The sequence below is a fragment of the Stegodyphus dumicola genome, chromosome 1, assembly GCF_044657685.1.
Source record: "Stegodyphus dumicola isolate Sdum_Otavi_A_Nest chromosome 1, ASM4465768v1".
NCBI classification, from domain to species: Eukaryota; Metazoa; Arthropoda; class Arachnida; order Araneae; family Eresidae; genus Stegodyphus; species Stegodyphus dumicola.
In genome coordinates this window covers 140,054,470-140,114,802 of record NC_140768.1, presented here as the reverse complement: position 1 = coordinate 140,114,802, position 60,333 = coordinate 140,054,470, and the positions used below count along the sequence as shown (strand labels likewise).

Below are 60,333 nucleotides of genomic sequence, written 5' to 3'. Positions count from 1 at the left end.
TCAATGTAAGTTGTTTAAGTTGCTTCGTTTTTTATGTGATAATACATTCTCTTTAATTCTATAAACAGACATAATTTCTTGTTCAGTTATAAAGTTCCGCTGTTCAAGTCCTATAATTGCTGTGTCGAGAATACCGACTAATTTGTCAATCGAAATTTTTTCGTTTTCAATAACCTCGGTCACTTTCTTTGCAATCGGAAGCGAATTATAATGCGAGGCATTTGATTTAAATCATATCAAAGACGGAGTACATCGAGATGAAATACTACATTGAGTAAGGAATTATAAGCCAAGACAGATCAACTTCCAATTCATTGCACGCCGCCGCGGCATTAAAGATAAACAAACGTTAAAGTTTAGATAAACAAAGGATATGCCTTTACCCATTTTTTGCAGCAATTCCACTTTTTGTTTAATGGACTCCGAAAGATACTTTCGCTTTGTATATCCTTTACATATTAGTAAATATATATGGGAAATTCTATTTGACATAATCGAAAGTTCAAGCTTACTTTTATAAAATTGCTCTAACAGTCTGCAAAAAATAATAATCCGGATCCAGTTCGAAGATTAAGGAACAACGCAATCTGCAACATTAACTGAAATAGATAATTAGATAATTTTAGCTTAGCTTATCCCGTCCGTTATACATTAAATGCGTATTCATAAACGTATTTTGCGCATGCGCACATGCAAATTCGCAGCGGTGAAGGTCTTACGCGCATGCATCAAAGAGACGCATGCGCAGAAAGTTTGTAGCTTTGAGGTCCGGATTATGTGTGTCCGAATTAACGACTTTTGACTGTATATCATTTCTTAAAAGTGTCAGAAGAATCCATTTTTGGAGTATTCATACATCAATTATAGCATATGGATGATTGCGTGTTCTATTATATTACTATGTGCATAATTTCCTCTTTTGAACAAATAATAATGCAATGAAATAAATTTCTTTTTTATAAAATGCTGAACATTAATGTGTTTGTAATTCACAAAAGAAATGAGAAACAAGTAACCGTTTTAGTTCAGAAATTGTAAGAATCATAATATGAACAGGAAATAGATAATTTTTTGTGAACCTTTTTGTTAGGTTTGGTTAATTGATTAAAGGAAAGCAAATCAAGAGCTATCTGCCTAAGAGGAGGGAGGATTATTTAAAGATAGGTGGCTTGGATTCACGCTACACAAAACTCAGTGAGGAAAACCACAAAATCTTCCATGTAGCCATCCTATTCATCCGGATTAAAACCTGAGGTCAAACTACCAGTGTTCAACAACTTTAGCACTCAGCTGCTGGTGGGCAGGAAGCTTTTGCTTGTAGCCTCAGTGGCATAGCTACAAACCAACCCCTCTAGGGATTGTTTTTTTCCCCTCTAGGGATAGGATTTTAGGGATGACATTTTTCACAAGTTATAAAAAATTTTACTAAACAAATATTTTATTTATCTGTACACGTTTTGATATTTTGTAACATTATTGATGAAAAAAGAAAAAGTATACTTTTCCTTTGAAATCAGTGATGCATCACTTTAAATAACGGTGTTGTGAGCATAAATTAATAATCACTAAATGAAAGTTAACCACTTTAATTCCATTCCTAGCCTTCTTTTAATTCTACATCTTTTCATCCTTATTCATTATTGAGCTGATGATGAGGATGTATCTATGTGATGCTTTTCTTATAAGTTTGAACTTTAAGTTTTTGTATGGTACTCTAAATCTTTATACATTCTTAATCATATGTCTTTTTCTTTGAAACTGGATATGTAAATAAATGTGCTCATTCAGTTTATCTTAATGAAATTATTTTATTTTACAGTGTGAGAACATGAACTACCAAGCAAAAATTTTTTTTTGTGTGTGTAATGTTGGTGTGGGAATGATTTTTTCTCCCTTCCATATAATCCTAAGTCACTTTAAATGCTGGATAGAGTATTAGGCAGGTGAATTATCTGCATTGTTAGAATTTATGTGGGATCGCAAATTATATTTAGAAGCATTCATTGTATAGGATTCTTTTGGTTCAGTAGAACTGATCCCAAATGTTTAGTTTGGTAAACCAGTAATTAAAACTGAATTTTAAGTAAATTATCAGAAAATTTGCATTTCTTTAAGCTCCTAATTTGTTCACATCTCAGCATTAACCCTTTGACACGCGCAATATTATTTTTATAATTTTTTAAACTAAAAACTCTAGAAATTGAATATTATGATCCTAGAGACAAATAATATATGAATTAAAAAAATCTACTCTTGCCCGTTGTTCTGTGGGTGGTGGTCACACTGTGAAACCACCGCGCATCTAGGACTTTGAAACTTTCTGATGTAGTAGGGAAAAAAAACTTACCATTTTCCGCGCACGTTTCCAATAAATGACGAAATAAGTACCTACATAATAAGGACATTTGGATAAATGGATTAAAAAACTCAATAAAACAAGGATAAAAAAAGAACTTGGTGTTTTTTTTTTTTTTTTTTTAAATTTCAAAGAACAAATTTTTTCTGTGACACTGTTCAAAGCATGTTTTGTCTCTTTGGTACATGCATAGACCCACATTGCACGTTTCGCACATACATCTTGTTCTATGAGGTTTCCTCCTTGTGCTACAAAATGTACACTGCCTGGATTTAAATTTCACTGGTATATGTCCAGCGTTATTCATCTGGCACATGAAATTTGTGGTTTTTTATGTTAATAGGGGGGGGGCTTGGTCTTTTTGGCTTTGTACGGATCGTTCGTTTCTCATTCATACTTATTTTATTCGTATTTCGTCCCAAAATATTCAGAAAATATTTTTAATTTAAATAAAACTTTTACACAATTTCTATTTTTAATTATAGCAAAGTATATTTACATTAAATTTAAACCACAGGAAATAATTTATAAAATCACAACACTAGCTTGGGGAGCAAGTGTGTTGAGGTCAGAGAATAGTCTGGAAAAGAAAGACATTTTTACTGGGCAGGTGCATGTATTGTTAAGTAATAAAATAACTCTGTGGTTTCGAAGCCCTTTATCTATATCCGGGTAGAAATAAACATTCCTATTCGAAAAGCAAGCGAACGCCATTGAGAAGCAAACGGCAGTCGTTTCAAGGCGCGAACACCGAGCCTCTAGAGGATTCTAAGCATTGTGATGCAATGCTGTAGTGGCACAGTGGTCGCACCCTGAAACCACGTAGCAAATGCCATACATATAGAGGTTTTTTTTATATACCGTCAAAAGTCGTTAATCCGGACTCGTCGGGATTTTGGCAATTCCGGATTATCGATTTTTCCGGATTACAAATCATCAGTTTAAATCTGGTAAAATGGCATGCAGAAATTATAAAATTTAAAATATGAAATCGTAATTTATGAAATAAAGAACAATTATGATCTAAAGGGTATCAACATTTACAAAAAAAAAGCTTAATATTTATTTGTTTACTTTATTAAACATTTCTTTCAACGTAAGTTGTTTAAGTTGCTTCGTTTTTAACGTGATAATACTTTTTCTTTAATTCTATAAACAGACATAATTTCTTGTTCAGTTACAAAGTTCCGCTGTTCAAGTCCTATAATTGCTGTGTTGAGAATACCGACTAATTTGTCAATCGAAATTTTTTCGTTTCCAATAACCTCTGTGTCACTTTCTTCGCTATCGGAAGCGAATTATAATGACGAGGAATTTGATTTAAATCATATCAAAGACGGAGTATATCGAGATGAAATACTACATTTAGTAAGGAATTATAAACCAAATAAAATAAAAACATCTGCCCTGAAGATAAGGATAGTGCTGACACATCAACTTCCAATTCATTGCGCGCCGCGGCGTTCCCCCCCCCCCCCCCCCCAGCGTGATATTGATGAACAGATTTCGGAATGGTTAGATAAACAAAGGATATGCCTTTATCCATTTTTTGCAGCAATTCCACTTTTTGTTTAATGGACTTCAAAACATACTTTCGCTTTGTAGATCCTTTACATATTAGTAAATATATATTGGAAATTCTATTTGACATAATCGAAAGTTCAAGCTTACTTTTATAAAATTGCTCTAACAGTCTGCAAAAAATAATAAGCCGGATCCAATTCGAAAATTAAGGAACAACGCAATCTGCAACATTAACTGAATTAGATAATTTTAGCTTAGCTTATACCGTCCGTTATACATTAAACGCGCATGCGTAAACGTATTTTGGGCATGCGCACACGCATATTCGCAGCCGTAAAGGTCTTACGTGCATGCATCAACGTGACACATACGCAGAAAGTTTGTAGCTTTGAGGTCCGGATTATGGGTGTCCGAATTAATGACTTTTGACTGTATATGTAGTTTAATTACTGCAATTTTTTATTGTTTATGATAGAAATCATGATGTGCAATGACTAACTTTTGAAATGTAAAGTTTATATTAATAAAAGGAAGTTATTTTGTCTCGTCAAAAACGAATTTTAAAAGGCATCCGATCTGAAGTATTAATACCTAAAACATATATGATTCTACAGTCATTTTGTGTTATTTAGATGTAAAAGATCAGTAATGAAATCATTTTCACTCAAAAAGAGGAGGAAAAAATATATATTCGAAAAAAAATTCGGAAAATTGTGGTTTCAAGACACGACCACCGCTCGTCAAAGGGTTAATTGGAATGAAATGAAAGACTATAGAAAGCAATTAGTAGAGCTTCTACATTTTGTTTAGTTTAAATTTACTATTATTATACAATGTATAATTTATCAATTTGCAGAGTGCGTGTATATAAAAAGATGCTGCAAGACCCATTGCATAAATTTACAAATAAATATATAAGTAAATATATTGTTATACTTATTTAAAATGGTCATAATAGCAAACCTCTTTTAAATTAATATTGCTGTGACTTTATATCTTCAACATCATAATAAAAAAATTTGTGTGCATTTTTAAAAGCTGACATTTTTATGATGGAAAAATTAGAAAAAAGACTAATTTTACAATGCCAAAATATAATTTTTACAATAAAATCTCTAATAATAAAAGAGTTAATCTCTATATGTACTGTTTTGCACAAAGATGAATTGTACAGTTATGAAATTTGACTCATGTTGTGTGGGTAGTTGAAGATATATACTTAAAAGCAATTTTTTCAAAATTCTGTTTAAATTAATTGAATGTAATCTGACCATTGAATTGATCAAAAGATATTACATTTTGCTACTCTCTAGAAATAATTTTCAGACATTTATTGGCAATGATTTCGTTATTCTCCACCCAATCTATGAATATAAATAATAAATATATAAAAATAAAATCTATAGTAAAAAAACTTTGTTACACTTTTTTAATTAAGTGCACTAAAAAGTGAATTTTTTTAAGCAACAACTATAATCTTAACATAATTGTGTTAAAAAAGTCACGAGGAACAATTATAAGAATTATACTAGGGACACTTTCAGAACATTCACTAACAAAATTTCATAGAAGGAAGTCACGATGCAGAAATTATGCATATAAAAATAATTATATTTATTGCTCTTAGTTTTTATTTGACAGTTTTGATTTCAAATTTATCATTCTTAGCAATTCCATGTATTATTTTTTGTAGCATATGACCAAGAACATTTTCATTACTAATTTTTTTTTTTTACTTCTTGCTTCTGTTTCTTTTGTTTTACTGCAGAAATCTAAAACAGTAGAGATAAAATGTTTTTTTATATCTATTTACAGTACGAAGTCAGAGATCCAGATTTCTTGGTACTTCAGCAATTATGGAATGTTAGATTATCAGTTTAAAGCTAGTAAGATAACATGTAAAAATTATGAAGTTAAAAATCTAAAATAGTGATTTATGACCTTAAGGGAATCAAAATTTATTAAAAAAATTCTCAATACTTATTTGTTTGCTTTATTAAACATTTCCTTCAATGTATGTTGCTTCATTTTTTATGCTTATACTTTAATTCTATAAATAGGCATCATTTCTTATTCAGTTACAAAGTTCCATTGTTCAAGTCCTATAATTTTCATGTGTTGAATTCCTATTAAATTGTAAATCAAAATGTTTTTTCATTCTCAACAGCTTGTTACTTTATTCACTAATGATAGCCAAGTGGTAAAGTCACTGAACACTGATAGTTCTGTCTGGGGTTCGAATCCCAGTAAACGGACTGGCTGCATAGACGTTTCATGGTTTTCCCCATGTGTAACGAGTATATAAGCAGGTTTCCCATAGAAAGTCCACCACGAAGGCATACCTACCCTTAGACATTCAAGTACTTTGTCATAATTAAATAAATGTAGGATCGAATGTCTTCACTATTGATAGCGATATTTTTTTTATTTAGAAGCATACTACAGGTTTTGTCATCTGTTAGTCGATTGAGACATTATCATTGCAGTGAAAAACTTCTTTTATCATCTTCATTTATTATTTAATTCATTGAACAATTTTGCTTTTTGTTTGCGATATCTATAAATTTGTGGCTATCATCATAAAGTTTAACTAGCACTATTGGCAATGTATCAGGAGACTAGCAACTAAAGACATGTTTCACTAAATTTTGTCTTGCTTTTATAGTTAGCCTAATTGTATTAGTTTATTTATTTATTATACTTACGCTTATTTCCCACACAAGTCTTTATCCCAGTCTGGAATGAATATCCCACATATATTTCAGGTTTTTCCATGGCCATTGCTGAACATTTTGCACCCACTGCAGGTCTGAAATACTGATAATTAGATAGTCTAATTTCTGCTACCATTTATTCACAGAAAGATAGGCTTTAATAAGCTAAATTAAACTATTGGCTCTAGGACACATCACATAGCATATTAATTGCAAATTCTGCTACCAAACACCTTCCTAAATTGGTACTCAGTTATTAATATTAAAAAAAATTTTTTTAGACATTGCTATACGAGTCATTTCTCAAGCTGGCGTGTATTGATAATCATGCTGTGATGAAAGCAATAATAATAATAAATAAATAAACAGTAGGATTCTCCAGGCATCATATATAAATTATTCAGTAGGTGTAATAATAAGTTATTCTTTCTTTAATATGGAGGTGTTTTATATGGAAATATAAAAAAATGCAAGTGCAAAGCCTACATATTAGTAGTTTCTAAAAAAAGAAAAAGGTTGCTGGCGATCCGGATTTTGGACTTTGTACTGCATTGCTTTTTCCAGTCTCTCCTTTGTAGACTTTTCTAGTGCTTTGTATTTTATATGGAAATACTTTTCTTTTTTTCTTCTGTATAAAAAATAGGTATACTGCTAGTAAAATATAAAATAGGCACAATATCACAAAATATGCTTTGGTATTTCAAATGTCCATGAATTTTATAAAATGCCATTTTGAGACGAAAGTACTTTATTCCAACAAAATTTATTACACACTGAGTAACATAAAAGCTTATATTTTTGTCTGTGGTATATAAAAAATGCAATAAATATCAGTTATATAAAATATATAGAAATTTTAACATTGTTACACACATATTGCAGTAATAACATTCTGCAAATTATAATTTGAGGAAATACATTTATAATAGTAACAAGTATCTAGTTCATAAAATTTGTCCTTGCTCTACTTCTTGACATTGCTAAAGCTCTATCTCGTTCATCTGCATCGAAGTACCAAACCGTTATAGCAAACCTTTAAAAAAGCATATTTATGTTATTAACTCAGTTATATTAAAATAATTCATCCAACAAAATATAAAACAGGGATTTCATATTAGATAGAAAAAATTATTAATGGATAAAAATGTAAAAAATATGAAATTTTACAATTTCTATGATAATTTGATTATTTATGGAATAATTGGCAGCATTTTAGTAATACTAAACATATACAGTACTCTTTAAAAATCATTAAAACATAAATTACTTGGCAATTAATTTAAGATACTAGTCACAGCAATTATTACATATTTAGCAGCTGAAATTACTGTACTTATTATCACCAATTTTTTATTATTTTATTATTATTATTATTATTTCTTTCCACATTTAAGTTGGTATTAAATTTCCCTGCATTTTCTTGTCTAAATGACTTCTTGAGAGAATAATTAAAAAATTTACCATCAAAGGTAATCAAGGAAATTATACATAAATTGTAGTATCTCTTGTATAAGTGGTATGAAAAACCTCAGAATACAGAGCATCACTATAAAATTAGGGGTAGAGGAATAAGTGCATTTAACACTTAGGTAAATGACGTGCCAAGCTAGCGATGGTTATCGCAACTCATTTTTGGTAAGAAGCTGCCAAGCTCGGCAACATTTGGGTCTTATTTCTGTGTAACTGTAACCATGTATGCCTTCCGACAATTTCGAGAAATCGAAACTGCTAGAAATTTCTCCGATGGACGAGAGAAAACTATAAGACCAGAGAGAGCACCAGTTTTCAGTTTATTGAGGAAATTTTTCAAGGACTATATTGTCTTGTCCTCAAGTGAATGTATCAGTTGGGGGGGGGGATGTTTTTAATATAAACTGTCACAAAAAATTAATTAAAAGGTATGTATTTTTACCTTCTTTAGCAGTTTAGCAGTGCCATATAAGGTCTGTTTCTACAACTTGTGGCTATGTTAACAAATTTTATTATTATTTACCAAATGTATCGGTAATTCCATACTTCAAGCTATTTTAGGATTATCTTCATATAAAGATTGTTTGAAAACTAATTCTGCAAGAATCATGCAGTAACCAGTGTTTATTATTCTGAGATATATTCCTAAATATCTGCTAAATTTTGTTGCATAGTTACAGCCCCAAAGGTACAACGTAAAGACCATTAAAGATACAGAAATTGATTCTATTGACCTCTGAGGAACATGGCTTTTTGGATTTGCTTATGAAAAACTTACATAGCAGTTATCAGCTAGATTGTATAATTACTTATTTTACTCTTCATTTCCATAAACTCCTATTCATTATGAAGATATTTAGATCATTAAAGAAAATAAGAAACAACAAAAAGACAATAAATTTCATTACTATATAAAAGCAATCATTCTACTCTGAGGATTAAAGGTAATTAATTATTTTGCTTAAGTTAAAAGTTTCAGAAAAACTACCTTGTGGCAAAAGACGGTAACACTTCATGAGGATTCCTTTTATCTGACCAAAAGAAAAGCATTCGATCAAATATTGGTTCAATATTGGCCACCTGAGAATCATGGGCTGCTGGGAACATTCTAAGCAAACCACCATGTTGCTACAAAGAAATGCATAGATTAGATTTAGAATATGATGTGTATTTTTATTTTATTAATGATGTAGATAAATTTTCAATAAAGCCTGTAAAATATTGTATGATGCATGTGATAAATAAAAGTCTGTTTTCTGAGGCAAAAATCAAATACAGGTAATCAACTATTTTAAAACAATATCATTATTCATTAAATCTGTAATTAATTTTTACTAGTTTAAATAAATTACAGTACTTGTGTATTTTCTGCCCTGTTTTTACTAATTTTATGATACAAAAATTATGAAAATAATTTAATCTGAAGGATACAGTTAGAGTAAGACCATAGCAAATGCAAAATATCCATAAACAATAGGGAGTACTTATTTAAAAGAAACTTAATTTCAAATAGGAATACACAGTCACATTAACATTACAATACCTAATAAAATATCTTCATTTCTATTTCCCTGCCTCTTTCTTGAATCTCACTCACTATTATTGTAGTCCACTGCTACTTCGTACACCTCAAATCATCCACTGCTGCTGGAACTTCTGTCTGTGTCATCTGCTAGAGTGTGAAAGTTGTCTCATCATCACCATTCAGGCTTCTTCCCACATACAGTGATCTTCAGAATCACCAACAGCATTAGATAACACTGCTTTTTTTAGCTCTTGTTTCATCAGTTGCAGCCCATGTACCCAAAATCCATAAGCAAGTCATTAATAAGACAACTACTATGTGGATCAATCTATTGCAAAATTTAAGGAGCTTGCTTTCTGAACACCTTGAGGAAGTGGAAAATTACATGAATATTAAAAAAATTTTCAAAATCTTGTGTTAAAATACTGGGACGAAAAATATGAAAAGGGTAAAACACACGAGTAACTACAGTATTTGTTAACAAATCTGTAATGATACATATGCATATTCTTTCAAAAAATATCTCTCTAATTCAAAATAAAGTTAACTAATTTAATTTAGGGCAAGCATATGAAGCTTTTTTGCCTAAATTCTGTTTCAGTTTTGACTAAGTGGTTCTTAAGTAACACAAACCAAAGGTCTTATTTTTCTACCACGCAGTTCTGGAAAGAACTTTTAGCCGTGCAGATTTGCAGCATCCCCATGTTACAATATCCATACTTTATTAGAATTCTACTATCATAAAGGCATTTTTATTTTTGCTCAAAATGGCCAGAATCTTGCTTAGCCATTTCTCAAGAATGGCTAATCTCATCAGTCATGTTGTCCCAGGTGCACTATACTTAGAATTATATAACATCAATATTGCACCTGACACCCCACCTTATGCAAGAGTTTATATCCTTGGTTTTAGACCAGAATTCAGCTTCTTCTAGTTATTATAATACACAGGATCGCACTGGCACTTTTATGAATGTTGCTCCCCCCTTCAAGTTAAAAATTTATCTTCATAAAGGTTGCAGACACTTTTAATCTAGTGCACCTTTATAAAGGTGTGCCATGGAGAATAAAGGCTGACTTGTATAAAAGCATCAATAAAAGTGTGTCTAATACTAAGTCTGAAATTCAGACATTCAATATCCAAACCTCCGGATGACTTTCACAAGCCAGAAAGTAAATAAATAAAATAAAGCAATGAAAAAATTCCCCTTTCTTTACAAAGTCAAGGAATGGAGAATAGAACAAAAGGAAGCAGGTGTGCTATATAAATATGATTTTCCTCCGAACTAACGGCAATTCCTGCATATCACTTTTAAACACCTGCTGGCTCTGGAGTTTTACAATGGCCAATAACAATGTATTCAGTCAGGATCATGCTTTTGGCATTTGAGTGATTACAGGGGAACAACAAGGCTTGGGCTATACATTTTGCCAGCCAGTGCTGAGATCTTTATGGATCTTAAATTCTGGTGCTCTGAACCTCCCTAAATTTCTAAAAATTTTGCTGCCCTTAATTCTACCACTAATTGTTGCTGCAGTGCTCTGAATTCTAAAATTTTTGCTGCCCCTAAATTTTGACATCGGCTGTACCTACTCTGTGGGAATATAGCATTTTTTTTTTTTTTTTTCTGACCTAAAAACAATACATAAAGCCCAAATGTCAAAACATCATCTTACCAGATTTAAACTAATAATCTAAAACCTGGAGATTTCCGAAATCACCAAAGTCCTGATCTGATAATTCTGAATCTCGGACTTTTATTGTACATTCTGATAATGAAGTATCCTTACAATATTAGAAACATCCATTCACTCAAGACTGGAATTAAATCATTTTTATCATTTTGTGGTTTATATTTCGCTGGTAAAATGAACTTTGAGAGACCAAATTATCACATGTTTGAATGATTTTGAACTTCTGATTAATTTTGATTACAGCATTCTGTAACCAGTCATTCGTCCTATAATCAATCATTGCCCAATTCTCTTTTCACAGGATATGATATTAAGATTATTTCTTATTTAAATAATGTATTTTAAATATTTTATTCTGGTATAGCTTTTGCAAAGGTGTCTATAAACTTAGCATTTGTTAAATTTAAGTATTATTATTTATTTATCATCCACTGAAAGTATTTAAGCTTTTAAATAGCACTTATTACCTCTTACTGTAACTTGCATTTCTGAAATTTGATCTCAGGGCTGTACTAATCATTAAGCAAAATAGACACATGCTTATTAGGGCATCAAGAAAAGAGGGCAATGTAAAAAGGTACTTAAAGACCAAGAAACAATAGCACCGCAGAAATTTTCCATTGCTGCTTTTACCATGGAACATATGTGCTGTTAAACCAAGATCATAAGAAAAGAAAGGGGTAAAAGTATTAGTATTATAAAATGTATGGAGGGGAATCAAAATCTTTTAAGTGCTTAGGGTTTCTTGAAGTCTTAATTCAGCCTTGTTTTATCCTACCTGATGAATTCAGAATTTTAAAATGATCATCATAATACTGCATTTAATCCCTTAAAGTCTGTCCCTATAATAATATATTAACAAAAACAAAAGGGCATTTAAGAAAGAATTTAATGTGATATAAAAATAGACATACCTTTACATCCCAGTTTTTATTTAAATAATAAATGCAAGTTATGCATCTGCCATCTTTATGAGGGTTGTCAATGTGTTTCTTATAATAAGTACCATCACCAGGATAGCAGGCTATCATAGCCTGTAAAGAGAAGAAATTTTCAGCATTTATAGTTAATGAGTTACTTAGCTAATCACCACATCTAATTAATACATAAATATATGAATCTTTAAGTCAAAGAATATTTTTTTTAGTATAGCTTTGTATAAACATTGAAAAATCAAGGACTTTAGGTACTAACACAACCATTTTGGTGCAGTTTGGTGATTTTTTACAAATGAAAATATAAATGTTACTTACCAGCAGCAAGTTGGAGGTTTTCACGACTTTTTTTTAAAAAAGATGATCAAACTATCGATATTTATTGTAAGTTGGCAAATATTATCAGTATATGAAAAGGAAACATACTTTAGCAATTTAAAACACAGATTTTAATTTTTAAGAAATAAAATTCATTTTCCCCCAAATATTTATGTAATTCTTTTTCTCTATTCTTCTCCCTAAGTATACAACGATCTATTAATTTAGAAGTCTAACAACAAAAATCAGCATTATATTTTCAAATTTTCACAGGACTAGTTTCGATGGTTTTAACGAACCATCATCCTCAGCTGCAAAAAGCGCAAATGAACGAGATAAGACATAGTGATTAGATTAGATAAGATAAGAAAGACTGGACAGGAGTTAAGTTTTCACCCAACATTATTAATCAAGCAGTTAAAAAATTCTCATCTCCAAAAGGCATGCTCTTGTTTTAGGAGATTATAAGAATTCTGTTGTCATTCCCTTCTTTCCATCAATTAGCTATAAAACTGCAGTGCACCTATTTTACAGAAATTTAACTTTCGGGTCATTTATTCTCCCATCAATAAAATTCCGAGTTCCATACTGAAGGACCGCATTCCGGACATGAATTAATGGGGTATTTACAGGATTCCTTGCCAGTGTGGTTTAATTTACATTTGTCAAACTAAGAGAGCCTTAAAATTTCACATTAAGGAAACATAAGGCATATGTTAGAAAAAAGGAAACACAGAAGTCTTCTGTTGCCCAGCATTGTTGTTCCGAAAATCACACTTTCAATTTTTCTGCAGATAAAATTATTCAAAAAAACATCTTCCATTGGTGAATTGGATTTTCTAGAGGCATTTCACATTCAAAAAAATATTTCTGTTCAAGTTAATGACCCTAATTTCAATCCATCTTTGCCTTCAGCCTTTCAGAAAATCATGTTTTAGTTCTCATTTCATCAACAGATGGCACCAGCACTTTTTGCAGCTGAGGATGATGGTTTGGTAAAACCATCAAAACTAGTCCTGTGAAAATTTGAAAATATAATGCTGATTTTTGTTGTTTGACTTCTAAATTAATACTTGTCCTGCGTATTATTGTATCTTAATTATACAATGATCTGTTTTCACATAAAAAATAAAAAAAAATCAGAGGTATGGCATTGCATTATCTCCAGTAACACTGGCTATCTACCAAATGCTTCTTCTCCTCATTGTTCCCATTAGAGATTTTGTATCCAAATTCAGTGTCCCTGAAGAAATTTTACTGCAGTTTTTTCCATTGCTGGCAAATTCCACAAGTGCATATTTTAAAATTTAAGGCATAAAATATCACGATTTGTTTATAAAAGCTGCTGGAATACAACAAAAAGAGCATATGCAAAAATGGAGATCTTGCTTGTTTAAAATATTGTTATAAGCATGATTGCCAGAAAAATCATTATGCACATGGTTGCCAAAGTTCATTACATTCTGAAAATTTGGCAACTTCTAATAAACTGGTTGCAACAGCATGCAAGTACTGGATTTTAGAATAGAAATTTGCATATTAAATAATTTGAGACCTTACAATTTTATTACTGGCACTTAAAAATCTGCTTTAAATACATTATAAAACTTATTGTATATATAAAAACTGAATTTTGAATATATTATAGAAAATATCACAATATAATAATTATTCATAATTACTGAAAATTATCTTGTATGATGTTAAGTCACAATCTTCACAAAATAGAAAACCTCAAGTTAAAAATTACACTAAAATAATGCTAAAGAAAGGAATATAAATTTAATTATTTTTCTTTTTTCAGCATGAAATATTTCATTAAAATAAGTATTTTATTTTATCAAGTTTAATTTTTATTTATTTATTTATTTTTTAGATATATTAATCAGTATTGGTTTGGTATAGAAAGTGAGCTTGTTACAGAAAATAAAATGGGCTCTACTCTTATACACGACCTAAGATCACCAAATGTGGTGATATGTGTTCTGCGCTGGTTTTTGGCACGATTGCGTGTTGTACTATGGTTTTGGGCATGATGTTGTTTGTATGGCTACCCTTTTGATGTTGAAATTTACTCTTGCTCATTGAATTGTGTCATGCGTGTTTTGAAATGGCCTATGTTGCAATGAGAGACGTGGTGGCAAGATTTCAGTCACGTATTTTAGATTGTGCGCAAAGTAAAATCCTAAATCCTTTTGAACGATTATCTGTGAACCATAGTATGAATTTTGTGGATAGCGAGTCTGACTGTCATATAAATACCATAGAGATTACATGGCAACATGTTAAAGCTATGTTCTGCTGTCTAAAGAAGCGTTTATTATGGTAAGTGCACTTTATTTTGTAGAATGTTATGTTCATTGTTTTTTTACTATGAATTTCTGTTGTTATTGTTGTTTTTTGAATTATTTGTTGATTTGTGCACAATGCCTAGATTGTGCAATTCGTAGATTTTTTTTAAGTTTAAACAGAATGCTGTGTATATGGTATTCTTTGAAATTTATTGTTATGTTAATTTATTTAAGCGAGGTGTGCATAGTTCGTAGATTCCTTTGCTGCCTAGATTGTGCAATTTGTAGATTTTTTTAAGTTAAAACATATCGCTGTGTGCATCGATTATTGTCAAATATTTTTGGTTAGAAACTTTACGTTTTTGCTATCTAAATTTTTTGTTTTTGTTTCGGATTTTTAGCTTAAATTGTGTGTTCAAAACGCGATTTTTGCATGTGCGAAAACTGCATTTTTGGAGACATTTTAGGCTTAAAGTTCAAAATGTAGACAAAAAATTTAGATAGTAATATGGCACCGTGAAAGAAATTTGTTCAGCTTTAAGCTTTTTTTGTAAAATTTGATACCCTTTAGATCATAATTGTTCTTTACTTCATAAATTACAGTTTCATATTTTTAATTGTATAATTTCTGCATGCCATTTTACCAGATTTAAATTGATGATCTATAATCCGAAAAAACCCTAATTCGGAATCACCGAAGTCACAACGAGTACGGACAATTACAGACTTTCTACTGTACTCTTTTTTACAGATTAGTAATTTTTATAGATAATATAATTGATGACTATGAAATGGCTTCCGTAAAGGAGGCTCTGCTGATAAACAAATGTTAATAGGAAAATACCTAATGATTCCATGAGGGTTGAATTATTCAATCATGGCAAAGCACACGAGGACTATGTGCCTAAAGGGAGGGATGCCTTTGTAGAGGACTTTCTAAGGGAAACTGGCTCGTATACACGTTATACATGGGGAAAACCACAATAATGCGGTCGGAATCTTCGTTTTATTATGTCTATTTGTAAGACCACATGCGCTTTTCGTTGCAGGGGGGAGAAGAAGACTGTCGCCAATCGGATACTTTTTGCTGTTGCGAAACCGTTGACCTTGTGCGTTCGTGGGATGGTGTGGTGTGTTGAGTCATGGCAAAGCACACGAGGGCTATCTGCCTAAGGGAAGGGATGCCTTCGTGGAGGACTTTCTAAGGGAAACTGGCTCGTATACACGTTATACATGGGAAAAAACACAATAACACCCATGCAGCCACCCCGTTCGCGGGATTTGAACCTCAAACTGAACTACCAGTGTTCAGCGTCTTTACCACTCGGCCGCTGGTGGGCCCAATTCCATGAGGGAATTTAATATCCTTGAAAAGCTTGTTAAATTTGTTACCATTACCTTAACATGGACCAAACTAAGAGTAGAGATATAGAATAATGTTTCAGAACTAATTCTTCTTACAAATGGTTTAAGATGGAGCAATGCTTTGGCTTGTCTCTTCTTTAATTTAGCTCTTCAAAAAATTATTAATGATTCAAAAATAAATAGTAGGAGAGGTATTTTTAACAAATCAATAAAAATGCTTGCATTTTCGGACGATACTGACATCACTACTAGAACTTCTGAAGCACTCAAATAGCCATTTCCCTCACTGGATGCTGAAAGAGATAAATGCATCAACCAAACAAAAGCTAAATACGTGACATGCAGGAAATCCAAATTTAATCATTCTTTCTTAGAAACTGATAGATATAAGTTTGAAGTTGTTGAGTGTTTCACATATCTTAGCCCTGTAATTAAATTTGTAACAAAGTAACCGTTGCTAATCGATGTTTCTTTGCTTTACAGAAGTATTGGAGATCGAACTTTATCATAGGAACAACTAAGCTGACAGTTTAAAAATGTTTAATTAGACCTGTTTTGACATACAGAACTGGAAATTGGGCTCTGGCTTAAAAGGATGAAATACTTGCAGTCTTTGAGAAAAAGATTTCTAGAAGCATTGTTGAAATTATTCAGATAGATGGCATTTGAAGAAGATGAACCAATACAGAAATCTACAGAATATATGGGTATCCAGACATAAATTTTTATCAGCACCCAAAGATTAAAATGGGCAGATCACATAATCAGAATGCCCAAAAATAGAACTACCAAGAGGAAGAGTGAAACTCAGATGCCTAAACTGTCTGGAAAGGGAATTGTCTAACATAAAGGTCATTAACCGGAAGACAAATTCAACAACAGAACACCCTGGAATGAAATTCTAAGAAGACCAAAGCACATTGTGGGCTGTCAAACTACTGAAGAATATTAATCAGAATACTACTTTTATATACGCCCTCAGGTGTCCAAATATGGCGATATGTGTTTTGCGCTGGTTTTTGGTGTGATTGCATGTTCTGCGATGGTTTTGGGGGCGATGTTCATTTTTATGGCAACCCTTTTTACGTGGGAACATGAATTTAACTGTAGTGGTTTTAGTTGCTGGTTGGTTCAAATGGTGGGTGGTTTGAAATGGTTTATGATACAATGAAAGATGTGTTGGCAAAATTTTAGTTGCATGCCTGGTACAACTATTTTTTCGGGTGGCTAGAAATTCTACAAGGATTTAGGAGAAGAAGGTTTTAAAAATTTATTTGTGAAAGATAGTACAGTACAAAATCTTTAATCCGGATGTCCATAATCCGGAATGATCTATAATCCGGACCTCAAAGCTACAAACTTTATGCACATGCGTAATGCACGCATCCGCTACACATGCGCGTAAAGAGAAGAGATACTGTTTATAGAAGAGAGAATTAAAGAGAAAATATTAGCACAAAAATCGAAACAGCTTAAACAACTTACATTGAAAGAAATGTTTAATAAAGTAAACAAAAAAATATTAAGCTTTTTTTTTTAAATTTGATATGCTTTAGATCATAATTGCTCTTTATTTCATAAATTACGGTTTCATATTTTTAATTGTATAATTTCTGCATGTCATCTTTCCAGATTTAAATTGATGATCTATAATCTGGAATCGCCGAAGTCCCGACGAGTCCGGATTACAGACTTTGTACTGTATCAATTTTGCGGATAGTGAGTCTAGCTGTTATATAAATACTATACAGATTACGTGGCGGCATGTTAAAGCTACGTTGCCTACTTATAATCGGAAATGCGATTTTTAGTTTTATTTGGTGGTTTATATGATTTTCCATGGCTGTTCTGAAACGGGAGAAGATCTTTTCAACAAATTTGTGGTGAAATTGTTTTGGTGATGTTTGAAATTGATATTTCTGTTTGAAGAAGCATTCATTCACGGTAAGTGCATTTTATTTTATTGTTGTTCTTATTTTGTAGAATGTTATGTTCATTGTTTTTTTAGTATGAATTTCTGCCATTATTGTTGTTTTTTGAATTGCTTATAATTTATTTTTTAGTTTATTTTGTTGATTAGTGCGCAATGCCTAGATTGTGCAATTTTTAGATTTTTTTTAAAGTTTAAACAGAATGCTGTGTACATAATATTGTTTCAAATTTATTGTTATTATGTTAATTTATTTAAGCGAGGTGTGTATAGTTCGTAGATACCTTCACTGCATAGATTGTGCAAGTCTGCGATGTTTTTTAAGTTAAAACAGATCTCTCTGTACATGGATTCTTGTGAAATATTTTTGGTTAGAAACTTTATATTCAAATATTTTTGGTTAGAAACGTTTTTGCTACTTAAATTTTTTATTTTTGTTTCGGAATTTTAGCTTAAATCATGGAGGTAGGAAGTAAGATGGAGTCGCCCTAAACAAGTTTCTCCCGTACCCCGCTCTGAAGCACCGGCGATCCCTACGTGGTGACCAAAACATTGGGTCATTTACCATGGAGTTCTATGGGATTTGACGCGTTCAGATGTAAATATTTTGTAATTACGTCGTAAATATACATATAAATGTATATATTTTCTTTTTCTACAACACTTCAGAGTCCTAAGTATGTGAAAACAACATATTTTTAAACAACATTTCATTCTTAACGGAATTAAATGCTATACTTTTCACAGGACAGTTTTCTCAGAATGGTTTAATTTGAATGAAATATTTTCACAAGTTTTTGTTAATTACATTAGAAAAAAAAAAAAATAAGGTAATTCGATTTTATTCGGTTAAGGTACAAAAATTAAGATCAAAGTTTATTGTATTATTAATATTAAAATTATGCATTATTTCTTTTCTATTTATAGAGCTTCTTCCTAAAATACTTTCTTAAATATGACATGATTTTTTGGCTTCTTTTAAATCGAAAAACATAAGTCAATTTATAATTAATGCTCTATTCAGTTCATTTTAAATTAGAGAATTATTAGGAATTAGCGAAATACTAACTTTCTGCGCATGCGCCGCGTTGACACATGCGCATAGGCGTTTACGCGTGCGTGTAAGACCTTTACGTGCACGCGCACATGCGTGTGCAGAATACATTTTCGCGTGTGCGTTTAATGTATAACAGACGGTGCAAGCTAAAATTATATAATTATCTATTTTAGTTAATGTTGATGACTGCGTTGTTCCTTAATCTTCGAATTGGATGCGGCTTATTATTTTTTGTAGACTGTAAGAGCAATTTTATAAAAGTAAACTTAAACTTTCGATTGTGTCAATTTCCGATTCTGGAGCTCCGATTCTGGGCAGGTGCATGTATTGTTAAGTAATAAAATAACTCTGTGGTTTCGAAGCCCTTTATCTATATCCGGGTAGAAATAAACATTCCTATTCGAAAAGCAAGCGAACGCCATTGAGAAGCAAACGGCAGTCGTTTCAAGGCGCGAACACCGAGCCTCTAGAGGATTCTAAGCATTGTGATGCAATGCTGTAGTGGCACAGTGGTCGCACCCTGAAACCACGTAGCAAATGCCATACATATAGAGGTTTTTTTTATATACCGTCAAAAGTCGTTAATCCGGACTCGTCGGGATTTTGGCAATTCCGGATTATCGATTTTTCCGGATTACAAATCATCAGTTTAAATCTGGTAAAATGGCATGCAGAAATTATAAAATTTAAAATATGAAATCGTAATTTATGAAATAAAGAACAATTATGATCTAAAGGGTATCAACATTTACAAAAAAAAAGCTTAATATTTATTTGTTTACTTTATTAAACATTTCTTTCAACGTAAGTTGTTTAAGTTGCTTCGTTTTTAACGTGATAATACTTTTTCTTTAATTCTATAAACAGACATAATTTCTTGTTCAGTTACAAAGTTCCGCTGTTCAAGTCCTATAATTGCTGTGTTGAGAATACCGACTAATTTGTCAATCGAAATTTTTTCGTTTCCAATAACCTCTGTGTCACTTTCTTCGCTATCGGAAGCGAATTATAATGACGAGGAATTTGATTTAAATCATATCAAAGACGGAGTACATCGAGATGAAATACTACATTTAGTAAGGAATTATAAACCAAATAAAATAAAAACATCTGCCCTGAAGATAAGGATAGTGCTGACACATCAACTTCCAATTCATTGCGCGCCGCGGCGTTCCCCCCCCCCCCAGCGTGATATTGATGAACAAATTTCGGAATGGTTAGATAAACAAAGGATATGCCTTTATCCATTTTTTGCAGCAATTCCACTTTTTGTTTAATGGACTTCAAAACATACTTTCGCTTTGTAGATCCTTTACATATTAGTAAATATATATTGGAAATTCTATTTGACATAATCGAAAGTTCAAGCTTACTTTTATAAAATTGCTCTAACAGTCTGCAAAAAATAATAAGCCGGATCCAATTCGAAAATTAAGGAACAACGCAATCTGCAACATTAACTGAATTAGATAATTTTAGCTTAGCTTATACCGTCCGTTATACATTAAACGCGCATGCGTAAACGTATTTTGGGCATGCGCACACGCATATTCGCAGCCGTAAAGGTCTTACGTGCATGCATCAACGTGACACATACGCAGAAAGTTTGTAGCTTTGAGGTCCGGATTATGGGTGTCCGAATTAATGACTTTTGACTGTATATGTAGTTTAATTACTGCAATTTTTTATTGTTTATGATAGAAATCATGATGTGCAATGACTAACTTTTGAAATGTAAAGTTTATATTAATAAAAGGAAGTTATTTTGTCTCGTCAAAAACGAATTTTAAAAGGCATCCGATCTGAAGTATTAATACCTAAAACATATATGATTCTACAGTCATTTTGTGTTATTTAGATGTAAAAGATCAGTAATGAAATCATTTTCACTCAAAAAGAGGAGGAAAAAATATATATTCGAAAAAAAATTCGGAAAATTGTGGTTTCAAGACACGACCACCGCTCGTCAAAGGGTTAATTGGAATGAAATGAAAGACTATAGAAAGCAATTAGTAGAGCTTCTACATTTTGTTTAGTTTAAATTTACTATTATTATACAATGTATAATTTATCAATTTGCAGAGTGCGTGTATATAAAAAGATGCTGCAAGACCCATTGCATAAATTTACAAATAAATATATAAGTAAATATATTGTTATACTTATTTAAAATGGTCATAATAGCAAACCTCTTTTAAATTAATATTGCTGTGACTTTATATCTTCAACATCATAATAAAAAAATTTGTGTGCATTTTTAAAAGCTGACATTTTTATGATGGAAAAATTAGAAAAAAGACTAATTTTACAATGCCAAAATATAATTTTTACAATAAAATCTCTAATAATAAAAGAGTTAATCTCTATATGTACTGTTTTGCACAAAGATGAATTGTACAGTTATGAAATTTGACTCATGTTGTGTGGGTAGTTGAAGATATATACTTAAAAGCAATTTTTTCAAAATTCTGTTTAAATTAATTGAATGTAATCTGACCATTGAATTGATCAAAAGATATTACATTTTGCTACTCTCTAGAAATAATTTTCAGACATTTATTGGCAATGATTTCGTTATTCTCCACCCAATCTATGAATATAAATAATAAATATATAAAAATAAAATCTATAGTAAAAAAACTTTGTTACACTTTTTTAATTAAGTGCACTAAAAAGTGAATTTTTTTAAGCAACAACTATAATCTTAACATAATTGTGTTAAAAAAGTCACGAGGAACAATTATAAGAATTATACTAGGGACACTTTCAGAACATTCACTAACAAAATTTCATAGAAGGAAGTCACGATGCAGAAATTATGCATATAAAAATAATTATATTTATTGCTCTTAGTTTTTATTTGACAGTTTTGATTTCAAATTTATCATTCTTAGCAATTCCATGTATTATTTTTTGTAGCATATGACCAAGAACATTTTCATTACTAATTTTTTTTTTTTACTTCTTGCTTCTGTTTCTTTTGTTTTACTGCAGAAATCTAAAACAGTAGAGATAAAATGTTTTTTTATATCTATTTACAGTACGAAGTCAGAGATCCAGATTTCTTGGTACTTCAGCAATTATGGAATGTTAGATTATCAGTTTAAAGCTAGTAAGATAACATGTAAAAATTATGAAGTTAAAAATCTAAAATAGTGATTTATGACCTTAAGGGAATCAAAATTTATTAAAAAAATTCTCAATACTTATTTGTTTGCTTTATTAAACATTTCCTTCAATGTATGTTGCTTCATTTTTTATGCTTATACTTTAATTCTATAAATAGGCATCATTTCTTATTCAGTTACAAAGTTCCATTGTTCAAGTCCTATAATTTTCATGTGTTGAATTCCTATTAAATTGTAAATCAAAATGTTTTTTCATTCTCAATAGCTTGTTACTTTATTCACTAATGATAGCCAAGTGGTAAAGTCACTGAACACTGATAGTTCTGTCTGGGGTTCGAATCCCAGTAAACGGACTGGCTGCATAGACGTTTCATGGTTTTCCCCATGTGTAACGAGTATATAAGCAGGTTTCCCATAGAAAGTCCACCACGAAGGCATACCTACCCTTAGACATTCAAGTACTTTGTCATAATTAAATAAATGTAGGATCGAATGTCTTCACTATTGATAGCGATATTTTTTTTATTTAGAAGCATACTACAGGTTTTGTCATCTGTTAGTCGATTGAGACATTATCATTGCAGTGAAAAACTTCTTTTATCATCTTCATTTATTATTTAATTCATTGAACAATTTTGCTTTTTGTTTGCGATATCTATAAATTTGTGGCTATCATCATAAAGTTTAACTAGCACTATTGGCAATGTATCAGGAGACTAGCAACTAAAGACATGTTTCACTAAATTTTGTCTTGCTTTTATAGTTAGCCTAATTGTATTAGTTTATTTATTTATTATACTTACGCTTATTTCCCACACAAGTCTTTATCCCAGTCTGGAATGAATATCCCACATATATTTCAGGTTTTTCCATGGCCATTGCTGAACATTTTGCACCCACTGCAGGTCTGAAATACTGATAATTAGATAGTCTAATTTCTGCTACCATTTATTCACAGAAAGATAGGCTTTAATAAGCTAAATTAAACTATTGGCTCTAGGACACATCACATAGCATATTAATTGCAAATTCTGCTACCAAACACCTTCCTAAATTGGTACTCAGTTATTAATATTAAAAAAAAATTTTTTAGACATTGCTATACGAGTCATTTCTCAAGCTGGCGTGTATTGATAATCATGCTGTGATGAAAGCAATAATAATAATAAATAAATAAACAGTAGGATTCTCCAGGCATCATATATAAATTATTCAGTAGGTGTAATAATAAGTTATTCTTTCTTTAATATGGAGGTGTTTTATATGGAAATATAAAAAAATGCAAGTGCAAAGCCTACATATTAGTAGTTTCTAAAAAAAGAAAAAGGTTGCTGGCGATCCGGATTTTGGACTTTGTACTGCATTGCTTTTTCCAGTCTCTCCTTTGTAGACTTTTCTAGTGCTTTGTATTTTATATGGAAATACTTTTCTTTTTTTCTTCTGTATAAAAAATAGGTATACTGCTAGTAAAATATAAAATAGGCACAATATCACAAAATATGCTTTGGTATTTCAAATGTCCATGAATTTTATAAAATGCCATTTTGAGACGAAAGTACTTTATTCCAACAAAATTTATTACACACTGAGTAACATAAAAGCTTATATTTTTGTCTGTGGTATATAAAAAATGCAATAAATATCAGTTATATAAAATATATAGAAATTTTAACATTGTTACACACATATTGCAGTAATAACATTCTGCAAATTATAATTTGAGGAAATACATTTATAATAGTAACAAGTATCTAGTTCATAAAATTTGTCCTTGCTCTACTTCTTGACATTGCTAAAGCTCTATCTCGTTCATCTGCATCGAAGTACCAAACCGTTATAGCAAACCTTTAAAAAAGCATATTTATGTTATTAACTCAGTTATATTAAAATAATTCATCCAACAAAATATAAAACAGGGATTTCATATTAGATAGAAAAAATTATTAATGGATAAAAATGTAAAAAATATGAAATTTTACAATTTCTGTGATAATTTGATTATTTATGGAATAATTGGCAGCATTTTAGTAATACTAAACATATACAGTACTCTTTAAAAATCATTAAAACATAAATTACTTGGCAATTAATTTAAGATACTAGTCACAGCAATTATTACATATTTAGCAGCTGAAATTACTGTACTTATTATCACCAATTTTTTATTATTTTATTATTATTATTATTATTTCTTTCCACATTTAAGTTGGTATTAAATTTCCCTGCATTTTCTTGTCTAAATGACTTCTTGAGAGAATAATTAAAAAATTTACCATCAAAGGTAATCAAGGAAATTATACATAAATTGTAGTATCTCTTGTATAAGTGGTATGAAAAACCTCAGAATACAGAGCATCACTATAAAATTAGGGGTAGAGGAATAAGTGCATTTAACACTTAGGTAAATGACGTGCCAAGCTAGCGATGGTTATCGCAACTCATTTTTGGTAAGAAGCTGCCAAGCTCGGCAACATTTGGGTCTTATTTCTGTGTAACTGTAACCATGTATGCCTTCCGACAATTTCGAGAAATCGAAACTGCTAGAAATTTCTCCGATGGACGAGAGAAAACTATAAGACCAGAGAGAGCACCAGTTTTCAGTTTATTGAGGAAATTTTTCAAGGACTATATTGTCTTGTCCTCAAGTGAATGTATCAGTTGGGGGGGGGATGTTTTTAATATAAACTGTCACAAAAAATTAATTAAAAGGTATGTATTTTTACCTTCTTTAGCAGTTTAGCAGTGCCATATAAGGTCTGTTTCTACAACTTGTGGCTATGTTAACAAATTTTATTATTATTTACCAAATGTATCGGTAATTCCATACTTCAAGCTATTTTAGGATTATCTTCATATAAAGATTGTTTGAAAACTAATTCTGCAAGAATCATGCAGTAACCAGTGTTTATTATTCTGAGATATATTCCTAAATATCTGCTAAATTTTGTTGCATAGTTACAGCCCCAAAGGTACAACGTAAAGACCATTAAAGATACAGAAATTGATTCTATTGACCTCTGAGGAACATGGCTTTTTGGATTTGCTTATGAAAAACTTACATAGCAGTTATCAGCTAGATTGTATAATTACTTATTTTACTCTTCATTTCCATAAACTCCTATTCATTATGAAGATATTTAGATCATTAAAGAAAATAAGAAACAACAAAAAGACAATAAATTTCATTACTATATAAAAGCAATCATTCTACTCTGAGGATTAAAGGTAATTAATTATTTTGCTTAAGTTAAAAGTTTCAGAAAAACTACCTTGTGGCAAAAGACGGTAACACTTCATGAGGATTCCTTTTATCTGACCAAAAGAAAAGCATTCGATCAAATATTGGTTCAATATTGGCCACCTGAGAATCATGGGCTGCTGGGAACATTCTAAGCAAACCACCATGTTGCTACAAAGAAATGCATAGATTAGATTTAGAATATGATGTGTATTTTTATTTTATTAATGATGTAGATAAATTTTCAATAAAGCCTGTAAAATATTGTATGATGCATGTGATAAATAAAAGTCTGTTTTCTGAGGCAAAAATCAAATACAGGTAATCAACTATTTTAAAACAATATCATTATTCATTAAATCTGTAATTAATTTTTACTAGTTTAAATAAATTACAGTACTTGTGTATTTTCTGCCCTGTTTTTACTAATTTTATGATACAAAAATTATGAAAATAATTTAATCTGAAGGATACAGTTAGAGTAAGACCATAGCAAATGCAAAATATCCATAAACAATAGGGAGTACTTATTTAAAAGAAACTTAATTTCAAATAGGAATACACAGTCACATTAACATTACAATACCTAATAAAATATCTTCATTTCTATTTCCCTGCCTCTTTCTTGAATCTCACTCACTATTATTGTAGTCCACTGCTACTTCGTACACCTCAAATCATCCACTGCTGCTGGAACTTCTGTCTGTGTCATCTGCTAGAGTGTGAAAGTTGTCTCATCATCACCATTCAGGCTTCTTCCCACATACAGTGATCTTCAGAATCACCAACAGCATTAGATAACACTGCTTTTTTTAGCTCTTGTTTCATCAGTTGCAGCCCATGTACCCAAAATCCATAAGCAAGTCATTAATAAGACAACTACTATGTGGATCAATCTATTGCAAAATTTAAGGAGCTTGCTTTCTGAACACCTTGAGGAAGTGGAAAATTACATGAATATTAAAAAAATTTTCAAAATCTTGTGTTAAAATACTGGGACGAAAAATATGAAAAGGGTAAAACACACGAGTAACTACAGTATTTGTTAACAAATCTGTAATGATACATATGCATATTCTTTCAAAAAATATCTCTCTAATTCAAAATAAAGTTAACTAATTTAATTTAGGGCAAGCATATGAAGCTTTTTTGCCTAAATTCTGTTTCAGTTTTGACTAAGTGGTTCTTAAGTAACACAAACCAAAGGTCTTATTTTTCTACCACGCAGTTCTGGAAAGAACTTTTAGCCGTGCAGATTTGCAGCATCCCCATGTTACAATATCCATACTTTATTAGAATTCTACTATCATAAAGGCATTTTTATTTTTGCTCAAAATGGCCAGAATCTTGCTTAGCCATTTCTCAAGAATGGCTAATCTCATCAGTCATGTTGTCCCAGGTGCACTATACTTAGAATTATATAACATCAATATTGCACCTGACACCCCACCTTATGCAAGAGTTTATATCCTTGGTTTTAGACCAGAATTCAGCTTCTTCTAGTTATTATAATACACAGGATCGCACTGGCACTTTTATGAATGTTGCTCCCCCCTTCAAGTTAAAAATTTATCTTCATAAAGGTTGCAGACACTTTTAATCTAGTGCACCTTTATAAAGGTGTGCCATGGAGAATAAAGGCTGACTTGTATAAAAGCATCAATAAAAGTGTGTCTAATACTAAGTCTGAAATTCAGACATTCAATATCCAAACCTCCGGATGACTTTCACAAGCCAGAAAGTAAATAAATAAAATAAAGCAATGAAAAAATTCCCCTTTCTTTACAAAGTCAAGGAATGGAGAATAGAACAAAAGGAAGCAGGTGTGCTATATAAATATGATTTTCCTCCGAACTAACGGCAATTCCTGCATATCACTTTTAAACACCTGCTGGCTCTGGAGTTTTACAATGGCCAATAACAATGTATTCAGTCAGGATCATGCTTTTGGCATTTGAGTGATTACAGGGGAACAACAAGGCTTGGGCTATACATTTTGCCAGCCAGTGCTGAGATCTTTATGGATCTTAAATTCTGGTGCTCTGAACCTCCCTAAATTTCTAAAAATTTTGCTGCCCTTAATTCTACCACTAATTGTTGCTGCAGTGCTCTGAATTCTAAAATTTTTGCTGCCCCTAAATTTTGACATCGGCTGTACCTACTCTGTGGGAATATAGCATTTTTTTTTTTTTTTTTTCTGACCTAAAAACAATACATAAAGCCCAAATGTCAAAACATCATCTTACCAGATTTAAACTAATAATCTAAAACCTGGAGATTTCCGAAATCACCAAAGTCCTGATCTGATAATTCTGAATCTCGGACTTTTATTGTACATTCTGATAATGAAGTATCCTTACAATATTAGAAACATCCATTCACTCAAGACTGGAATTAAATCATTTTTATCATTTTGTGGTTTATATTTCGCTGGTAAAATGAACTTTGAGAGACCAAATTATCACATGTTTGAATGATTTTGAACTTCTGATTAATTTTGATTACAGCATTCTGTAACCAGTCATTCGTCCTATAATCAATCATTGCCCAATTCTCTTTTCACAGGATATGATATTAAGATTATTTCTTATTTAAATAATGTATTTTAAATATTTTATTCTGGTATAGCTTTTGCAAAGGTGTCTATAAACTTAGCATTTGTTAAATTTAAGTATTATTATTTATTTATCATCCACTGAAAGTATTTAAGCTTTTAAATAGCACTTATTACCTCTTACTGTAACTTGCATTTCTGAAATTTGATCTCAGGGCTGTACTAATCATTAAGCAAAATAGACACATGCTTATTAGGGCATCAAGAAAAGAGGGCAATGTAAAAAGGTACTTAAAGACCAAGAAACAATAGCACCGCAGAAATTTTCCATTGCTGCTTTTACCATGGAACATATGTGCTGTTAAACCAAGATCATAAGAAAAGAAAGGGGTAAAAGTATTAGTATTATAAAATGTATGGAGGGGAATCAAAATCTTTTAAGTGCTTAGGGTTTCTTGAAGTCTTAATTCAGCCTTGTTTTATCCTACCTGATGAATTCAGAATTTTAAAATGATCATCATAATACTGCATTTAATCCCTTAAAGTCTGTCCCTATAATAATATATTAACAAAAACAAAAGGGCATTTAAGAAAGAATTTAATGTGATATAAAAATAGACATACCTTTACATCCCAGTTTTTATTTAAATAATAAATGCAAGTTATGCATCTGCCATCTTTATGAGGGTTGTCAATGTGTTTCTTATAATAAGTACCATCACCAGGATAGCAGGCTATCATAGCCTGTAAAGAGAAGAAATTTTCAGCATTTATAGTTAATGAGTTACTTAGCTAATCACCACATCTAATTAATACATAAATATATGAATCTTTAAGTCAAAGAATATTTTTTTTAGTATAGCTTTGTATAAACATTGAAAAATCAAGGACTTTAGGTACTAACACAACCATTTTGGTGCAGTTTGGTGATTTTTTACAAATGAAAATATAAATGTTACTTACCAGCAGCAAGTTGGAGGTTTTCACGACTTTTTTTTAAAAAAGATGATCAAACTATCGATATTTATTGTAAGTTGGCAAATATTATCAGTATATGAAAAGGAAACATACTTTAGCAATTTAAAACACAGATTTTAATTTTTAAGAAATAAAATTCATTTTCCCCCAAATATTTATGTAATTCTTTTTCTCTATTCTTCTCCCTAAGTATACAACGATCTATTAATTTAGAAGTCTAACAACAAAAATCAGCATTATATTTTCAAATTTTCACAGGACTAGTTTCGATGGTTTTAACGAACCATCATCCTCAGCTGCAAAAAGCGCAAATGAACGAGATAAGACATAGTGATTAGATTAGATAAGATAAGAAAGACTGGACAGGAGTTAAGTTTTCACCCAACATTATTAATCAAGCAGTTAAAAAATTCTCATCTCCAAAAGGCATGCTCTTGTTTTAGGAGATTATAAGAATTCTGTTGTCATTCCCTTCTTTCCATCAATTAGCTATAAAACTGCAGTGCACCTATTTTACAGAAATTTAACTTTCGGGTCATTTATTCTCCCATCAATAAAATTCCGAGTTCCATACTGAAGGACCGCATTCCGGACATGAATTAATGGGGTATTTACAGGATTCCTTGCCAGTGTGGTTTAATTTACATTTGTCAAACTAAGAGAGCCTTAAAATTTCACATTAAGGAAACATAAGGCATATGTTAGAAAAAAGGAAACACAGAAGTCTTCTGTTGCCCAGCATTGTTGTTCCGAAAATCACACTTTCAATTTTTCTGCAGATAAAATTATTCAAAAAAACATCTTCCATTGGTGAATTGGATTTTCTAGAGGCATTTCACATTCAAAAAAATATTTCTGTTCAAGTTAATGACCCTAATTTCAATCCATCTTTGCCTTCAGCCTTTCAGAAAATCATGTTTTAGTTCTCATTTCATCAACAGATGGCACCAGCACTTTTTGCAGCTGAGGATGATGGTTTGGTAAAACCATCAAAACTAGTCCTGTGAAAATTTGAAAATATAATGCTGATTTTTGTTGTTTGACTTCTAAATTAATACTTGTCCTGCGTATTATTGTATCTTAATTATACAATGATCTGTTTTCACATAAAAAATAAAAAAAAATCAGAGGTATGGCATTGCATTATCTCCAGTAACACTGGCTATCTACCAAATGCTTCTTCTCCTCATTGTTCCCATTAGAGATTTTGTATCCAAATTCAGTGTCCCTGAAGAAATTTTACTGCAGTTTTTTCCATTGCTGGCAAATTCCACAAGTGCATATTTTAAAATTTAAGGCATAAAATATCACGATTTGTTTATAAAAGCTGCTGGAATACAACAAAAAGAGCATATGCAAAAATGGAGATCTTGCTTGTTTAAAATATTGTTATAAGCATGATTGCCAGAAAAATCATTATGCACATGGTTGCCAAAGTTCATTACATTCTGAAAATTTGGCAACTTCTAATAAACTGGTTGCAACAGCATGCAAGTACTGGATTTTAGAATAGAAATTTGCATATTAAATAATTTGAGACCTTACAATTTTATTACTGGCACTTAAAAATCTGCTTTAAATACATTATAAAACTTATTGTATATATAAAAACTGAATTTTGAATATATTATAGAAAATATCACAATATAATAATTATTCATAATTACTGAAAATTATCTTGTATGATGTTAAGTCACAATCTTCACAAAATAGAAAACCTCAAGTTAAAAATTACACTAAAATAATGCTAAAGAAAGGAATATAAATTTAATTATTTTTCTTTTTTCAGCATGAAATATTTCATTAAAATAAGTATTTTATTTTATCAAGTTTAATTTTTATTTATTTATTTATTTTTTAGATATATTAATCAGTATTGGTTTGGTATAGAAAGTGAGCTTGTTACAGAAAATAAAATGGGCTCTACTCTTATACACGACCTAAGATCACCAAATGTGGTGATATGTGTTCTGCGCTGGTTTTTGGCACGATTGCGTGTTGTACTATGGTTTTGGGCATGATGTTGTTTGTATGGCTACCCTTTTGATGTTGAAATTTACTCTTGCTCATTGAATTGTGTCATGCGTGTTTTGAAATGGCCTATGTTGCAATGAGAGACGTGGTGGCAAGATTTCAGTCACGTATTTTAGATTGTGCGCAAAGTAAAATCCTAAATCCTTTTGAACGATTATCTGTGAACCATAGTATGAATTTTGTGGATAGCGAGTCTGACTGTCATATAAATACCATAGAGATTACATGGCAACATGTTAAAGCTATGTTCTGCTGTCTAAAGAAGCGTTTATTATGGTAAGTGCACTTTATTTTGTAGAATGTTATGTTCATTGTTTTTTTACTATGAATTTCTGTTGTTATTGTTGTTTTTTGAATTATTTGTTGATTTGTGCACAATGCCTAGATTGTGCAATTCGTAGATTTTTTTTAAGTTTAAACAGAATGCTGTGTATATGGTATTCTTTGAAATTTATTGTTATGTTAATTTATTTAAGCGAGGTGTGCATAGTTCGTAGATTCCTTTGCTGCCTAGATTGTGCAATTTGTAGATTTTTTTAAGTTAAAACATATCGCTGTGTGCATCGATTATTGTCAAATATTTTTGGTTAGAAACTTTACGTTTTTGCTATCTAAATTTTTTGTTTTTGTTTCGGATTTTTAGCTTAAATTGTGTGTTCAAAACGCGATTTTTGCATGTGCGAAAACTGCATTTTTGGAGACATTTTAGGCTTAAAGTTCAAAATGTAGACAAAAAATTTAGATAGTAATATGGCACCGTGAAAGAAATTTGTTCAGCTTTAAGCTTTTTTTGTAAAATTTGATACCCTTTAGATCATAATTGTTCTTTACTTCATAAATTACAGTTTCATATTTTTAATTGTATAATTTCTGCATGCCATTTTACCAGATTTAAATTGATGATCTATAATCCGAAAAAACCCTAATTCGGAATCACCGAAGTCACAACGAGTACGGACAATTACAGACTTTCTACTGTACTCTTTTTTACAGATTAGTAATTTTTATAGATAATATAATTGATGACTATGAAATGGCTTCCGTAAAGGAGGCTCTGCTGATAAACAAATGTTAATAGGAAAATACCTAATGATTCCATGAGGGTTGAATTATTCAATCATGGCAAAGCACACGAGGACTATGTGCCTAAAGGGAGGGATGCCTTTGTAGAGGACTTTCTAAGGGAAACTGGCTCGTATACACGTTATACATGGGGAAAACCACAATAATGCGGTCGGAATCTTCGTTTTATTATGTCTATTTGTAAGACCACATGCGCTTTTCGTTGCAGGGGGGAGAAGAAGACTGTCGCCAATCGGATACTTTTTGCTGTTGCGAAACCGTTGACCTTGTGCGTTCGTGGGATGGTGTGGTGTGTTGAGTCATGGCAAAGCACACGAGGGCTATCTGCCTAAGGGAAGGGATGCCTTCGTGGAGGACTTTCTAAGGGAAACTGGCTCGTATACACGTTATACATGGGAAAAAACACAATAACACCCATGCAGCCACCCCGTTCGCGGGATTTGAACCTCAAACTGAACTACCAGTGTTCAGCGTCTTTACCACTCGGCCGCTGGTGGGCCCAATTCCATGAGGGAATTTAATATCCTTGAAAAGCTTGTTAAATTTGTTACCATTACCTTAACATGGACCAAACTAAGAGTAGAGATATAGAATAATGTTTCAGAACTAATTCTTCTTACAAATGGTTTAAGATGGAGCAATGCTTTGGCTTGTCTCTTCTTTAATTTAGCTCTTCAAAAAATTATTAATGATTCAAAAATAAATAGTAGGAGAGGTATTTTTAACAAATCAATAAAAATGCTTGCATTTTCGGACGATACTGACATCACTACTAGAACTTCTGAAGCACTCAAATAGCCATTTCCCTCACTGGATGCTGAAAGAGATAAATGCATCAACCAAACAAAAGCTAAATACGTGACATGCAGGAAATCCAAATTTAATCATTCTTTCTTAGAAACTGATAGATATAAGTTTGAAGTTGTTGAGTGTTTCACATATCTTAGCCCTGTAATTAAATTTGTAACAAAGTAACCGTTGCTAATCGATGTTTCTTTGCTTTACAGAAGTATTGGAGATCGAACTTTATCATAGGAACAACTAAGCTGACAGTTTAAAAATGTTTAATTAGACCTGTTTTGACATACAGAACTGGAAATTGGGCTCTGGCTTAAAAGGATGAAATACTTGCAGTCTTTGAGAAAAAGATTTCTAGAAGCATTGTTGAAATTATTCAGATAGATGGCATTTGAAGAAGATGAACCAATACAGAAATCTACAGAATATATGGGTATCCAGACATAAATTTTTATCAGCACCCAAAGATTAAAATGGGCAGATCACATAATCAGAATGCCCAAAAATAGAACTACCAAGAGGAAGAGTGAAACTCAGATGCCTAAACTGTCTGGAAAGGGAATTGTCTAACATAAAGGTCATTAACCGGAAGACAAATTCAACAACAGAACACCCTGGAATGAAATTCTAAGAAGACCAAAGCACATTGTGGGCTGTCAAACTACTGAAGAATATTAATCAGAATACTACTTTTATATACGCCCTCAGGTGTCCAAATATGGCGATATGTGTTTTGCGCTGGTTTTTGGTGTGATTGCATGTTCTGCGATGGTTTTGGGGGCGATGTTCATTTTTATGGCAACCCTTTTTACGTGGGAACATGAATTTAACTGTAGTGGTTTTAGTTGCTGGTTGGTTCAAATGGTGGGTGGTTTGAAATGGTTTATGATACAATGAAAGATGTGTTGGCAAAATTTTAGTTGCATGCCTGGTACAACTATTTTTTCGGGTGGCTAGAAATTCTACAAGGATTTAGGAGAAGAAGGTTTTAAAAATTTATTTGTGAAAGATAGTACAGTACAAAATCTTTAATCCGGATGTCCATAATCCGGAATGATCTATAATCCGGACCTCAAAGCTACAAACTTTATGCACATGCGTAATGCACGCATCCGCTACACATGCGCGTAAAGAGAAGAGATACTGTTTATAGAAGAGAGAATTAAAGAGAAAATATTAGCACAAAAATCGAAACAGCTTAAACAACTTACATTGAAAGAAATGTTTAATAAAGTAAACAAAAAAATATTAAGCTTTTTTTTTTAAATTTGATATGCTTTAGATCATAATTGCTCTTTATTTCATAAATTACGGTTTCATATTTTTAATTGTATAATTTCTGCATGTCATCTTTCCAGATTTAAATTGATGATCTATAATCTGGAATCGCCGAAGTCCCGACGAGTCCGGATTACAGACTTTGTACTGTATCAATTTTGCGGATAGTGAGTCTAGCTGTTATATAAATACTATACAGATTACGTGGCGGCATGTTAAAGCTACGTTGCCTACTTATAATCGGAAATGCGATTTTTAGTTTTATTTGGTGGTTTATATGATTTTCCATGGCTGTTCTGAAACGGGAGAAGATCTTTTCAACAAATTTGTGGTGAAATTGTTTTGGTGATGTTTGAAATTGATATTTCTGTTTGAAGAAGCATTCATTCACGGTAAGTGCATTTTATTTTATTGTTGTTCTTATTTTGTAGAATGTTATGTTCATTGTTTTTTTAGTATGAATTTCTGCCATTATTGTTGTTTTTTGAATTGCTTATAATTTATTTTTTAGTTTATTTTGTTGATTAGTGCGCAATGCCTAGATTGTGCAATTTTTAGATTTTTTTTAAAGTTTAAACAGAATGCTGTGTACATAATATTGTTTCAAATTTATTGTTATTATGTTAATTTATTTAAGCGAGGTGTGTATAGTTCGTAGATACCTTCACTGCATAGATTGTGCAAGTCTGCGATGTTTTTTAAGTTAAAACAGATCTCTCTGTACATGGATTCTTGTGAAATATTTTTGGTTAGAAACTTTATATTCAAATATTTTTGGTTAGAAACGTTTTTGCTACTTAAATTTTTTATTTTTGTTTCGGAATTTTAGCTTAAATCATGGAGGTAGGAAGTAAGATGGAGTCGCCCTAAACAAGTTTCTCCCGTACCCCGCTCTGAAGCACCGGCGATCCCTACGTGGTGACCAAAACATTGGGTCATTTACCATGGAGTTCTATGGGATTTGACGCGTTCAGATGTAAATATTTTGTAATTACGTCGTAAATATACATATAAATGTATATATTTTCTTTTTCTACAACACTTCAGAGTCCTAAGTATGTGAAAACAACATATTTTTAAACAACATTTCATTCTTAACGGAATTAAATGCTATACTTTTCACAGGACAGTTTTCTCAGAATGGTTTAATTTGAATGAAATATTTTCACAAGTTTTTGTTAATTACATTAGAAAAAAAAAAAATAAGGTAATTCGATTTTATTCGGTTAAGGTACAAAAATTAAGATCAAAGTTTATTGTATTATTAATATTAAAATTATGCATTATTTCTTTTCTATTTATAGAGCTTCTTCCTAAAATACTTTCTTAAATATGACATGATTTTTTGGCTTCTTTTAAATCGAAAAACATAAGTCAATTTATAATTAATGCTCTATTCAGTTCATTTTAAATTAGAGAATTATTAGGAATTAGCGAAATACTAACTTTCTGCGCATGCGCCGCGTTGACACATGCGCATAGGCGTTTACGCGTGCGTGTAAGACCTTTACGTGCACGCGCACATGCGTGTGCAGAATACATTTTCGCGTGTGCGTTTAATGTATAACAGACGGTGCAAGCTAAAATTATATAATTATCTATTTTAGTTAATGTTGATGACTGCGTTGTTCCTTAATCTTCGAATTGGATGCGGCTTATTATTTTTTGTAGACTGTAAGAGCAATTTTATAAAAGTAAACTTAAACTTTCGATTGTGTCAATTTCCGATTCTGGAGCTCCCAAAGGATCTACAAAACGAAAGTATGTCTCGATGTCAGTCAAACAAAAAGTGAAATTGCTGCAAAAAATGGATAAAGACATGAAGAAGGTGACAGAGAGGTTAGTGAAAACGAAAAAATTTCGATTGACAAGTTAGTCGGTATTCTCGGCACAGCAATTACGGGACTTGTAACTGAACAAGAAATCATGCCTGTTTATAGAATTAAAGAGAAAGTATTATCACATAAAACGACACAACTTACATTGAAAGAAATGTTTAATAAAGTAAACAAATAAATATTAAGCTTCTTTTTTTGTAAATTTTGATACCCTTTAGATCATAATTGTTCTTTATTTCATAAATTACGGTTTCATATTTTTAATTTTAGAATTTGTGCATGCCATCTTACGAGATTTAAACTGATGATCTATAATCCGGAAAATCGGTAATCCGGAATCGCCGAAGTCCCGACGAGTCCGGATTAACGACTTTTGACTGTATTTGACTTTCTCTGACCATTTCTGAAAGGGAATAAAATAATTTTTTTTTTTTTTTTTTTTAAGTATTATTTAAAACTTGTAACTGAGTTATTATAAAATGTCAAGGGAATAATTCTTTTAATTATACTTATCAGATTTTTTTTTTTACCCTTCATTTCAACAATACATATTCCAAAACTCTTTATTACGTTCTTAAGTGCGCATCTCATAGCATTTGCTTTACAATACCTTTTAACAGATTGCTTTCCAATACGAACAATTCTTGCTTAAATAGTTTTATAACGTATTTGTCAACAGGATTTCAATTTATGTTTACAATTCAATATTAAGTTTATTATATATTTAGATAACATTTATAAACATTATAAATTAGATACATTTAATCATTAGATTTCTTCACAGTACTTTCACAGTTGTTTATAAGTAAATAAATTCTTCATTTCAAATACATTTATAAATAATTTAATGAATATTTAAGTATTTTGTCAAAGGCAGATACATGCTTTTTGCAAGCACATGCATAAATACCTATGCATATTTCCTATTTATCATTTCCGGCATGTGCAAATCTTTAATTTCTGTACATTCACTATATTTTTCGTGTAAGTAATTTACACTAATTTAGCATACACCCGAAAGTTTTACATAAAAAATATATATGAATATAATTTGAATGAAAATTATAAGTATTATTTTTAATACCCACTCAAAGGTCAGTTTTTCTTCAAAATTCCTCCACGATGGCATCTCTCTCTTTAGGCAGATAGCCTTTGCATGCGTTACTCTATTTAATAAAAACTTAATCTGACCTATGTGCCCATTTACAAATATTTTAACATAAATAATTTTATATTTACATTTAGCCATCAAGTTTCAAACTTTTCAAATCTTCTAGAAAATAAATTTTGGCAGACCTCTTTTAGCAATTTTCTTAAAATCTATATTTTTGTAGTGCAACAGCTTAGAATTTTATAAAACAAATTCATAATCAAATTCGCTGTTGTTAGTTATCGAAAAATAACCAAGATGTGATTTTTGCGTAAATGTCAGTAAACTATACAAATTGCTATTATCCATCACACTATGAATGTTTCTTTCATGTGAGAATGTCCCTTTTTCGATTTCTATGGAACTGTCGTGTGTCAAAATACTATCAGAATCTTGTCAAGCGAGCTTCTGAATGTAAACAAAGAACACCCCGTCTGGTGACCCAAGCTTCAAAGCAGTGCTTCACTTCTAGCGCGGAATGGCCCCTCCTCCCTTTCCTACCTCCATGGCTTAAATTGTGTGTTTAAAATGTGGTTTTTGCAGACATTTTAGGCTTAAAGTTCAAAATTTTGATAGTAATATGGCTGCGTGGATGGGCAACAAATTTTTCGCCAAGCGAGGATGTACGTAAGAGTAGTGCCTTAATCAGTAAAAATGCAAGTGGTAAAAATTCTGTGATCTTCACGACATTGCAAAGTCAATAGCCTTAAATTCCATAACATTTGTACTAATAAAAACATTCCATAATATTTATACTAATAAAAATATTCCATAACATTTATACACATATTAAAAGAAGGCTTTTTGATTCAGCATTCATATCTATATTTTATGAAATTAATATTGAAGGCTAAAATCATGTGCTAAGAACTATATTAATTTAGGAACTACTCTGATATGCGCCCTCAAGTCGCCAAATTTCTTGCCAAATATTTTTGGCGAGAAACTTCACGCTGCCATATTACTATCTAAATTTTTTGTCTACATTTTGAACTTTTAGCCTAAAATGTCTCCAAAAACGCGGTTTTCGCACATGCAAAAACTACATTTTGAACACACAATTTAGCTAAAAATCCGAAACAAAAACAAAAAATTTAGATAGCAAAAACGTAAAGTTTCTAACCAAAAATATTTGACAAGAATCCATGTATACAGCGACATGTTTTAACTTAAAAAAACATCTACGAATTGCACAATGTAGGCAACGAACGAATCTACAAACTACGCAGACCTCGCTTTAATAAATTAACATAACAACAATAAATTTCAAAGAATACCATGTACACATTATCCTGTTTAAACTTTAAAAAAATTCTACGAATTGCACAATTTAGGCAAGGAAGGAATCTACGATGTATGCACTCCTCGCTTTAATAAAATAACATAACAACAATAAATTTCAAATAATACCATGTACACAGCGTTCTGTTTCAACTTTAAAAAACATCTATGAATTGTACAGTCTAGACACTAACAACAAAATAAACTAAAATAAATTTCAAACAATTTAAAAAAACAACAATAACGACAGAAATTCATACTAAAGAACCAATGAACATAACATTCTACAAAATAAGAACAAGGATAAAATAAAATGCACTTACCATGAATTAATGCATTTTCGAATAGCAGAAATATAAATTTCATACCGCCTTTAACATGCCGCCACGTAATCACTATCGTATTTACATGACAGCCAGACACACTATCCAGAAAATTTATACTATGGTTCACAAATAAATAAAATCACAAATCCCTACTTCTATCATGCACTGCCATTAAAAATAATCTCCCAGACCCTCTTTCCACAGTTCCAGATACCCACTACCCCTCAACAGGATAGCCATAATCATATTTCCTTTTGCCGAACTTCAATTCAACAACTACCATTTTATCTTTCACTCCCATCTTCTCAGACACAGAGGCGAAACAACGAGCTCCAGCGAAAGATTTTTCAACGTCAACAGGGTTGCCATAGAACACGCAATCGTGCCAAAAACCAGTGCAGAACACATATCGCCACGTTTGGTGAAATTAGGGCGTATATTAGAGTTGTACCTTAATTTACTTTGTTATACAGTCAAAAGTCGTTAATCCGGACTAGTCGGGACTTCGGCAATTCCGGATTATCGATTTTTCCGGATTATAGATCATCAGTTTAAATCTGGTAAGATGGCATGCAGAAATTATAAAATTAAAAATATGAAACCGTAATTTATGAAATAAAGAACAATTATGATCTAAAGGGTATCAAAATTTACAAAAAAAAAAGCTTAATATTTATTTGTTTACTTTATTAAACATTTCTTTCAATGCAAGTTGTTTCGTTTTATGTGATAATACTTTCTCTTTAATTCTATAAACAGACATGATTTCTTGTTCAGTTACAAGTCCCGTAATTGGAAATTCATACAGGTATTATCGTAAACAGTGTCTCGTACAGTCAAAAGTCATTAATCTGGACTCGTCGGGACTTCGGCGATTCCGGATTATAGATCATCAGTTTAAATCTGGTAAAATGGCATGCAGAAATTATAAAATTAAAAATATGAAACCGTAATTTACGAAATAAAAAACAATTATGATCTAAAGGGTATCAAAATTTACAAAAAAAAGCTTCATATTTATTTGTTTACTTTATTAAACATTTCTTTCAATGTAAGCTGTTTAAGTTGCTTCGGTTTTTTATCTGATAGTATTATCAGATAAACGTTTTTTATCTGATAGTATTATCTGATAGTATTATCAGATAAAAAACGAGAATGTATATTCTCTTTAATTCTATAAACAGAAATAATTTCTTGTTCAGTTACAAAGTTCCGCTGTTCAAGTCCTATAATTGCTGTGTCAGGAATACCGACTAATTTGTCAATCAAAATTTTTTTGTTTTCAATAACCTCTGTCACTTTCTTCGCTATCAGGAGCGAATTATAATGACGAGAAATCCAATTTAAATCATATCAAAGACGGAGTACATTGAGATGAAATACTACATTTAGTAAGGAATTATAAGCCAAATAAAATAAAAACATCTGCCCTGAAGATAAGGATAGTGCTGACAGATCAACTTCCAATTCATTGCGCACTGTGGATTAAAGATAAACAAAGTTTAGATAAACAAACGTTAAAGTTTAGATAAACAAAGGATATGCCTTTATCCATTTTTTGCAGCAATTTCACTTTTTGTTTAATAAATTTCGAAACATACTTTCGCTTTACATATTAGTAAATATATATCAGAAATTCTATTTGACATAATCGAAAGTTCAAGCTTACTTTTATAAAATTGCTCTAACAGTCTGCAAAAAATAATAAGCCGAATCGAATTCGAAGATTAAGGAACAACGCAATCTGCAACATTAACTGAATTAGATAATTTTAGCTTAGCTTATACCGTCCGTTATACATTACACGCGCATTTGTAAACGTATTTTGTGCACACGCATATTCGCAGCCATAAAGGTCTTACGCGCAGACGCATGCTTAGAAAGTTTGTAACTTTGAGGTCCGGATTATAGATATTCTGGATTATGGGTGTCCAAATTAACGACTTTTGACTGTATTGTAGCTTTCTGGGAATAACCTGCTCACTTCATTAGGTGGAACTTTTAAATAACCTTCTCTCTTCATTTCTGCCCGGTGCTTTAATCTGAACTGAGTTATTTCACTTCTGAAATAACCATACATGTATTTAGTACTGTGAATGAAAGTTCAGTAATGTTACTTAGCCTAATCAAAATTTCTATGTCTTCTCTAATTTTTAGGCTATTCTTATGAACAAATGTGCTAATGACTACTTTAACCTTCATTTTTAATGAATTTGTTTTTACATACAGGATAGCCATAAAATAACACACTACATGCAATAGTCACGACATAGTTCAACGAATCAAAATGAAATTCGAGATATAAGGATTTTAAAATACCTGCCCAAGAATGATATGAGTAACAACTATCAAACTTTAACAATTACATTTATAGTGGAAAATATGGTAAAAGTTTACAATTGGGTACCCATTGTCATTTTAGCGATTCTTTTTTGACGCTAAGATCGACACCAGGAATGTACAATTTCAAGATGGCCGCTACACAAAACCAAAATAAGAATTGAAAGAATTGTATAAATTCGGTGTCCATGTACACATCAATCTATTTTCACTTAAAAAAACATCAGAGAATTGCAAAACTAGGCATTCTGCACTCAAACTAGGCATTCTGCACTGCCTTAATTTTATGCATGTACACATCGATCGATTTTACTTTAAAAAAAATCAGGCAGCTAAAACAAAGTTAAAACTATCATGGTAACCAGAAATGGGATTTCATCGCCAAAACTGAACAAAATTTGTTGATAATCGAAGGGGCACAGTATTCTACACTTGAGCGGAAAATATTTTCTAATATCAACACCAACTGTAATATCATTGGCACAATGAAGAAACCTTTAAATAGTATTAGAATAGTACCTGTAGCTTAAAAAAGTACAAGAGCACTGGCAAAGAATAAGAATAAGTATCACAAATGAAGGGGGGGAATAAAAGACGTTGCATGTGAATGCACATAATTTGCTACACAATAGCTACAATCTGTATGTAGGTATAGAAAATCACATCCACAGATAATAATCATAGACAACTCAAGTGGCAACCATCGATTATAATACATCATTTGGATGATATATAAATGAATCACTCAAAATATGTAGCTGCCTGGGTTATGTGATATGTATTTGTGATCCATTCCAACACTTATGCCATGATGAAAATTGTCTACATACATACAGTTTATACAGCTTGCTATCATCTTTTTCTTGCCATATCTCTTTATCAGTACTTTTATGCTGCCATTTTTCCTAATTGCATCAATCACATCGACGCAAAAAAGTTAATGCTGGTATTAAAAATATTTTTTAATTTGTTCATGGTACCCATTAAGAATAACTCGAGTGTTGTTATTCATAATATTCTTATTACATTCATGCATACCTTGCAATCCTTGTATCTCAAATTTCATTTCAAATAGTTGAACTGCACAGTCACTAGGGGTTTGCACAAAAAAAAAAAAAGTTATGTTGTGACCATCTGATATTTAATTAATAATTTCCTATTTTCATTAATGCTTAGCTATTTCATTTAATTCAGTATTTCTATTTTTATTAGGTAGCTCATTTAAAGATTCACTAGTTCATTTAATTAATGATTTCCTGTTTCCATTATTTATTCTTGGTTGATAAATTTCTGAATATCAGTTAAATGGTTTGCAAATTTGACTACTATCTCTGAAATGTCCTATCATTCCAGAGACCAGTATATATATATATATATATATATATATATATATACATGTTGTATGATCTTAAATTCATTTAGTGCGAAAACAAGTTACTACTACATGCGCAATTGCTGCAAAGTAAGTTAATAATAGTTTATTTACTAAATAATATTGATTAATTGATTACATTATCTCCTAAGTTTAATTAAAGTAGAATTATCTTAAAAGAGTGAATCCATACTAGTAAGTTATATTTTGAAAGATGTTTTGAAGTAACTTGAAAGTAAAATGTGAATAATGTTTTAACGGGGACTGGAATTAAATCATCATGAAGAACAAAATTTCAATTGTAAAAGGCAAGAATTAAATAAAATGCATGTAATCACTGTCATTGATCGGAAATTAGTTGACTTTTCAAGGGGAACAAACCAACTCCCGTTCAATGAACTGTATGTATGTAGATAATTAATAAATAAATACGAAGGTGTTTCGTCTTTACTCGAGCATTAAGGCTAAGCCAAACCGGCAATTCAAGTCAGGCCAAATATTTCTGTGAATAGAAGGGATTATGAAGCAATGCTGATATTCAAAGAACTTATTCCTGTGAAGCATTTTAGCCAATTCAATTTTGAGTGAAAAGCAATTTCTGCAGTGAATTTCAAAAAAACTCGAGTAACCGTCCCCTGACCCCTCGTGTTTATGCATTTGAGTTCAATACTATTTGTAAAAATTAAACATTGGAAATTGTCATTATGAAATAGAATTCAAAGTATAAAGTTGAAATAAACAGTAGAAGATTACAAAATATAAGATAAATAATGCAAACTTTGTAAAAACAAATAAAAAATAATATAAAAATAAAAAATATAATTAGAAAAGTGAATATACATGAAGATATAAAGGCCAGAAAAAGTATTAATTAACTCACATTCTTTCTAATGGGGAGTCAGCAAAGTGTTCTCTTCACGTGTGACTCCGAAGTGTAGTGTTTCCAAAAAATTCTTAGCGGCAGTGGGGGGCTTTGAATAATATCAGTCGGTAAGACTCGGGTGAAGTAATTTATGGTATCGGGTGGGACTCGGAATTCTTGAGGGATGTATTCTGTGGAGTTCTTATTTGAGTGAAACCGTCTGTTAATTTTTTTTTTTGGAAATACTAGTGAATGGAAATTAATTAATTTCTGGCTAATTGTTGTGTCGAAACGATTAAGAATTTAAGAAAGGAAAAAAGGAACTTTCACTGTCAAAGAGGTATTTGACAGACTAAAGATTAGGGAATAGGCCCATTTTTTTAGTAACAGCATAAGTCTGAAAGCAATTAGCTTTTTACACTATATACAACTGAGTAATTACACTATATACAAATGTTTCAACTGAATAGTCATCCAACTTATACCGCCTTCTCAGGTTTAGGAACAAATTATCACATCCCTATCAGTTAAATGATTTAGAGTGAGTATTTAATGCCTGCTCTTTTAAGGCAATGGTTAATAAATTGATATATTCTTATGACCTTACTTATAATAATATATATATGATTTACACATGCATTAAAAAGAGTCATGTTGATACAAAGTAATAGAAAAGAACATGATTATAAATATATTGAAAAAAAAATATTAAATTTGTTTTATAGCAATAAAATTTTAACAACTCATTAATTAAATCAATGTCATCATTAATATGTAATACTTTTTAACCTAACGAAATCTGTTTATCTCACATGTGTACGATGTACATATCTTCTAAAAATGTACCACAAATACTCCCAGCTTTTAACCTCCTCCCAGCCTTCAAATGATTTATTATGTTAAAATGCCTACCACCTAATAAAATGTTAAAAAAAGCATGCCTTGGTTCTGCGATGGAGTTTATATTTTGAAAGTATTCCATTATTTCGCATCTTGTTGCAAGTTGCCACAACCACATCCAGCTTTCTCATTAAGTTCCCAATGTTCTCACAACCTGGTTCTGAACCATCAACCCAAGTTGTGACATCACTTCTAACACTTTCCTTAGACATATATGGATTAGGATTTACAAGTTCGCCTTTTCTAAAAATACCTCTGTAGTACAGATCTTTAACTTCTTGCAATATCATATTTCCAAATTTTGTACCAATAAACTTGTCTAAGACACATATACCATATGCATTTAAATCATGAACTACATTTGAGCAGATATCATTAAGTGGAACAGAATGTAATATGTTTGTATCTTCAGCACTTGATGACTGTCTGTCCTCAATTACATTCAAATAAGATGATGTCTGAAGGTTTTCTGGAAATGGATCGACTGCTCCTTCAACGATGCTGTTTTTAATAAGGTCTGTTCCAAAGTCAAACATGTCTTGAGCATTACATGTGCTTATATCATCCCAGAAAGCATTATCAGAGCTTAGTAACTCACTATTTAGGGTTGAAAAAATTTCATCAATTTGAAGATCCATGGATTTTTCATTATTTGTTATGAAGGTTGAGGAATCAAAAACATTTGGCACTGTAGGAGCTGGTGCATTAGCCATCATAGCACCAATATCTTCATTTTTCTCACATGGTAAATTATTTTGGCACCAACTTCCATATGGGGAGAAACTATTTAACTGTGTAGTACTATTACAAGAAGCATTTAAAACTGTAGCCGGTTGCTGCTGTACAGGAACATTTTTCTTGCAAATCATTTTATGAACAGACCAGTGAGCTACTTGATGTTCGCGGCTACAGTAATATGCTGTATGACACCGTCCACATCTACTAGTTCCAATTCCTCGGCATAATTCACAAAAAACTGGTGAATTTACAGATCCTTTATCTATAAGTTCCATGATAGGTCATAGAAAAACCGTTGTTAAGTTAATCAATACAATAATGCATTCATTAGGAAACCGCCAAAGCACAGTGACAACGTGACTGTCATTTGAAAATTTATCCTTGAAATGTCACCGAAGTGTTTATATCGCGTCACGTTGTTATGTTTTTGAAGATATTGGTTACGGTTAGCTACAAGGTTCTTTAATATTAAAGGTTAGGTCAGGAACGGAAAAAGCGTGCCATTGGTTGCTGGTAGTGACGGCGTCCGGGTGACAATACACATACTACATGATTTTGCTAATGGAAAAAATGTAAACTAAAGCAAAATGATCATTTTATATGTGGCAGTTATAATAACATACCGGAAATACCGGGTATATACTTTCTGATTAAGCATTTTGTTAAAGCAAATATTTATTTTATGCACAGAATTCGTATGAATGCTAAAAATAATTGTAAACATTACATCCTTTCCTTAAAGGAAAGCATTAGAAAATGAAAAACGATATTTAAGTTAATTAAGGGAAATAAATGTTGTAAAACAAGGTATTTTTCAATATTTTTGTGTTGTATTGTCTGCATTAAATAAATCTTTTTGAATAGAACACATGAAGCCATAACAGCTAAAACCATTGTAATAACATAATCAAAAAGTATTTCCCTATTTATTTTCATTGCTCATGCATTTTTTTAATACAAATGAACTCCGACATTCCATCAGAAATATATGATCTTGATTTTCAGTTTAAATTACATAAACAGCAAAAATATATATAAAAAGATTTAAATCAACAAATTCATGTTTAATTACCCTAAAATTCTACAAATTTCTTAATATCACATCCTTATACTTTTAAATAGACTTATCACATTCTTTTTAAAGCCACTTACTTATACTGATTAACTTCAGATTTCAGCCAGCAGAAGTGCATATATTTTCAGTATTACCTAAAAGCACTCTTATAATCCCTTACACTCCTAAGATTTCTATATAACATTTATCCTGGCGTTTTTAATTGCTATAGCAAATAATTTTCGATTTTCATGCCCTATTCTTCCCTCCATACATTGAAAACGGAATAATTAAAATACATTTCTTACACGTAAATGCACAATAATAAAACTAATAAACTTGCCCTACATCTTAATTTCAATTCAGCCTGTATTCAAATTAAATATTTTTAATTACTAATGTATTTATATCAGGTTGTTTCCTAAAATTCTTTTGTTATACTCAAAATGGTGTTCAGTATTTAATTATTTGTCTTTCTCTTATAATTAGAAACAAATTATACGGAATCTAAATTAAAACATTTGCAGCAATTAAATAACACTGAAGAGAATATCTTACTTAATCTTTCGCTATTTGTATTCTAGCACAATACACAGATTTGTTTTCCTTCAGGGTCAAGCATTTGTAAGTTCACTTAGTTATATCAATTAAATTACATTAGACATATGCATCAGTTAAATAACACTGAAGGAAATATGTCACTCACTCATTCGATGTTTGCATCATAGTGTGGTCGAGAAATTGTTCTTTCTTCACGGTGAAGTATGTATCAATTTACTTAGTTCGCAATACTTAACACAGACATTGCTTCAGTTCATAGAATTACCTTTGGGATGTAAAAAAAGTAACCAAAACATGTGAATGAAGTTGGATAAGCGAATTTATCAACTAATCATTCAAGTACTCAGTACTGGTAAACATGACACTGAGTTTAAATATCTCACTATGATGTACGTAAGCCTCATTCACAAAATGAAGATTATGATAAAAAATTACTTAAAATGAGAAATTTTTCAATTTTAAATGTGAAATAACAGTAAAATGAAAAATAAATGTAAAATTACATCACAGTTATGTATGAAAACTACATAAGTTCATTAAAAAAATAGTCGTTTATTTTATCTGGTTGTAAAGAGTGTTTTCCGCCAAAAAACGTATTGGCGTGTATAATTCTGACACAACGCTATAGCACAGTTTGCCACTTCCGACTAGGTATAATAGCAAATTAACAACACAAATCAAATCAAACTGTTGATGCAACGAAAGTAAACAAACGGCAAGAACTAAAGACTGTCACCCACATGACGTAATGCGCATGTAGCATAATTTTCTAGCTGCACTACGCATCGCTCTTGGGCCACCCCACGGAGTATAAACTCCGTGGGGTTCATTATACTCCGTGGGCCACCTTCAGAATGCTTCCCAAAACTTTTGCGTCTGAAAAACGCACTTTTAAGTACAAACCTATATCATAAATTCGATTCTAGCCCACAGACTCTTTTTGTTTTATTTACAATTATCTACTGTTGCGTACTTTTTGAGCAGTGTGAAGTGTCCACAATGTTATGTGCTTTTTATTAGTCTTAAAGAAAAGAAAAAAGCTGAAATGTTTTAAAATGAGAGTATTTTAAAATAAAAATTTTGACTGAAGTGCCTTGTATACAAAAGTTCCTAATTTCATAGCGATATCTCAGATTTTTAATACTGATTTGTTGTCATCGATTGGCAATTAATGGTGACGCCATCTATTGAGAAGACATCATAGGAGCCTTAGTTACACCGGTTATGAGTTGATCCCATGGAGTTTAAGACAAAGCTGCTTCAATAGCTCCAAAGCTGCTACTATACTATACATACAGCTTTGGGTTAAGATTATTTTCAGTCGAGAAATGCTATCGTCAGGTATCGCACAACATTACTTCTGCGAACCAGATCACGTCATGGACATTCGCATAATAACTCCGCCATAGTAACGGAACTTGTTAAGAGTATTTAAGCAAATCGTATCGCGTAGGCAACATACAGGAAACTACGGACTACACAGGACATTGATAATGCATTAGACGTCCTCAATAACAGTATTCTTAGCGCCTATAATAAGGCAACACCCACAAAGTTCCCATGGATAGTAACGCAGATAGACCTCCCACTCACTATCAGAGAAATAAATTGCACAAACGCTGGAACGTCTCTTGGTACCCTAGAATTAAAAAAGAAATGAACAAACTTAACAGAAAAATTAAAGGAAGTATTAAAAATCATAGAGAGGAATGTTGGAATGACAAAATTCTTAGTTTTAGTGAACCCAATAATGAGTTCTAGTCTTTCGCTAGAAACCTCAGAAGAAAGCCGCACTGCGATAAGCCTATCTATAGTGACACAAAAATTGCAATTATGAATAAGGGCAAAGCCGCGGTCATGGCGGAACACCTAGAAAAACAATTCATGTCTAATCTTGACCCCTGTGATCATCTCTTCGCTTATGACACAAGGTATTTTATAAAAGAATGAATCAGCGGCTCTGGCGCCAAGAATAAGACGAATTTTACCTCACCAAATGAAATGAAGAAAATAATTAAACGGATGAAAAACCGCAAAGCATCAGGCTATGACAACATCCCGAATGTCGCCATTAAGAATATGCCGATTAATACCATTACACGGCTTACGAGCATCTTAAATGCCTGTCTGAAAAATAACTATTTTTCCAAAAACTGGAAAAAGGCCAAAGTTATCTTACTGCCGAAAGCGGGCAAATACGTAACAAAAACTGATCGCTACAGGCCCATAAGTCTCCTCCCAGGATTGGGAAAAATATTTGAAAAGGTTATTGTGAAGAGGATAGAACATTATATGAGCAAACTACCGCCGGAACAATTCGGCCTTAGAAGAAAGTTGTCCACGACTAAGCAGGTGGTCAGACCGTGTGAATTTATAGGATCTGCGTTCCATAATAATCAAAGTATCGACTTACTCATGCTAGACGTGGCTAAAGCTTTCGACCGCGTCTGGCATGAGGGGCTCATACAAAAGCTCATCAATCTCGACTTTGACAGGGACCTGATTCTTTTAATGTACTCTTTTATAAAAGACAGAAAATTCTTCGTCAACATTGGCAATGATAATTCTGATTCTAGACGTCTAAATGCAGGAGTAGCACAGGGCTCGATTTTAGGGCCAATACTTTACCTATTTTACGTGTCGGATATCCCAAGGTTTGCGCGGTTAATACGTATCTTGGATGCTATGCCGATGACACGGCTCTGGCCGTTAAGTCCATCAACAGAGAATTTGCAATTAAACAGTTACAAGACATGATACCTATTATAGAACAGTACCCAATGGCGGATTTCCATTAATTGTTTGGTTTATTTAATTATATCAAAGCACACTAGGGCTATCTGCCTAAGGAGAGTGATGCCTTCGTGGAGGACTTTCTAAGGAAAACTAGCTCGTATACACATTAAACATGGGGAAAACTACGGAAACGCCCATACAGCCAGCCTGTTCGCGAGATTCGAACCTCTGACCGAACTACCAGTGTTCAGCAACTTTACCGCTCGGCCGCTGGTGGGCCTTACATTAATGGACAGAAGTCGCAACTTATTGTAATGAAAAAAGAAACAGCCAAGACCCCCACTCAATATGACTATAAAAATCTTCAACGAGGGCGTTCTAATTGTCAGAAAGGGGGGTCTGTTTGGGGGTCACACTTAACTCAAGATTCACCTGGAGCGATGATATCAATAATGCAAGAAGAAAAGATTTTTCAGCAATTAACTGTCTTGTTCGTTTAATTGGCAGAACCTCAAAGCTGAATCTCACTCGGAAAAGGCACATCTATACGGCAATAGTACGCCCGATATTCTCGTACCGCTCCCCTGCTTGGGCTACTCTGACTAATAAGGATCTTAAGAGACTGCAGGTCATCCAGAATAAGTTATTGGGACTTATTACCAATGCGCACTATTATGTATGTGTCGAACGACACCCTGCATAGGGATTTAAGGATTGCGAATGTAGAGGAGTTCCTTCGCAAGACTAACAGTAACTTCTTTATGATAAGGCTCTCAACACCTCCAAATATTCAAGGTGTTCGATTATGTAATTCTTCTCGAGGATTATAAGTTCCGACCATTCGCGGCCTACCTCGCCCGTGACTTAAATTTCCCTGTGTAACTTTGCAAATTTCCTAGGCAACATCGCTGTACAAATGTAAACAGTTTGCTTACTTCTGTTATTTTATCTCGTATTAGTAATTTAGTATTTATTTCATGTTTTGTATTGTAATGAATCATACTTTTGTATTCCTATGTACCTTATCCTAATCAAATAAACTTGTCATGTGTGTATTGTGATTTTTCCACCCACTCATCATGATCATACACATTCACATGTACCTCTCTAGCAACGCCTCTCCTGGTCTTTGAGCTAATTTGAATTTATCGCTGCTTGTGATGTCTTGAATAACACCCTTCCTTTTTAAAGTCCGAAACTTCTCCTACGACGTCTTGTACATGCACTTTCATGCGCCCCTGCGGCATAACTGTCATTGAGCCGGATACGTCGCGTATCCAGTGCGACAATCCGGCACAAGCTGCGGCAACATACAGGAATGTTAGTTCTCTTGATTGGCCACAACGCAAATGACGTCTGAGCTTAATTAGCACCAGTGATATTTGTGAGCCTTATTTTTTTTATTTATATTCCCTAGGTAACAGATTCAAAACCATTCATGCAGTTTTTGAGAGACGACATTCTTCGCATATGAAAATTAATTGTAATGAAAGTTTTGAATTCAAGCAGCCACATGCACTGATAGTTATTAATCTTAGTTTCAAAATAAAAATTTTTTCTCACATATGACTATGATATTATTATGGTTGATCTCGTATGACTCTGATATTAAAGCTAAAATCGTTTTACTTCTTAATGCATTTCACTAAGCAAGCGAGGGATTACCTAAGGGAAGGAAACTATGTTATCCACGTACCTACGTTACACATGAGAAAAATCACGTAAACGCCAATACAACCATGAAATTTGAATCCTGGTTGAATTTCCCGTGCTCAGTGGTCTTAAACACTCGGCCCTAGTAAGCCGGTCTGTCCCATGGTGTATATTTATTTACATTCATGGTTTAAGCTTCTATTTGACGTAGAAATTTGATAGCATTATCACCAAGTTGTGGTCCGATGCGAGCTAGACATTCCTACTGATCCCATCATTAGCCCACTCCTATCAATAATAAAGAATTAAGTTGAAAAATACACAATTTTTAGTAACTCTAGAATAGGTAGAAAAATTTTAAAGTGCTAAATCCAATAAATTATTTCATAAATTCTGAAAATTTTCATTTGTAATATTATACAGACAGAGATTAAAGAGAGTAAAGATTGATAATTTATGTGGATTAGTTTGATCCAGACTATAAATTGCATCGGAGCCACTGAAGCCCGAATCTGGTACTTCTAATTTTTTTTAGATAAATCGTAATTTTAGCCGGAGCTAACCAGAGCTCTAAATAAGAGGGGCTCCGGTGCAGTTTTTCATAAACCTGAAGCACAATTTCAACAAATTTCCCTTAATCCTGTAAAATTTCATTTTATTTATAAGCAAGCCTCAGAAATAGATTCTAACTTCTGATACATGACCTTCTGTCCCTAGAAAGCCAGCCCTTGGACAGAGGGTTAAGACTTTTAATTAAGAAAAAGGCGCCCATTCATATGTCAAACCGTTATTCTCCAGGAACTCAAATGAATTTATAAGAGCTTGTTTCAGAACGAGTAAATTTTTCGTTCCCGAAAGTATCAGAAATGATCACCCTGCTTATGCTGTCGTATCCACTGATTCGATATCGGAGGAAACGGCTAAAATACGTCCACTGCAAGTGACTTTAGTGACTTCCCATGGAAAAGAGCATTTGCGTATTTTTTGGAACAATGTAATCAAATATGGAAGATGAAAAGAGTCAGTTGTACAAAAACCTACGTTTGTGTTCAGCTTATAGATCAACCCTTCTCCTCGGATTTCAGCAAAATTTTAATTTTGTCACAATTTGCATGACAGCTAGAATTATATCGATAGGGAATCGTGGTCAGAAAGTGTTGAGCTCATTTCTCTTTGCTTTCATGCTTGCATGTCTCTATTAAAATTTCCTTTAATATTCTCATACTGTTCTTGTCTGCTCTCATTAGTGATGCGTTCAACGTTTCACTTTTTTTCATTAGTCATTCTTTTTCTAAGAAAAAAAAAAAGACCCTTGTTTCTATCATTTCCTGAAATAGTACAATATGCTTTACTTTCAGGGATTAAATTCAGCCACAAATAAGATGAAATCAGTATTTTTTTTTTCATTATTTAACTACAACATTAATTTAAAAATATTAAACTTTTAGGCGTTAGCCCAGATGGACTATTAATTTCATTTTGGCATTTTGCGTTGATTCACTATAAATGTCGGTTCACTTTTCAAATTGTTGCCACCAAGTATTAGAGCCCTGCATTATATTTAAAGAAATTAAAAAATGAAGAATCCGGTTTTAACGAAAGTTTCCCGCCACCGCAAATATCATCTTCCGCATCAACGTGTTGGAGTAGTTTAATCATAACTGTCAAACGATTTTTGGCATTTGAAAGAAAGAAACTTGCTTTAGAACACCATGTTGTGAAATTCGTAACAAAATATTGTTATCATTAAGTACAATATGTCTGAAATTGAACTATCAAGCAACCAGATTAGAACTATCATTTACTTCCAATTCTGTTGCAAACGTCAGCTACAGAATGTCACGAAATCCTGTGTTCAGCTTTAGGTACTAATGTCGTTTCATATGACACTATGACGGTTTGATATCGAAGGTTCAAAAATATGGGCTAAGAAGATTCAAGAAGCAAAGCGCTCTAGCCGGCCTACTGATGTTGATGAGGCCCGCCTACGAGAACTTGTGGAAGACGATCAGTACGCAACCACTCGGGAGCTTACTAAGAAGTTAAGGCGTTAGTGCACTGTCCATTAGTCGCGCTATGCATCGCATAAACTTGGAGTATAAGTTAAATCGCTAAGTGTCGTAGATGCTGACTCAAGCATGTAAGGACAAACGTCTTCGGGCCTGCTCGAATATCAACACAAGGAGAAAATTCTGGAACGTATCATCACTTCTGATGAAAATTGGATTTATTTGAACAGCATAATCGAAAAGGAGATTGGTCTGCGCCCGGTGAGCACGTCGAGAGAGGCACAAATCGCAATTTGACTAAAAAAAGATCATGCCTTCTATCTGGTGGTATTTCCGTGACATTATCTACAAAGATTATATAGAAAAAGGTAAAATTCACGACAGTAACGTGTGAAACGTGATGCTGGTCCTTGTTGACGCTGCTATCAAGGACCGGCGCAAAAAGGTAATTTTGCATCAAAATAATTCAAGACCGCATGTATCTGCATTCACCGGCGACTCAAACGGGATCTCTTGCCACACCCACTATATAGCTCCGACATCGTTCTTTCGGTTTTCACACATCTTGCTGGTGTTATATTCCATTCTGCACAGGACGCCCGAAATGAGGTTGATCTCTTTTTGGACTCGCGACCACCAAGTTTCTGGGCCGAAGGCTTTGAAAAACTACCAAAACATTGGCAGAAAATCATACATTTAAACGGTTATTACTACACGCACTAAAGGTTATTATTACTGCTTTCATTTTTTTTTTTTTTCCTAACTAAGAACTTTACTTATTTTTGGCGGAACATTTTCATTACAACCAGATATGTATGTTTTTCGCATTGTGAAAAACAGTGGTACTTAGTGTCATCAAATTCTGAATAGCATAGTCCTCCCTCAGAACATGGCCACCTGGAAGCCCGAATTTGAAATTTGGAATTAGTTTTATTGTCTATTCCATGTTTTGTGAAACTTTAACGAATTAGTGATTAAAAAAACTCAATAATTTCAAAACAAGCTGTGGTAACACTGTAGGGAATAAAACATTTTTATCACCAGCGCGCAAGACTGTCTATCGGAAAATCTAAAGATGTGCTGTTTTCAAACAATTTTAGCCTAAAGTGGCGTTAACCAAATGCTTTCGAAACGTATATGTCTTTAAATGAAAAAATAAATAAATAAATAAAAAAGAGCCCGTTTGGGCGTAATTTAAAATCTGAAAGCTTTCAGATTTGTTTTATTATTTTTTGTACACAATACAACGTTAAAAAACAGATAGAAAAGTAAATGATGATTAACCTTTAACTACTGTGAGCGGTCTCTCAGACCGCTTCTGCTAAAAACAAAATAAGATATTGTTTTATTTTTCTTATTTGAATAAATGTTATTTATTTTCATATATTTAACTTTTTCATGAAGATATAAAGCAATTTTTATACTTAAATCAGTTCATTAAAATAAAATGTATACTATGATAATAATTCTTCCGCTTACGTATCTGGATGGAAGAAGTAAATTTTAAAATTCAACTTTTTTATTTCACATTAAAATTTGCGATAAGAATGCTTTAATGAGAATATAGAAAATTAATTTTATTTTAAAAATTATAATTCGAGCTGCATTTTATACATACTTTTCTACTGCATTGTAGACACACTGGTTCTTAGTATGCTATACATTTGTAAGCTGTTTTCCTTTTTTTGCTGGTGGACAAATATAGCACGTTCTTTTTTATTTTTTATTTTTTTTTTTTATCTAATTTATCGTTTTCGTTTACAATGTTTCCTTTATCATCATTTATTCCGAAAACTCTTCTTATTGTAAGTTTGAGTTCTTTAGGTAAAAATGATGAAATTATCCCCCGTTTTACATGAGACTGCACCAACTGAATTGCTAATGAAATCTTTTCGTTTCATTTTCGGAGCCAATGGGATAAGATCGAAATAATACGAATGCATTTATTGCACAGATATCCACGTTTCTGAAGAATATTACCATAGGCCAACAAGAGCAGTTGAATAGATTGAACGAAGAATAATATTGTGACTACGAATTCGAACACCCTTGTTGGGTCTTGAATAGACCATTTGAATTCATTTTTTCCAATAAAAAAATCTCTTGTAGAAGGGGAACATGGATTTTCATTTTCATCGGCAGATATTTCTGAAGTTGTGTCGTGGTCGCTCTGAATAATTTCATCATGGAAACTTTCATCAGAGAATTCTATATTAGACCAATTTCGAACTATTTATTCGATTTGGTCTTGTTTAAGATATATAGAACGTTTCCTGCACGCATTTGAAGCCATTTCAAGAATATTTATAAAAAAGCGAAATATGTAACAACAACGAAAAATTAACTTTATCGGCCGAAATTTGAATCGTATCTGCTGTGATCGGTCCTACAGAGCGCTGAGGGAGAAAAATTAAAAAAAATAAAAGAAGTATTAGAGCTACCCAAATGCAACTTGGTACATGACCTTGGACAACTGGTTTAGGAAGGTACTAGGAACGGCAATACCCATTAATTATTTTAAGGGGTGGAAGCATTTAATGGAAAATGTCGCGCGGTCTGAGCGACCGCTCACAGCAGTTAAAGGTTAATAGGCTGTTTTGTACCATCGTGCTTAAATCACAAGTGTAACAGTCATGATAACCGCGTGGAAAATTCCAAGCCAGAAATTAATTTTGCGGGTATGATGTAATTTTTAAGTGAACAAGTTGATAACAGTGCAGAGAAGGACTCTTCTTATGCATCTGCCTCCCTTACCTACCTTGAAAGTCTTTACTCTGCCTTTATTTCCGCAGTCGTTGGCCGCAGTCATATGCTTCAAATTATAGAGATGTTTTAGATAGATAATGAAAATATTTATGCTTCGGCAATGTTAAATTTTAAAAAATATATATATTTTTGAAAAATAGCGAAATCTAACTCTTAGTGTAGTCTTCCACTTTGTATACTTACATTTTAGATATTTTTATACTCTTTATGAAAAGACAAAATTATAAAAAGTTTGACGCCTGCACGGCTAAAATTAGCCGGGATATTTAAATTTAACATTTTCAATGTGTGAAGATATTACGAGTTCATATTTAGATAGGTAATTTTAATAGAATTCGAATTAAAATTGTTGTATTTTTATGGGTAATGTAGCGCGTCACAAATTTTTAAGGGAAAGCTATGCAGGTGTATTTAACTTTGAGTAAATGGGTATCTCTGTAATTTGTATTTAAACTGAATAAATGAAATTGACCACTATGTTAACTGTAACCGTAATTCCATCCTCGTATTGCTTTCCAGTAATTTCGAGAGGCAAAAAGTATTAGAAATATCTCGCGGCCGGTTGAAAACTATTTAAGGCCGAAGAGAGAGCATCTGCTCTCAGTTGTTTAGTTAGTGACTTAGTTATTGCTGTTGCGAGTTGTTTAGTTAGTGACTTAGTTATTGCTGTTGCGAGTTGTTTAGTTTCGCGTGAAGAGATATCCGAGTTAGTTTTCTCTTTAGATGCGTTTTAAATTGCATTTTGTTTAACTTTATTATTAGCTTAAAGTGTAACTACTGATTATGCCATGTGATACTATGAACACTTGTACGAATATTTTTGTGGAAAATTCAAGAGTTCTGAAATATTTCTTTTGATAAAAATAAATTTTATTAACCCTATTATCGGATTTTTGCATTCAATATATTGAGCAACTAAGACTGTTGATGACTGCATTTGCTACATTCCAAGAAAAGATGGAAGGCGCCGTCGACTCCGTTTCAGAAAGGATGGAAGCTGGTCAAGAAAAGATGGAAGCTGGTTAAGAGAAGATTGAAGCAGGTCAGGAAGAAATGAAATGAGAAATTACCTGCATAATAGAAAACAAATTAGATGCTATGGAAGGCATAATAGACGCGGTTGAAAATAAAATTGAACAAACTGAAGAAAAAGTTTCTTCTCTCAAAGAACAAATAGAAGAGACAGTTTCTGAATTAGAACAATAAATCGATTACAGAGTTTCTTCTGTCAAAGGACAAGTAGAAGACAGAGTTTTTGCAGTCCAACAACAAATTAATGACAGGGTTTTGCGGTCACCAAAGAAGATTATACCTTAAAGAAATTCGTAGCTACAGCAGGGAGGAATTCTGATGGTTTTAAATTTTCACCCGTGCCAGCTCATCCCTCTCTGAAACTATCCATTTATGATGGTACGACCTCCTGGTAAGTTTATAGCACACAATTTTTTTTAGTGGCGGAAACGAATGGATGGGATTCCCAAGCTAACGCCTGTCATCTCGCATTTCTCTGAGAGCAGACGCAGCGAATATCCTTCAGGCTCTTCCCGAAAACGCTCCGGAACTCTTTACGACTGAGTTGCAGTTTTAACGTAGGATTAAGTTCTTTCACAATTGTCTGATGGGAAAGCAAGATTTAAGACGCTAATTTGACGTATTTAGTAAACACAGACAAAAAATTAAATTAGACAAAGGGTATACGCATAGTAAAGCGTCAAAAAGAGCCAAATTTTGGTGAAAAAGCTCCATGCGCATGCGCGACCCCGTGTGAGTGGCAAGGTCGGTAGACACACGCGCGTAGATAGTATTTTGGGTGGTGTTTGCTGCATTTTACTTTACTTCGCCAAGCTAATGATGTTACGATTTATAGATAAACGAGTGTAGCAGATTGTGTATCAAGTGAATTTACTATTAAGCAGCGTAAGAGAAAGCAGAATTCAGAAACATTCGATATTTGTATGGTTGATGTACTTGTTAATGAAGAGTCAAGATTTATTCTAACATCCGGTATATATTCGTTCAGCTTTTAATTCGCGAAATTTGAAAATGTCCTTGTTTAGTACATTGATGAGATATTCCGAGACTACTTTATGGATCGATGAAGTATATACACTGTATACAGGTGCTCCTATTAGTATTATGATGGGAAATTTCTAATGTAGACGTCAAACGAAATGAAAAGGCATTTGATTTTATGACACATCCTTTATCTCAATACGGGGCCAAGTAACTATCCAGGTACCACTTGGCAATTCATTTACAGATTTAACATTTGTTAGGAATATAACTGCAAATATTTTATGTATCTTATTTCTCATACCATCCACCAGTTCGACATAGGATCATTTTTGAATGAATAAATGTAAAAAATAAAAAATAAAATAAGATATATGTGTGCGTCAAATCTTTTGTTTGTTTTATTTGTTCTATAGCATCCTCGTACTTCCGTTAGTAATCCTACGCATTAAACGCCAGCGGCTCTTTAAACTAAAAATATTAAGTCAACCGTCATTTTTTTCCCCCTTCGATAGCAGTTTCACAACGAAATTGAGTATCTTTGTGACCTTTCAAGTCGAGGTCAAATAGGAAGCTTGCTTGTTAGCATGAAGGAACGTAAACTTGTCAGCGTCGTGCAAATACAAATTTCTGCTATGTCATTCAAGATTTCAGCATCGAAAATCCCGTCAAATAGCGAGGAAGTATTTTACATTTTATCATGACCATCTCCCCCCCCACCCCACTTTTAATTGGAAGTGTATCGTCATTCATTTTAATGACGCAATAATGTCAATGCATAATACTCCCGTTATTTCGTTTATTATTACAAAGCGGGGTTTTTCTTTTTCCTCTGTGGCAATATTTGCATTCGAGAAGCTTCGATAAAAATGCTTGACGCACTGGACACTTCTAAAATGCAAATGCGTCATAATTTTTCCTTCGATGTCACACAGATCAGAAACTGCAAACGATAAAGGAAACCAAACGACAATCAGCCCTAATGAACTAAAACAGTGACGATGATTGATTGAATCACAACACTGCTTGCGTAAAATTTTCTGATGTTTTTATTTTAGCACATTACTCAACAAACTTGTGATAAATGCTGGGCGGGAGGGGGTGGGAGTGTCTGGAAATTCTAGGATGGGCAGATTATTGCTTTTTGAGGCAAAAATGTTTTCGTCTGTATGACCGGCATCGTAGAATTTATTTGGCTTTCCATAATTCAATGAGCAGATTTCATTTGGCTTAAGTCAGTTACGTGAAAATTATGTGAAATTTACTAAACTTTTCCATTAAAATAATTATTAATACCTGATAGCAGGTGTTATTTATTATTTTCTCTACATGAAGAAAAGTGCGTATTGTCATAAGACTGCTAATCCTTGCTCCCAGCATCTACAAATATATATTTTTTAACTATTACATTATTCTGTGCCCACTAACAGGCGAGCGACAAAGTGGCTGAATACTGGTAGCTTGACCGGGGCTGCGTGTTAGGCGAAAGGGCTTGTGATATGATATTTATTTATTGCTTGTGCTATGATATGCAAATCTGACATTTATTTTCTTCATGGGTGCTTCCGGGCTTTTCCCCATGTGTAACAAGCATACGAGCCAAATTCGCTGCGGGTCGCTCGGGCAGGTATAATGCCAGTTTACACCTATCCGAGCGACCTGCAGCGAGCCTCTCGCTACGACTTCTTTGACGCTTACTTCGTCCGAATAAAAGTGTAGGGAAGATGAGTCAGCGATTTTGTTTTTATTTTGAACCAGTTGAAAATATATCCGGGCAGTAACTCCGAGCAGAGTTGTCGTGCCCAATTTTTCCGTCATATCGAAAATGCCGAGGTGGAGGGATTCTAACTATGGCATTTTTTAACGCATATGCGTATTGGGAAGTATTATGGGATACTTCACTACCTGAATATTCTGTCAATTTTTAACTAATACCTAAATATAAGATGGATATAACTACTGATCAGAATGAATTTAAGTTTTTGATATTGCAGAAAAAACACAGAAGAAAATTAAATTAGGATATCGGATCCAAAATATTTATTTTAAATATATTTATTTCTGAATTTTCTTTAATCAAAAAACAATTACATTATATGTGATTCAAATACCCAATAAAATACAATTTTCAATTAAAAACTAAATGAAAGGCAAGCATTTGATTTTGTTGACATAAATTTCGAAAAACCTGTTTTTACTCACGGCCAGTTACACCTAATAAAATATAATCTAAAATTTTGAAATTTTGTTTATAGACTTTCCTTTTTATTTAAACAACAAATTAGATTTTATTGGCAAACGATTAAAATAAAAATCACCGACAGAAGGTGTAGGATTATTAACATGTTAAAATTTGAGAGTTCAAGCAAAAGACGAATAATTTTCGCTTAAACTTATACACAGAAAATGGCTTCAAACATTTCTGGAATAAATATGCTGATTGTGCGTTTTGACACTCGAAAT

The 60,333-nt window shown here is 32.2% G+C and overlaps 2 protein-coding genes across 3 annotated transcripts; both read right to left on the bottom strand.

Moving 5' to 3' along the window:
* Window positions 1–7,324: 7,324 nt before the first annotated feature.
* Window positions 7,325–12,357, bottom strand: LOC146999277 (prolyl hydroxylase EGLN3-like). The gene is made up of 3 exons (XM_085821411.1): window positions 12,199–12,357; window positions 9,053–9,192; window positions 7,325–7,627 (listed from the first exon to the last, which is right to left on the bottom strand). Exons 1-3 carry the CDS (start codon window positions 12,313–12,315, stop codon window positions 7,534–7,536), a joined length of 351 nt encoding a protein of 116 aa, XP_085677537.1. The 5' UTR covers window positions 12,316–12,357; the 3' UTR covers window positions 7,325–7,533.
* Window positions 12,358–23,850: 11,493 nt separating this feature from the next.
* LOC118204272 (uncharacterized) lies at window positions 23,851–45,532 on the bottom strand. 2 transcript variants are annotated; one of them, XM_035376608.2, is made up of 4 exons: window positions 44,382–45,515; window positions 28,725–28,844; window positions 25,578–25,717; window positions 23,851–24,153 (listed from the first exon to the last, which is right to left on the bottom strand). In XM_035376608.2, exons 1-4 carry the CDS (start codon window positions 45,351–45,353, stop codon window positions 24,060–24,062), a joined length of 1,326 nt encoding a protein of 441 aa, XP_035232499.1. In that variant the 5' UTR covers window positions 45,354–45,515; the 3' UTR covers window positions 23,851–24,059. The 2 variants fall into 2 exon arrangements, 1 of the variants encoding a protein (XP_035232499.1); XR_004760761.2 differs by lacking the exon at window positions 23,851–24,153 and adding an exon at window positions 26,133–26,478 and having other exon boundaries at window positions 25,583–25,717; window positions 44,382–45,532.
* Window positions 45,533–60,333: the final 14,801 nt, after the last annotated feature.

Excerpts from the sequence above, each read along its gene's own strand:
- LOC146999277 (XM_085821411.1), bottom strand. The coding sequence starts at position 12,315 with ATGATAGCCTGCTATCCTGGTGATGGTACTTATTATAAGAAACACATT. Across the intron at positions 9,193-12,198 it reads ATAAAAACTGGGATGTAAAG|CAACATGGTGGTTTGCTTAG; the intron begins GTATGTCTATTT and ends ATTTCTTTGTAG. Across the intron at positions 7,628-9,052 it reads TTACCGTCTTTTGCCACAAG|GTTTGCTATAACGGTTTGGT; the intron begins GTAGTTTTTCTG and ends GCTTTTTTAAAG.
- LOC118204272 (XM_035376608.2), bottom strand. The coding sequence starts at position 45,353 with ATGGAACTTATAGATAAAGGATCTGTAAATTCACCAGTTTTTTGTGAA. Across the intron at positions 25,718-28,724 it reads ATAAAAACTGGGATGTAAAG|CAACATGGTGGTTTGCTTAG; the intron begins GTATGTCTATTT and ends ATTTCTTTGTAG. Across the intron at positions 24,154-25,577 it reads TTACCGTCTTTTGCCACAAG|GTTTGCTATAACGGTTTGGT; the intron begins GTAGTTTTTCTG and ends GCTTTTTTAAAG.